The sequence below is a fragment of the Magallana gigas genome, chromosome 10 (assembly GCF_963853765.1).
Source record: "Magallana gigas chromosome 10, xbMagGiga1.1, whole genome shotgun sequence".
In the NCBI taxonomy this organism is placed as follows: domain Eukaryota; kingdom Metazoa; phylum Mollusca; class Bivalvia; order Ostreida; family Ostreidae; genus Magallana; species Magallana gigas.
The window spans coordinates 34,402,209-34,463,156 of NC_088862.1; the positions used below are offsets into that span (position 1 = coordinate 34,402,209).

Genomic DNA, 60,948 nt, shown 5'->3' on the forward strand with positions numbered 1-60,948 from the left:
GACAGTGTAGATTAATTTTTTTTTTCAAATCATGATCCCGGGGGTAGGTTGGGGCCACACTGGGGGGGGGGGGGGGCAAAATTTAACGTAGGAAGATACAGAGAAAACTTTTTAAAAGTTTCTTGAAAAGTTTTCAGTCGAAAAAGCAAAAGCTGTAACTTGTGTGAAAGCATAGGTTGTGCAGATTAAATGTTGATCAAACCATGATTTCCTGGAAAAATGAGGGGCCACAAAGAGGGGGGTGTATACAGGACAAGAGAAAAATCTTATTACAGATAAAACAACAAAAGGGGCTTGATGGCTTGATATTTACTATAAAAATATCTGCATAAAAATCAGCAGATTTATTTTGATTTTTTAGCAAGATCTATTGTACTTAATTGTCAATATGTTTTAATTTTGATATTGTAATGCTGATTTTATCAGTTAAGACTGTTGTTGCTAAGTTGATTGATGTGGCCCCTGGGCCTCTTGTTTCTTTTTTACGAAAATAAAATTATGCATCGAAATGTGCAAACACTCGCAAAAAATGTTTAAATTAATTAGTAAATACTAGTACTGGTATTTTGCACATTTATAGGTTATGTTCACTTACAAGGCTTTACGTAATTCCGTGCAGTGGTTTTCGAGAAGTTGCGCTTAGAAATTGTTTATTATGTACTATATATTCAATATAAATTAATGAAGTCGAATGTTTGTGGTTATATGAACATCTTCACAGTGTTTTCTTAACACCTATAAAGTTTTTCGGAATTCCATTTAGCGATTTAAGATCTAGAAGAGTTTTGCTTTAAAACGGGAATGGTCTGACGAGAATTCTCAATCTCGTCATGCTTTAGTCCACCACGGTCCTTAACGGAGACGTCACAGCCGCTCTGGGCGGGGGCCCTGGTGCCCGCTACACTCGCCTGGTTTTTACATGAACTTCCTCCTACTTTACCTTGCCTTCGTTCGTCGTTTTAAGGCGTAATGCAGATTTCCTGAAATGAAAGTTATTAAACAGTTGTTGAATTGAGGATTGTTTTTCACCATGTTGGGGTATAATTTTATTTAAAAACGCACATTTTTGGTGGTAGTCATCAACAATACAAACATTTCGACATCCCCAACACTCGGTTTTCAGATCAAATCCTTAAAGTATTACGTTTACTCAGGGGCGAAAAAAAATCCACTAATAGGAACGAAAAACTATGTATTGTACATTGTAGCCCCACTATGGTGGTGCTATTTTTCACTTTCAAAATACTAGGTCAATGACCTACTTTTTCTGCTAGTGACCTCTGAAAGTTTTTTGAAAAAATTGTCAAAAAATGTCAGAATTGTCCACCATTCAAGGTTTTCTTTATTTTGTTATTATTAGATACAATAAAACAATTTGTAGGTTGGGAAATTATAAAATATGAATAGCTTTGCTAATTTTATTGTTGAATGAATCGTTTGAAGCTCATATTTTGAGTTTAATTTAGTCAGAATTTCCTCTGTTAATTTCCAAAATTGTACCCATTTTTGATCGAGTTTTACAAAAAACTGACTAATAGGAGCTCCAAACAATTGATTGCCTATAACTGTTTTTATTGCCTGTACTATGTTGACACTAACATTATATAAGGTCAATGATCAAATTTCGAGTTATTTTATCTTAAATCGATTTAATGTATTTTAAGTATTTTTCCGATCGCGTGCCAGCCAATGATATAAATTTATAGACGAGTAAATACAACCATAAAATATGTAAAATGAAATGAAAAAGCATATAGAAACTTATCTTTTGCAATAACATTGTAACAGAAAGTTTTTAAGAGAAAATAAGAAAATGGAAAAAAAAAAAAGTTCGAATTTCCTCTGTTTTAATATTAATTTACCTTTGTCAAAGCATATCTTCCTCAGATTAACAAATCATGAATATCAATATCAATAGTTGTTAATAGCGCTGTTATTTTGTGTTTTTAAAACAACTTTGGACCCGGAGTAAACGTAATCCTTAAGAAAATACACACGTTTGAAATTCGGACTTGAGGCGGGATCGGGTTCTTCCAACAAACCAGCTATCTTTGAAATCAGTTAATCTATTTTCCCAATCCTAATAAATAGTTCAATGATTACAAGTCATATAAACATATTTACATAAACCGGTATACAAACGGTGAAACCGTAATAGTAAACAAAGCTAGATCATTATGTTCGTGAGGAACAGACAATCTCAAAAACTTTTGAATATATTGATTTTTTTAAAGTTTGGATTCTACAACAAATTAAAGAAATATAGAGTATTTTAATACTCTTTTCGTGCTAAGATTTTCGAATCGAAGATAATATGTTACGTTCTAAAAGGTAGTGGAACCCGTATTCAATGTGATCAATTTTACAGTAAATAAATTACAAACTCTTTTGTGCCGTTGTAAAATATGGTGTTCAAATGGGGCCACTTGGACCTTCGCACTTTCGCCTTTAGGACAAAGATGCGAGAGTGCAAAGATGCAAAGTCAAAAGCGCAAAGTTGTGAAGGCGAAGGACCGAAAGTGCGAAGATGCGACGGCGAAGCGCGAAGATGCAAAGGCAAAAAAGCGAAGTTGCGATCGAAGGCGAAGAAAATATATTTTTGAAAATTTCAAACCCGGAGTAAACGTAATCCTCAAGAAAATACACACGTTTGAAACTCGGACTTGAGGCGGGATCGGGTTCTTCCAACAAACCAGCTATCTTTGAAATCAGTTAATCTATTTTCCCAATCCTAATAAATAGCTCAATGATTACAAGTCATATAAACATATTTACATTAACCGGTATACAAACGGTGAAACCGTAATAGTAAACAAAGCTAGATCATTATCTTCGTGAGGAACAGACAATCTCAAAAACTTATGAATATATTGATTTTTTAAAGTTGGGATTCTACATTTTCGCTAGCCAAGGGTTTTCGATCCACTTTGCTCCCCCTAAACCCTTGGCGGATTTCATTACGAAAACTCGGTGATGTGGTGGCGCTATCTAGCGAGCAACTTAAGTTGCGCCCCTTGCATATTTACATTTTAATCAAATTAAACAACGGGTTATATACACACTACAGTATTAATACAACTTAAAAACATGCTGACTACCGAATGTCGGAACATAATTAACGATGCTATTAAACATGTTAAATACGAATTCAGTAATAACGAAGGGAAAGCACAGATTGTTTTATTCATCATGTTTTGTAAGAGTCGCCGATTTACATGTATATGAAAGTTTTCATGCCATAGAACCAGGTATCGCTGTCGTTAATATTGCGGACAAAAGAAATTAAATAAAACAAAGATCATTGAACCTTTAAAAGCAATAACCATAAGCAGGGACGTATATATACACATGTACTAACGGGATAGGCAACTTCTACATTTGCCATGTTTACTTCCCATGCTGATCACGCGAGCCTTGACAAGTTTGTAGGGCTACATGTTCAATCCAAGTAAAATAGATACATGTAGCTTTTAAAGCGATCTGGTTAGACCATCGATGGAGAAGCACTGAACTCGATTGTTTTCTTTTAAAGTTTATATTTACATGCACTGTGATTGGATCAGCTACTCGCAGCTGCAGCCAATCATAAAGCGGAGCCTGTCACCGAGTTTTCATAATGAAATCCGCCAAGGGTTTATGGGGAGCAAAGCGGACCGAAAACCCTTGGCTAGCGAAGATGGGATTCTACAACAAATTAAAGAAATATAGAGTATTTTAATACTCTTTTCGTGCTAAGATTTTCGAATCGAAGATAATATGTTACGTTCTAAAAGGTAGTGGAACCCGTATTCAATGTGATCAATTTTACAGTAAATAAATTACAAACTCTTTTGTGCCGTTGTAAAATATGGTGTTCAAATGGGGCCACTTGGGCCTTCGCACTTTCGCCTTTAGGACAAAGATGCGAGAGTGCGAAGATCCGAAGGCAAAAGCGCAAAGTTGCGAAGGCGAAGGACCGAAAGTGTGAAGATGCGACGGCGAAGCGCGAAGATGCAAAGGCGAAAAAGCGAAGTTGCGAAGGCGAAGAAATGATACTACTATCGCTTCCTCGCCTTGGCAACTTCGCACTTTCACATTCGCCTTTTTTGATTGCATTACAAAATCTGGTTCATAACATAGAAACTTCGCACTTTCGCTTAAGGATGACGTTTACTCAGAATGAAAAAAAAATCCACGGATGATAATGAAAAACCATCTATTGTGTGTTATAGACCTTTGCTTGTATTGTTATTTTTCACTTTCAGAAAAGTAGGTCAATGACCTACTTTTTGAGTTAATGGCCATTGAATATTTATTGAAAATTCAAGAAAAATCCCATAAATTTTACACTACGATTGAGATTTTCTTAATTATAAAAATATTACAAATAATAAAACACTTTAAAAAATAAGATACAGTTTACGAATGGTAGTTGCACTAAATAAGTACACAACATTAAGATTTCAGCATCAATTTTTAAAAATAATTCAGTCCGAATTTCCTCTATCAGTTTCCAAATCCCTACCCATTTTTGATTCAATTTTACAAAAAATTGAATGATGATAATACAAAAACATTTATGATAATGAACTTCTTATATTGACCTTATTCTGTTGGCATAAAATTCATATGAGGTCAATGATCAAAATTTTGAGATATGATGTCTTTTATCGTTTTTAAGCATTTTTCAATATTATTATTATTCGTGCCATAAGATTACTTTAATGAATAAGTGATGTAAAACCAACAGAAAATATGCAAAATTACGTAGACTTAAATATAAAATCCTAACTTTTAATATTAGACTACTGCCAAAAAACTTTTAGCAGAAAACAAAATCTGCAAAATTTAGTCCGAATTTCCTCTGTTTGGCTAAAAGTTAATTTTTGTTTGAGCATAATTCTATAATAAAGTAAAACTATTGAATGTTTTGTCAATAATAATTCATTTCATAAATACTTTTTGTGTTTAGAACAAATTTTACTTATTACATTGAACTTTTTAACAATCAGAATTTGAGAACTCAAACCCTGAGTAAATAACACCCTTAAGCCTTTTTTTAATTGCATTCATTTTTTAATAAGCCCGGATGATAACGTTAAAAAATTGCGTGAGGTATCCCGAGTATTTCCGAATGGAGAAAAGATGTAAACATTTCCTATTATAAATCTCCGTAAGAATTTTTTTTTCGTTCCTGTGAAATTTTATGAGTGAAAAGGGATAATTGTTCAATGAAGATAGCTTGGATATATTCCCTTTCATCGATTTCAGTTGTATTTCTTTCACAGGTATGTGTATTTTTATTAAAAATCATCAAAAAGTGATGGAAGCAATGACTTGGGACAGACTATAGAGCGTTTTTCATTGCCAAGGAGATAAAGACGCCCAGATGATAACGTTGAAAAATTGTGCGAGGTGTCCTGAGTACTTCCGAATGGAGAAAAGATGTCAACTTTCCCCCTTATAAATCTCCATAGGAAATCTGTTTTCGTTCCTGTTGATTTTCATAAAGGAAAAATGCAGTGAATGAAGTTATTTTGGGAATTTTTCCTTTCATCGATTTTAATTGCACTTATGTCACAGGTATGTGTATTTTTATTAAAAAATCGTTCAAATATGCAGCATAAATATCTTGGGACAGCCTATAATATACAATATAAACAATAAATGTATGAATTATTTACGGAAAAGTTTACGGGTGATTTTCTTGTTCGGGAGGGGGGAGGGGGGAGTGGAGGGATAATGTCCTTTACAAAAATTTAGATTATTGAAAATCAAAATGTGTACATGACAAGTTGTCATGTACAAATTTTGATTCTCAATAATCTAAATTTTTGTAAAAGACAATAATATTTGATAACATTAAAATTTGCTTGTTTCAAAAGGGGGCGAAACCCATTTTCATTAACTTTACTATGTTATTTCATTTTAATTCTACACCCCCGCCCTTCCAAAATCATACATGGATTATGTTACATACGTAGAATACATAATACATTTTCTAAATTTCCCTTCTAATATTTACATGTATATAATTATCTTAAAAACACACCCCATGGTCTCTAAAACTCGCAGGTTTTTATTACGCTGTTTCGTATATTATCCCAGCATTTTTCGAAGAAACAAAACAGAAAAGCAGCGGTTGTATGTTATCAATAATAATATCAAATAGAAACATGTTTGAAAGTTCAAGTATATATCATTATGAACAATTTTTTTCACACTCTTCAAACTGACTGACAACGATTGACAGATGTGATGTTAATAACATATGGCGATGATACAAAGCATTTATTGACACTTTTTTTTTTATAAACCAAGCATTTCAAAACTGCTTCGTAAATATGAAATTATAAGCAACAAATACCATCTTATTATGTTTAACAGTGCGTCTACGAGAGAGTCAGGCAGATTCCAAAAATGTCAATTTCTGGAGTTTTAATAATTGTTATCATTTGTCTCAAAAATCCAAGAGGGGTTGCCAACAATGAAGAAAATTGATATTAAAGTTTGTTTATTTGGTTTGTATTCTAAGGCCATGGTACCATAATTTCTTGATGTAAGGCGCGTGAAATCTAATACAACTTAAATGGGTTCCATATATGTGCCTAAGAATTTTGCCATAATTCAAAACATTTCATAGATAACATGTACATTTATTGATTACACTGTAATTAGGGGCCTAATTGATTGCAAAATATCAAAATTCCGATGTAATCTGTTGTCATGACAACCCAATAAATGTAACTGGTAACTGGCCAGAATTAATGTCTACCATTGCGAAAATAATCTCAATATAAAAAAGGGTTTGGACGCCCCATTTCAAATTTTCAATAAATATTTAGAAAAAATGATTGTTAAAAAATGTAGAATTAAAATTTTATGTTTGGGTTTTAAGGGATTATGAAATACTTCTAATTTTAGTGGAGGTGACTAGATAAATTTAGATAATTTAATACAAAAAATCCAAAAATTTAAGTTAAAATTAGTTTTCTGAGATATTATAATGCATAAATGGTTAGAAAAATTAAAATAAACAAATACGTTGCTCAATGTCTTCTAAATTTCGTATCATATGGTGGAAAACAGAGTTTAGATTAATTTCCCTTTGCTTCACCTCTGGTTATCTCCCCTTTTATTGATCTCCCCAAAGGAGGTAGAAAATTTGTACCAGTGGAGGGAAATAATGGCTTCTCCTGGCAGGAGCTCAGGCAGCCCTTCTACTATCTGTGACTTTGCTAGGTCATACAGACATAGACCATGTGAAGGTTTGACAGAGAGTATTTCTTCCTTGACTGATGATATATTTCAACACTTAAAACGATGTCAAGCATCAACACGACATCAGACAAGAATCCCAGAAGGACTTCTGCTACTGTTTCGCAGTGGCATATTTGTTGTTTCAAAGGATGTTCTTCAATTAAATGTATGCAGAAGTCACAGGAATAGTCTTTGTACTCACTGGTACAAAGACTCTCGGTGCTGTATGCACCCTCTACATCCACCAAATCATAGGGAGAAGCCAGACAGAGGATTAACATGCACGATGGCTAAAGAAATATGGCTGCACGAGAGAGTTGTTGTGCCTGTTGGAGCTGGTAAGTCTTACGGTAAAGTTAATAAAGTATCTTATCTTTTATTCTAAATTCATAAACAAAATGATGTGAATGGGAGAGGGGCGACATGTCATTGAATATTAATTAAATGTGTGACATACAGTTGCCAGCTGGTTACAGGCCTATAACAGGTCAAGTACAATCACTAGATTTAGCTACATAGCTTGATTTAGCTACATAGCTTTATTACTTTCCTGAAGAAGGATATTATTTACACTTAGGTGAATTACATGATTATAAGATATTTTTATTAATCTATTAATGAAGTAATACCTTGTACAGAACTAAACATTCCCTTGTTTCCCTTGTACACTGGCTAAATATTCTTTTTTTTTAATCTCAGTGTCATCTCCTCTACCATAGTACATGTATTATATATATGGACCTTTTGAATTTCTCAATAGAATATGTTCATTAATAATTTGTACACACAGTTTCCCTTGTACACTGGCTAAATATTCTTTTTTTTTAATCTCAGTGTCATCTCCTCTACCATAGTACATGTATTATATATATGGACCTTTTGAATTTCTCAATAGAATATGTTCATTAATAATTTGTACACACAGTGCTTAGAATTAAATTCAATGATAAATACATCGGGATCGGCATACTTATTCTTAAAAAACTTGAGCTTTGTAAATAATTGATGATGCATTAAGTATGGTATGCAGGTCCTGTTGTATTATGAGGTCTGTACAGCAGACTGAGCCTTCATGTGCACTCGCCAAATTTTGCATTGCACTTTTGCAGGTATGAGAATTTAGACGAGTGCTTGCGAGCACTTGACTTGTTCTGCTGATCATGCCACACGTTGCAATTTGTACATGTATTAAAAATTTTTTTTGAATGAAATTTAATAACTGATTAAAATTTTCAGGTATATGCAGAAGATGTTCAGAAAGACACAAGACAACCTATACCACAAAAGTAAACATTGAAAGTGATGTGGGTGAGTTCATTTTTTGTAAACTTTCCATGATAAAAAATTGGATAGCAGGTTTTATCTCCTTATATAACATTAATTTGTGCATATGTGCACCTTATATACAGTAAAACATGGTTATAGCGAACACGCTTATAATGAATTGACGCTTACAGCGAAGTGAATTTCATTCCCCAAGTCTCTATTTCATGTTGTAAGCTTGTCGGATAAAACGAATTACGCTTATAACGAAGTTAAATTGGCCGTCCCTGGGACTTCGTTATAAGCGTGTTTTACTGTACAATGTATTAGCACTAATACTGATCATTGATTCATCATTAGCATTGATACTGATTTGATTCATTTTAGGAGATTTTTTGAAGCTTGCTGCACATTTACAAGCTAGTGATGATGAAATTTTAAACAGTTTGCCAGATACATGTATATCAGAAGCAGATGAAGTTACTGTTGGAGGTAAATTCTTTTGCCATAAACAGCTCTTAATAAAGTAGAATCAGCAGAATTGTCTAAATACAAAATATGATGGAACATGGTCTAGAGTCATTGTTCAAAATGTATGAGGTGGTTCCATGGTAGGCACCCCCCTTGAATTAAAAAGTGCTTATATATCCTCTCTTATGAAGTTAGCCCTATCTTTTTTATTGCATTGCTCAATTAGGAAACTTTATAATCACACCACATATAATTACATCTTGTTTATTTTGTAGGTACAGGTAATGAAATACTGGATCAAGCACAACATGCTCAAGAAGACAATAGTTCTTTGCATGATATATCAGGTAATATTTTGTTTCGCATTAGCTACGTTTACAGCATTATGCATTGTCGGAATGAATTATAACATATTTTATGCCCCTTGAAGAATGGAAGGCATACTGTATGCAGGGTTATTTTCCACCCATTTTATTTCGCCCTTTTATACTTGTAAAAGAATTTGCCCAAACTCAGTTGTCTAAAAGAAATATATCTGAATTGTTTCAATTCACACAGTTTTGAATTTTGCTAACTGACAACAAGAGCAGAAGGGGCGAAAATAAAACGGGGGCGAATAGTTCTCTCTATACAGTATTCTTTGCTGCTGTTGGTCCATCGGTCTGTCTGTCTTTTCACTTTGCAGTTATTATCTCTGCAAAGGTTGCAAATACATGTATTGAAATGAAATTTGATATACAGATTTTTCAATTTTTAGTTTCTGGTCATTATCTCTGCAAAGTTTGGTACAGTAAAACACGGTTATAAAGAACACGCTTATAATGAATTGACGCTTACAGCGAAGTGAATTTCATTCCCCAAGTCTCTATTTCATGTTGTAAACTTGACGGATATAACGAATTACGCTTTTAACGAAGTTAAATTGGCCGTCCCTGAGAATTTGTTATAAGCATGTTTTACTGTATACTGATTTACAATCAGACAATTTTTGACAGAGTCATGCCCATGTCCATGGAAATGAGGGGAGGGGGCATAAATGTTTTATAAAGATCTCTTGTTTAAAAGTGTATGATGTATAGCATAACTTTGGTTACAAGTGTGACATGACATTATAAATGGTAAACTGTAAGATGGATTAAAAAATTACAAACTTGTAGATGAATGAATATCTCTCTCTCTCTCTCTCTCGTGAACTATTGTTTCTGATGTTGGCAAATTGGTTTATATATATAAATATACTTTTCTGTTCTAAATGTATATGTGTAGACATGCATCTTCATAATGACCATTCATAACGGTAACAATATTACTTACAAGTATTTACTGATCATTTTTATTTAATTCTTACAGAACAATCTAGTCAGCTCTCAGAATTTTCGTCCACTCAGTCCTCTCATGGAACTGATAACTGGCTACCACCAACATACGATCGGGATAAGTTGAACAGAAGCATGGAAATTCTCTCTGAAGGCAAATTTACTCCAATGCGATTTACTTTAAACACACCATTGGAAGATGTTCAACAGTCTACAAAGGATTATGTGACTCGAAAAGCCAAAGAAGTAATTCACTATGCTTTAGAATGCATTGCACCACAGCAGGAGGAAGAATTAATGCAACTGGTGTGTAGAAAATACTTCAAGGCGGAGTCGGATGGTATTGATATTATACCTGATGCTTTAACAGAAGCTCTTATCAAAGCCTACAATGATGCTAATGGACATCAATGCCAAATCCAAATACTCTCCCTGTTTGTAAACAATTTTTCAAAGACTGAACTTTGTAAAATGGTGCATGGCCTAACAAAGTATAAAATTGACTGTGCAAGAAAATACGCTTCCTTGAATGGACCAGGTCAGATTATTGATCCTCCAAAGGTTACCCGTGTTAGACTTTCGAGATGTCAAATACAGCATTTTATTGAAGTTTTGTACAGTCCATCAATTTGTCAAGTGGTTGGATATGGTTCCAAGACTCTTCATTTATCATCTGGATTACAAATAAAAATTCCAAAAATGATTCGAACAATGATTGCCTCAAGAATTATCAATGCCTATGAAGTGCTCTGCACAGACAATGAGATAAAAATGCCATCTAGGGCAACGTTGTACAAGATCATAAAAGTATGCTCGGCCTCACAGAGGAAATCTTTGAAAGGTCTTGACAGTTATACAACAGATGGAATGGAAGCAATGGATTTGCTCCAGAAGATACTACACAGACTGCAAGAAAACGGACTTTCAAGAGACAAAACGAAAGAGTTATCAGAAAAGCTTCTGGATATAAACCAGCACCTGAAATTTGATTTGAAAATGCATCTCGCACAGTCCAGTACTTGTATCGACCACTGCCTAACATATGCATTGTCTGATGAAAAGACAGCAGAATTTACATCGGATTGTGATCATCTCCACAATCAGAACTGCATAAACTGTAGAAGTATTCCAAAAGTTATGGATGAAATTGCAAGTTGTTTATCAGCGGCTAATCTAGCAACTGATCTGCAGAAGGAATTGGCACATGATTTTGAACAGTCAAGAAAAAACATACATGAATGGAAGGCCCATATTGTACGAGCTGTGAACCAGGATATGAGTAAAAGCAACATCATTGAAAACTTAAAGAGTAACCAAGCACTGCTGATAATGGATTGGGCAATGAAATTCCTGCCTCAAAGTTTTCGGGAATCGCAGCAAAACTGGTTTGGGAAACAGGGTTTGAGTTGGCATGTTGCATGTGCAGTTTTTCTAGATCATAGTGCCAATGTAGAGAATCAGGAGAACAAATTTCACCTCGTGTCATTTGTACACGTATTACAAGGAGGAAGTCAAGGTTGGATCTCAGTAGCTATGATTCTTCAAGATGTTCTAGAAAAACTGAAATGCCTTAATCAGCATCTTTCCGAGGTTTATTTAAAATCCGACAATGCAGGATGCTATCACAGCATGCCACTTATGTCCTACATTTGGAAGAATTATGACTTGCTACAGCTCAAAGTAAAAGAGTATAATTTCAGTGAAGTTCAGAGTGGCAAAGATCTGTGTGATTCAAGAACTGGTACATGTCGCATGCATATTTTAAAGTATGCAAATGAAGGTAACAATTTGGAAAATGCACATCAACTGAAAAAAGCCTTGGAGAGTTATGGGGGAGTTAAGAACACATTCATTTCACTGGTTGATATCAATACAGAAAATCCTCCTGTATTGTCAGGAAACATTAAAAACTTCAAGATTAGTCAGATGAACAATTTTGTGTTTGAAGAAGAAGGCATCAGAGTGTTTAAAGCTTATGGTGTTGGTCATGGACACTTGGTCCCCAAGAGCACTCTTGAAAAGATATCAAGTAACTTTGCCTTTGATGAGACCAGAATTGAGGTATATACATGTAGTTTTAGACTGTGTATTATAACTTCTTTTGGTGCATGTTAATTTGATGAAAGTTCAGTGATCATGAGCATTAAATTTGCCTAAATGAGAATACTGAGTAATTTAATTCTGGTTGTAATGTGACATTTGATTGGATAGAAAAAATTAGTTACATTTGTATAACCTGGCTTGCACGTCACAAGACTTTTCACGATACCCCAATTTCAAAAATGTACTAATCTGCTTGACGTAACGTTTGACTTTGAACAGATTAATATCATTTTTAAAAGTAAAATGTACTCAATTTGTACATCAAATCACAGAAAATTGAATTACAAGGAATGAACTCAGTGTCCACCCAAGTTATACTCGTATAAACTGGCATGGAGCAATTTACGCTTTTTATACCTATTTATCGCAGATGCTTGAAATTTTAACACACTTTTTGTTTGTGCATGACATATTGTGGGATATATTTTTGTACCATTCGGATGCCAATTTTTTGTTAAATGTCGACTGCTTATTATGCATATTCACATCAGAGCCGGGGTATCACTAGTGAGCGTTGACCCACAGATACCTTGTTATCGGCTTTGCGGATCGTGGATTATAAAGCGTAAACTGCCCCAACTCAGGTTATACTCTCATAACTTGGGTAGACATTGAGTTAATTTCTTTATTATATACACGTATAATTTATAATTTTTTTTTTTGAAGGTCATAGAAGATTCTACAACCATGCCAGCGACACATTTACAAGCAGCACAGTTGAGGCTACCGTTTGGATCTTCAGATGCTGAAGACAGTGGAGACCTGAGCTGCACTGAACCAGGCTGTATTCAAACCTTCAGGAAACCATCTACTTTAGAAAAGCACCTTGCTGTTGGAAATCATTTATACCACAGTTTAAATGGAAGTGCCGATGTTGCCATGGAGTTGTGGGCAGAAAAGTGTTTGGATTCTGTGTTTTATAACCAGTCTCACCTCATCCAATCTTCATTGATTTCAAGTAAAGACAATCAGGTACATACCTGTGTATCAAATTTGAAAACAGGATGGGCTCTGAAGTTGGACAGAAAATTTGTTAGATTTTCATTGGGTGTAAAAAAGTTCGTGAAAGACATTTTTGATGATGGTGAAAAAACTGGAAAAAAGGCAAACCCTGTGTCTGTTTCATTACAAATTCGTAATGAACGGGATGAATATGGCAACCACATATTCAGTCCAAATGACTGGATTTCCTCTCAGCAAGTTCGCAGTCTCTTTGCCCAGTTTCTGATAAAACTGACTAAAGAGAGCACAGACAGAGAGAAGAGACCAAAGTTAGAACTCACTCTTAAATCTGAGGAGGATGAAGATTTAAATGAAGTTATTAGTGATCTGAATGCCATGGAGGCATTCAACACAGTTAATTCTGTTACTGATATATGTCAGCTATGATTTCTATGTGAGCATAATTTACTTGGTAGGCATTTCATCTTGATTTTCACATACCGAGTATGCTAGAAAAAATGCATTTAATCGATGTGTAGGTGCATCAAGATTGTCAAAAGTAAACTTTCAAGTAGAATATAGTAACTACTGTATGAAATATTTTTTTTCATGTAAAAAAACCATGAATAGAAATTTATGTAAATTTATGCAGTTTTTGATGTTTGAGAATCATATGTATGACTTGGAATTCTAAGTTAAACACTGTCCTAGTACACAGAATGGATTTTATATTTAAAATGCAAATCAGCTGGTAACATTACATGTACATGCACTATATATATTTGACCATTCATTGTAATGTAATGAAACTGTTTACATTTTAGGAAATGCTAAGTTTCATGTATTTAAAAAAATTGATGAAAATCATTAGTTATAGGTGATTGCATTAAAATTGTTTAGAAAAACATGTTACTAAGGGAGATAACTCACTTTTAAAAGTTGCAAAAAATGCAAGTTATAGAAATTAACGCAGTGTGAGAAATATTCAGAACCCGATTATTACCTTATGTGAAAAGATTAAGAAGTTACTTGTTTTTATTTTGACCCATAACATTTTAGTTTTAAAGCGTCCAAACCCAATTTTAAATTTACTTAAATTTTAGCAATTTTTCAATAATTTTGGTTTTTTATACACAAGAGTTATTTCCCTTGATCAAAAAATTATGTGGGGTTATTTTTGAAAAAAATTTAATGTGTCAAAATAAAATTAAATATTTATATTTTCAATTATTTTAACAGTTGTTGTTTTATTTTTATGCTTAGGGTATCAAAATGTCAAATGAAAATGTCAGTTTTTCATAAAAATCAATGCTTCATTATAGTGAAATTGTAATCAATATGGCAACCCCCTTCAATAGGGCTAAAAAATTAAAATTTTCAAAAAAGTGTTTTAGTGTAACAATTTGCTTAACTTTAAATGTCTTCTGTGAAAATTTCATTGAAATGTGGTTTACTCCATGTATTACCCCCTGCCTGACTCTCTCATAGACGCACAGTTAAAGAGACATACTGATTGTTCGCTCTTAACACTGACTCATGTTGATCACATGACCAATACTTTGACGAGAATTTTTTTTATTTCAAAACAACTATAAACACTGTGGCAGCATAGATTACAACAATCATGAATCATTTTACCTGTAAGTGTTTTCTCATATAGAATGTAATAAAAAGGACGTTATTAATCAGACCCCGACCAGGTAAATCTGCAGGTTTTCAACGAAAGAATTCGGTAACATGTTTACACATGCACAAACTGATAACGATATAAAATGTAAAGTTTTAAGTGTTGTTTCTTTTTGCGCCATTTTAGATTAATTTACGCTATGCCGAACTATCAAATACAAACAAGTCATATCTCCCCTGCATTGATTAAACTTGAACTTAGAACAGTGACTTTGTCACATTTATAGCTTTACATATGTGGTGATCAGACATTTGGTTCCTGACGCACAGCTTAAAATGTCTTGCTGGACAAAACAGGTAGGATTACTAACCTTTATTTGAAAATATCAACTACTACACTGTTTAATATAGTTTAGTATATTTCACTATGATCATATTTACGGTCAGTCATTTTCGTGTTGTAATGGACACAATGAAATGCCATTTTTATGATAGGTGTATATAACAATGTAATAGGATATGTACCCAGTGATTGATTTCATCATTTTTCCAAAACATATTTTGGAGATAAAGTTATACAATTAAATGTGTGCGGAGATGTAGTGAACTATAGAAAAGTACAACCCCGTCATCATTTTTTAGAAATATATATAGTTTGATAATACATGTATTCAAATGTGTGCGGAGATTCAATTAAGTAACCCTTACCATTTGTCGGAATCTGTAGCTTGCCACAGAAAACCAAGATTTTAAATACGTGAGAGGGAGAGATAATTTTACTTTGGTCAAAATATCATATTTGTTGTTTTGGTAATTTTACCTATATTTGTTTATTTCTCTTGAGTGGAATTTTATTCGAATCTCTCAGCGACACATAAACATATTAGAGCGTTATTGAGATTGGCGGAAAGTGATTTCATAGTATAACGGCTAGCCATTGATAAATAAACATCGTTTGTCATTTACAAAATTAGCTGAAGAGCGCTTGTAATAACCCCCCCCCCCCACCTTATTTTCTCTTCCCGTAAAATCTACTTATGTTTTGGGATGGTAAGGGTGTTACAGTATTAGACATACTTCCTAACGAACTAAAAGGTAAAAAAAACAATATTAAAGTTTATTTTATTTCCCCAATTTGAGTAGCACTTTAAATAAGAGTGTTTAAAACGAATCTGTAAGTCATGAGCTAGAATCCTGTTTGTGCTTTTGTAAGTTTTACCTTTCCCAAAAAAATTCAAACCTATTTTTAGTCATATATTGAGAATTTGAAAATTCTAAAACGATGAAGGTATCTTGATTGCAATGTAATTTCATCCATAAGAATACTGATATATGTCATATGCCACATTAAACAATTTCGGGACAAATCGTCCAAATAAGTTACAACCGGCTGAACACAATTTTCGTAGAGAGGAATTAACTTCCTAAAGTTAAACTATACCTCTTTACATTTATAAACACATTTCCGTAAATGTGATAATTCTAAATTGTTATACTTTCATGTTAAATACTGAAATCTGATTGGTTGAGACGCAGTTCATAATTCGTTCTATTGCCCTCAGCGTTAGCAACGCAATTAGCAACGGGTAACATTACAAATTGTTACATGCGCGAAAATTATGCGCGTACGGTTTGCTGTAGAATTCACGTTATTCCTATATGAAAGCAGGAAAATTTTCTTAAAAATTAAGACATTCAGTATAACAAAATAAAAAGTGCCTGTTTGGGAGGATAACAGTTGAAATTGACACCCCTCAAAAACCATTGTCAACCTCCGCTTCGCGTCGGTTGACAATGGTTTTCTCGGGGCGTCGGTTGACAATGGTTTTCTCGGGGTGTCAATTTCAACTGTTACCCTCCCAAACGGGCACTATTTATATAATGTTACAGATACCAGTTTTGCAAACGTTAGGTCTATGGGGGAAAAATAATCAACTGATTTTACTTAATTAAGACCAAAATAACATAAATCACTAGGATATCAAACGTTAATTAATAATGTGGGAAAATAAGAAGTTATTTGTTATGAACCTTACATACATTGACATTCTCGTGGGCCAATATTGGCTCCCTATTCCATTTTAAAATGCCATCTTTTACGCATTTCCTGATTTTGAAACAGTTATGATATGAAGTTTATTTATTAGATTTATGAATACTTTGTCATGTTTTAATTTAAAGTTCATGATTAACATTTTAATCTGGTGATCTGGAATATATTTGAAAACAAATCATTTCTTATTTTTCCCAATTCTGTCAACTCGTTTGTCAAAATTTTCAAAAAATAAAAAATGATAGGATATCTATAGATAGGCTGATGTGCTTTTAAAAGTTTACATGTAGTTAACAGTCTAACTTGAACTTATAAAGCAAACAATGCATTGATGTTTGTGACATACATTTGACATTTTGTTTAATGTTTAAGTATTTTATCCCAATTCAAAGTAGAAGTAACTTATCCAGTTTTGGAAAGACATTAATAACTGTGGTATAATATGAACATTTATTTAGTTTTTTTTAGTAATGATACAATATTAATTTTTTCCCGTTAATATCTTATTATATTATCATCAATGATATAAATTGGATGAATTGATTGCAATCTGTATACATTACTGGTACATTCAAACTTTGATTTTGATAAGGGGTAACCCTCTTGGGCACTACTGAATCGGGTTTGGAGCGGTAACGTTGATCACTTTTAATCGCATTTTATTTACCTGATCCCACTCTATTCTTCCAATAATAGTTTGAATTGATCATATATAGACCCCTTGATAAATGCGGTACTACGCTCTTGTAGTGGAAATTGATATACTTTGCAAAAGTTTTAGTATGTAGATAATTAAATGATGAAAATGAAACAATTGACGTTACGTCATATTTCACCAAACTTTGTCACTTTGCCCTGCAAAAGAGCAGTACCGCAGTTACCGTGAAGGGTTATCTGTTTACATACAAATCTCAAGGTTGATTGAGCTAAGTTTCTGGTACGCTACCGCTTTCAAATGTAAACCGCCGAACTCGATGGGCAAGAAACATGGTTTCCCGATAGGACCATTTGTAAAAGTGTAGCAGCACGTTATAGACAACGCGCTAGCGAAGTGACAACTCTAATGCATTTATAACAACGCCCAAGTAAAACGTTAGAAACAATGCAATAACGCAGAGTGACAACGCAGTAATGCGTTTATAACAACACAATAGGTTGACGTTTAGTAAAAACGCGCTAGGACGAAGTAAAGATGCACTTGTGCGTTAATAACAACGCGCTAGCGCGTAAATGACAATGCGCTTGCACGTTGTTTACGACACAACTTCGCACTTAACAACTTTACACGACTTTTAGTTGACACATCTCGCCGTCGTGCATACACACAACATGCCGCTGCGCCAACACATAACAACATAACGGCGTGACGTACTCATAGTCACCAATATTCAATATATTGTATACAATGATACATATTGATGTAATAAGTAGAAAGATGCAACAAATTTGTTGATAAGGGCTACTGTTTGCCATGGTACATGTAACGTAGACTAACGATATAAAAATGACAAATTTTAGCAATTTCAAAACCATATAGAAAGTAACTGCAGCTTATCTAAGTAATGAAATATAAAATGTTGAATTGTGTAACCCTTCCGTCTTATGGATCCACTTGAGGGTCAGCTCAAACTTAGTAAGCACCAAGTACAGTATCTCTTTCACAAGCGGTTTTATCTAAGCGTGATCGTATAGTCAAAGTTACAACAATTAAAAGCAGCCCAAATCAAAGAATCTTTATAAGTGGAATCAAAACCCAAAATACAATTCTAAATCAAAATTCTAAAAATCCTTTAATTCTCTCTTACATCATTTTACATATTATAATATTATAATATTTTACATTAAATGTTATAGATTGTTCAGGTCACGCCGGAGTGTCCAAGGAACGGAATGTCTCGAATTTCCTCTGAGCAAAGTTTACAAATATCAATGAACTTTTTCATAATATATTTTACAGGCAAATGTCGTTGAGAAGGAGAAAGATCTAGAGCAAATATTTAATGGAAGAAATATCTGACCAGGAATGAAACTCGGGATGCACAAGTTTCTATTGCGAATCTTAAATTTGACATGTCCCTACTAATAGAATTCAGGTAAGAGAGAGAGAGAGAGAGAGAGAGAGAGAGAGAGAGAGAGAGAGAGAGAGAGAGAGAGAGAGAGAGAGAGAGCTTTATTTTGATTTTGATGTACTTTTATTTGAGTTAGATTCAGTTCAATTCAATTCCCTAACATTGTCAATGTAACCATACTTGGGGTACATAGTTACATATGCATGTACAGTAGTTGGCCATGAATGAGTTTGCAAAATGGCGGCGGCGTCGATGTAAACAAATTTCGTCTGCTAAAATCAAACTCCGATATTTGATCTTAAAATTATAAATCACTTACCTTCTTGTATAGTATTTAGTTATCTGCCCGTTTGTGCGTATTACACTTCTAATTCTGCGTGGAATGCTGTCATACAAGCTGCGAATGTAGTGAAGAGGTAATGCGGTCCACGTTTCCAGCGTTATGCGTTTCAAGTCTTCGGCGTTTTTAATTTCAGATATTCGTCGCTGTATGCGAGTTTTCAAGGTTTTCCAGACATTTTCAATTATGTTCAGATCTGGACTCTGGGCTGGCCATGGTAATGTGCATATATTGATGGTGATTTTTCAAGCATTGGCCCTAGCAGACACATGACAAGGGGCGTTGTCTTCCTGGAAGATCCAGGGTCGGTTCGGGAAATGTTGTGCGACAACAGGCCATAAATGATCATAAAGGATAGAAATATATTTATCAGTGTTCACCGTCAACTGGTGAAAGGGTTCCTACGCCATGGCATGATATACACCTCCAAAACATAACAGATGCCCGGCAGGTGCGCTCCCTGTCTCCGATTTTACCCAGGCACTCAGGTCGTAGACGCTCGTCAGGCTTCCTCCAGACATATATTTTATTGTTGTTACCCAACATAATTTTCGTCTCATCACTAAAGATGACTCGAGACCAATTTTCACGGACAGTCCATGTTAATTTTTGTCTACAAAAGCGTTTCCGTCGCTCTCAATTTACGTGCGAGATAGTAATTCGCGTTGAAACCACACGCCTCCTATATCCATCATCACATAGTCTTCTTCTTACAGTTCTTTCAGATATATTACACCCCGTTATGTTATTAAACCTACTTGTAAGATCTTTTAATGTTTGTCATCTGTTTCCTTCTACACGTCTAAATAAAACTCGCTCATCTCGAGGTGTTGTTTTTTTTTTGTTACCCCCACTCCGCCGTTTGTTTTTTGTAGTTTCTCTCTCGTTCACCCTTTTCAAAAATTTCTGAATTGTTCTGCTGTTTACATTAGTGAATTCCTGAATTGTATAGCTTGAAAAACCGTTATTTGATAAAGATATAATGGTTTCTTTTTGCTCTTTGGTCAATTCTTTCACCTGGGGAGCCATTGTTTCTATGCAGACGATAAATTGTTTACTAAAGAGGAATAATCCAGAAAATAGAACAAAACAATGCAAAAATTGTAACACTATTTATTCGGATAAAATTGAACTCGAAATGTTCATGATTTACGATAAAATGTTACTCTCAACTTTCCAAGCGGACAATATTTGTTAACGCCGCCACCATTTTGCGAACTCATTCATGGCCAACTACTGTATATATGGTTTCATGCAGGCCCGTAGCTCATCGTTTTGAAAAAGGGGTGGGGGTTACACGAAACATTGAAAGTTGAAATCAAGCTAAAAAAAGATATACAAATCGTCAAATTCATTATTTGTGTCGGGACCTGCTAAATTGTGTTGATGGTAGTTGTACATCTTCTGGCTGTGGTTGCACTAGGTAACGTGTTCAATTTTATAAATATGAATAATTGTCCACACAATCATAATAACCAGTCCACTGGTACTTCAGAAGAAAGTAAACTTTTGTGTTCAGAATAATGATACCAACTTATTATTGCCACAATTTAAAGACGTACTGCTTAATACACATGCGCTACAAACATGGTAGCAAGTAATTATTTAAATGCAAAATAATTAAAAAAAAACACTGAAGGCTACATACATTAGAGGTAATTTAAAAAATTTTCAAAAGTTATATGGCACCAGTTTTGAACAGTCAGTATAGATACACATTTAAAATGTTTATACTGAAACATTTTTGAAAACATTGAGTTCATATGACAATTTAAAATTCAGGGTAATGTACTGTAACATAAATATTTGCATCACTGAGATTAACAGAATCATTCATTATTACGAGTGTGGGATAGTGAAATTCCACCGAGGGGACAAGATTCATAGTCTAGGACGAGGCTTTGCCGAGTCCTAGACCGTGAATCTTGGACCCGAGGTGGAATTAAAGCCGAGTCCTAGACTATGAATCTTGTCCCCTCGGTGGAATTTCACTATCTCACACGAGTATATAATGAATGATTATTTTTCTCGCATTATTTTACATTAAAAAACTATGTCTGACAACTTTCTGTCACGACGTTCAAAAGATTACTTTCGGTTTATCCCTCCGCGTGCTTCAAATAGTGCAAGTCAAAATAAGAGCACCCGACAGTTTCATTAATAAAAATATAATAAATTGTAATTAACTAAGCAAACCAATTTCTTGATGAATAATCTCAATCAATCATTTTGCATTTCCATACAGCAGAAAACGTTTGTTTACGTTTTAAAGCGGCGTAGTAATACACAGTGTAAGACAGAAAAATCTCACACTGCTGTCTCACACTGGACAAACCGATCTCACACCGGTGATAATGCGAGAAACATGTATATCAATTTTATAATAATTTAATTGTAATCTCTTATTAAGAGTCTAAGAGATGATGGTGGATGTAAACATGTTGTGGCCCTATTGCTCAGTTTGTCACTGTGGTCAGAGAGGCATATTGATAGGAACACTGAAACATGTACCGACAGGAAATGCATTTGGGATATTCCTCGTAAAGAATCAAAACCCAAACTGCTGGATGAAATTGAACAGTCAACTGAGCAAACCTAAATTCTTCCATTTGAATATGTTTTGACCCTGCCATCGTTAATCAAAATAATTCTGATATTTATGAAATGCTTTTAGATTTAGTGCAGGGGTTTGCCACTCAAATTATTGCAGTTCTTGACATAAAAATTGATAATAATAGTGATCAAAATGTACCCCAAACTCTTCCACAATGTATTGCAAATTTTGATACAAATGGAAACATATAAATTTCACACTACCTATCAACATGCTTTGATGAATCAGGTTGTATTGAAATCAACAAGCCTACTGACCAACAATCTGAGTCAGTTCATTGGTATAAATACAGGTGTGGCAGAATTACATCTTCTGTCATGCACAATGTTTGTAACTACCGTATAAAGGAACTGACCCAAACAACTATACAATGTAAAGTAAATATTGAGGAATGATCATGTTTCAACACCTGCCACTACCTATGGTAAGGAAAGAGAAGTTTTGACAAGAAATGTATACGAAAAAAGTATGTCTCAGAACACAAAAGTGGTAAAGTAAAAACCACAGGTCTTATTGTTAATCCTAATGTACTGTTCCTAGGTGCTTCACCTGATGGAATTTTGCAGTGTCCTACAAATTTAGAAATTGCACTTTAGATCAAATTTTCAATAAAACAAATACAAACACAGATGGCTGTGGCAAATGTGCAGTGGTGTGATTTTAGCTCTGTTTCCCGCCTACCGCTTTTTTCAAAATACGTTCCTTGTCTTGACAGATAGCCATTTTGGAAGCCATTGTGGTCAAAAAATCTCGTCGGGTTTGAAATTACCGCGTGACTTTGAATCGGAGGCACACAAATGCTTTTTTAAGCCAATTGAATGATAAGTTTTCAAGCATGTGTTTTACATTGAACAATGAAAGAAGCCACTTTCCCTGATTACATTAGTTACGAGACAAGTCGATGTCGTACTTGCCAAGATAAAAGAAGCACGTGGCTTTAACGATGACTGAATATATCTTTTCACACCATAACAGAAAACTTGACTTGAAGTTTATTGAAATGCTGCATGATTTGATAAGCATGTAAACATTGTTTTGATATTGAAAAATAATATATTATTTCCTACAAGTTCTTACTTATATGTTGAATTTTGGCAACTTAACCTATTTTTTTCTGAATCAAGGCAATTGTTAAAGTCTCTCCACTCAAATATTTTTCCTCTAAAAATAAATAGCTTTAATACGGTATTAATCGATACGATGGTAAATGCATGCAAACATTTTTATTGCATATGTTGATATTACTAAATTTCAAAAGTCATATATTTTAGTTGATATCGCTAGTTACTAATCAGAAACCTTTACTACATTTGTAGTACATCAAAATCTATGCTGTGAAATATACGCGAAAAAGACCGCGCGCAATGCACACTGAAAGAAAATTTTTTTTATCCATTAATTTAGAAATCATTGCTAAAAAAATCAAAAATATTTTTTTGAGAATTTTGTACAACCAAAATTGCAAAAGTGTAATAGTTATGTAATGTTATGTAAGCATTAATGTGTAAAGTCTCTTTCAGAGAGAAAATAGACTCATGTTGCAATTATTTTATGAACAATTATTTACTAGCTAGCAAAACACAATTATATCGGTACCATGATTAATAAAGTACTTTGATTAAGTACTTCAAAATGCTAACACTATGTTTTGATTACTGCATGACAATATATGAAATTTAAGCATTCCCATGTTGGGGTGTCCAAGTAGCGTAACGATACCCGTGATCGACAGTGGTTGTATGTGATAGGGTATGGCGGTCGCCCGCTTGGACACGTGGGTTCTCTCCGGGTACTCCGGCTTCTTCCCACACCAATGACCCCCTCGCGCTAACATCCGTGCCAACGAGAGATATTAATATAAGCTGTAGAACTTGCTTATCAATCGTTGTAAAATAAATAAAGTTCAGTTTAAGCATTCCAGGAAAAAATTGAGATCAAAGTGCACAAATATTGGTGCATACTTTTTCAATATACAAGTCATTATATAACTCTAAATAAACTGATTCTTGAAAAACAACAACATAAGGAATTCTACTTTCTCACTAAATTTGGCATTAAGGTTTAAGGAAATGCTGAAACTTTAATCATTTGATTAAATATTGGTTTAAGTGACCATGGAATTACATTTCCTATAAACCTAAATAACTTAAGTATAGCCCTCTCTACATGAATTCTGAGTTTGGCTATCTTACGGGTCTGCTTTATTTCATTAACATTAAGGCGTTTCTTTTTTCCCCATGGACACTTTCTGGTAAAAGGAGGAATATTTAGGGTGGCTTTCTTATCAGTGAGCAGATCTCTTATTGTAAAACCTCTGTCAGCCATTGTGTCATCACCCTCTTCCACAAAATGTAAAAACCCCGAATCTTCTGTAATACATCTATAAGACACATTGCCACCATTACGTTTGGAAACAAAAGTAAAATTCCCTGCTGGTAAAATAGCTAGCAAACACTTAGCTTTTTTATAGACTTATATGTACTATACATGTTTGTAGCTGCTTGAGCATGCAGTTGAAGATCTTGGCCGTTGTAAAAGAAATTCAGTACAATTTATAATTGCACGTGTGTTATGGTACTGCTTTCTAAAGGACAATGGCATATACTTTTTTACTTGTCTCCGAGATGGCCATCTCAAAAAATTCCAAATGCATTCGACATAAAAGTTATCCAAGTAATAAAAATCTGGGAAACGCTACTTTTAGATACTCCAAACAGATTAGCAATACAAATCTTAAATAAACGTAAACATAAGCCAACAGGTGAAAGAATTAATTCCTGATAAAAAGATACTTTTTTGATGGACCGAGTTTTCCACGTCTTTTCCTCTGGTAATTTTTTTTCTGAGCCCTTGGTGGACCTGACCAGTATTTTAATGCTGAACACATTGCGGCTTAAATATTGAAAATACCCAATACTGTATAGCATAGCAAAATATGGTAACCCTGTGTATAACTCAACATTCTCATGATTTTTGGTAACAGTCTTAATAAAACATTCTCTAAAAAGAGTGGTCTTGTCATCAAGTTTTGCTTGAAGTTGGTTGATTTGATCAGACATTATGTTGATATCATTCTCGGTCATGTCCGGTTGCACAGCTGTATCCTGGACGTTAACATCAGTAAGACCTGGTGATGTACCAGCAACATAAACATGATTGAGGAAGGGAGGATTTGTAACACATTCCACTCTCTTGACATGCTTCACACCTGAAAAAAAAATAATTTTATGATGAGAATAAATAAAGTAATACAGCAGGTTATAATCAATGAATGATAACACTTTGTCTAATTCTTCAAAAACTCCAAGCTTTAATTCAGAGTTGAATAAATATATCAAAAGTCAGGTATAAAAATATGAAGTGTTTTCCTATTCATTTTTATTGCAATTTAAAAAATTAAATAACAGTTGAAATATGTATGATAACAGGCTAGAAAGCATGTTTTTGATTGATAAGTAATTACCCTCAGATCTATCATGACTGGTGTTGATTTCATATTCCTCAGCAACGTAGTTTTCTGCATAATGATGAAGAAGTACATTGCTATCTGTTGAAGTTTCCTCCTCATCACTGATATCATCTGTCATCTGAATAAAGTTGCTGGTTTTCCTGTTATATCAATTTCATTTTAGAAAAGGGATAGCTAGGATTTTAACAATCAAGAGTTAAATAATAGTATTGAACAATTTTTACATTAACAAGCAGAGAAAATCTTAAGCATTTGACGTGAAAACAGCTGAATTTATACTCATGATACTTATCACATTCTATAGATAAACACTATTCTTGAAAGAAATCATTAACTTTTATATGTAAAAAGAAAGAACTGTCGTCTGCTCATTAAGTTTGCCAATATTCAACACTCCATATTATCTTATAATGAGTTATTCATTAACAGATATACCTAGTATCAGACGATTTCTTGAAATTGTTGTATGGAAATTAATTTTAATGTCGGAATATTTGAGCGCGGCTCAAAATGGCAAGAACAAGTTCTTGACGTATATTTGTTTGGCACCCATGACTTATCCCATCTGATGAGCCTTATCCATTGGTTTCTTCTCCATTGGTCTGACTTTTAGCTCACCAAGACGAAGTCAGGGGGAGCTTATGCTATACCCTCGGCGTCGGCGTCGGCGTCGGTGTCGGCGTCCAGACCTGGTTAAAGTTTTTGTTGCAGGTCATGTATCTTAGCTATTACTTGTCCTATCTTCACCAAACTTGCATGCGTGATGCATCTGGACCTACTAATGGACTTGAAAGACTTGGATACTGAATCTGACTCCTAAATTTCAGATGCTGGATGAAGTTAAGGTTGTTGGACCAGGTTAAAGTTTTTGTTGCAGGTGCCCTTTGATAGCAATATCTAAGTTACTGCAGGTCAGTACTTCACCAAACTTGCATGGATGGTGTGTCTTATGATACTGATGCAACAGACAGGCTTGAGTGCTGAATCTGAGCTATAGGTTTCGGATGCTGGAGGAGGTTAAGGTTTTCGGAGCAGGTTAAAGTTTTTGTTACAGGTGCCCTTTGATAGAATATCTAAGTTACTGCTGGTCCGTACTTCACCAAACTTGCATTGATATAGGTTACAGATGCTGAAGGAGGTTAATGTTTTTGTTGCAGGTGACCTCTGATGATTATATCTTAGTTACTACTTGTCCTAACATCACCAGTCATATGATACTGATGCACCAGACAGGCTTGAATGCTGAATCTGAGCCATAGGTTTCGGATGCTGGAGGAGGTTAAGGTTTTTAGAGCTGGTTAAAGTTTTTGAAACAGGTGCCCTCTGATGATTATATCTAAGTTTTTACTTGTCTTAACTTCACCAGACTTCCATGGATGGTGCGTCTTATGATACTGATGCACCTGACAGGATTGAATGCTGAGTCTGAGCCATAGGTTTCAGATGCTGGATATGGTTAAGTTTTTTGGAACTGGTCACATGTTTAATAGATAATAGTACTATTTCATACTTGCATAGTGGATTAAACTGTAGTATGAATGAATCACAGAGGAAGCTTTAGATGCAGAGTTTGATCTCCATTATCAAGGATGCTAAAAAATATATCTTAGTTATTACAGGTCCTAACTTGACCAAACTTGAATGGATGGTGTGTCTTATGATACAGATGCACCTGACAGGCATGGATGTTGAACCTGAGCCAAAGGTTGCGGATGCTTGAGCAGGTTAAGGTTTTAATTGCTAGTGCCCCCTGATGATGATATCTTAGTTATTACTGGTCTGAACTTCACCAAACTTGCATGGAGATGACGAGGTTTAGTTTTTTTGGAACAGGTCACATGTTTTTTTAGATGATAGCTTGCATAGTTGATTAAACTATATTGTAATGAAAGGCAGAGGTTGCTTCAGATGCAGAGCCTGATCTCCATTATCAAGGATGCTAAAGAAATCTCCTACCTCACTCAAACCTGCTCGAAAGATAGATGTGTTTGTTGATAAATCATATAACATGATTCCTAAGATATAGTATTGTATAGTATGAAACAAAATTGTTTAATATAATACAATATAATATCATATGTAATATTATAAAAAGTTATATGATACGATATGATATTGTATCAATTTTTTTGATATTTTATGTTATGATATTGTATCATGATATCGTTATGTATAGTATTGTATATTATGATACAATATTGTATAATATTATATAATTGTATTATTAATATATTATTTTATCGCATGATACTATTACATTAGATATTGCAAAATATATTATTGTATCCTATGATACAATATTGTATATTCTATAATATTGTATCATACGATATTGTATAATATGATATTAGTTTCTGTAATATAGAATTATATCAGATGAAATTGTATAATATGATACTGTTATATTATATAATATCGTATTATACGATATTGTAAAGTATAATATTGGTTTATAATTTGATATATTATCACCTCACATGAACTTGTATTGTAATATATTGTAAAATATATTATTGTCTCATTTAATACAATATGTTTACTTTAATATTGTATTATATAATATATTACTTTATCACATAATATTTCATCATTTGATATGATACAATGTTGTCTCAAATTATATTGTATCATATGATACAATATCATATTATGTATCAATAATGATACAGTATCATACTATATTATACAATATAATATCATATGTTTCAATGTTATGATGTATTATGTAATATGATATTGTAATATAATAATACTATATTGTTTTTAACCGGGTTTTCCAACGGAAAAATCCGGTTATTAAAATTGTGAAAAGGGCGGGCGGCTGCCAAAAGGGTACCCTCATTGTACGGATAACTCCTCCTACAGTTTTCAAGATAGGAAGTTGTTCTTTTGCAGATCAATTGTACATGTATCAGAGGTGTGCATATTACTAGGATTTTGATTTCCGATAATTTATCGAAAAAATACCAGCTACTGAACTTAGTCATTTTTTGGCAAAATGTTGCATATACATGTAGGGTACTCCATTTCACTGGATAAGGGTTGCATGGATTATGGATACAGTTTACATAAAAGAAAACCCGGTTTGCTGTCACATTGACAGCTTTTCACTTGTTTATATTATGATATTGTATTATGTGATCAAAAACAATAACGTATAACACAATACAATGTCATATCATACGTTACAATATCATTTCTCATCATTGTTTATTATGGTATTTTATTGTATTATATGATATATGTTGTAAATATGATAGGATGAAATATATAATTTTAAATTATTGTATTGATTAACATATGAACATATGATTATCATACAATTTTTTAACAGATGATATACGATATTGTGTCAAAACAGAATACATGCATATCCAAGATCATAAAGTATGATTTTCATTTAAGGAAGGAGTCTTTTCATACTTCTTATAATGAGAAATTCATGAAATTTTGACACAGTCAAACGGATCATATTAACAAATAATTCTATTAGTTTTATCAAATTTGACTTTTTTGTTTTCGTATGAAGGTCAGGTCAAGGTCACTACCTTTTTCTTCAACGTAAAGGATGATAAAAATAAGTGTAGCTCTTTGTAGTTCTGTAGACATTTGTTCAAGATTTGAAGATTCTTTTTTTCAATGAAATGATAGAATATCAGAATGTCTATAAGCTTATACTACTAAATTGGAATAAATATTTATACTAAAATTGATATTGCTTAGCCCACATTTCCTCCAATTTTCTTAAATTTTGAAGGAATTTTGATTATTTTTGTATGCTTCCAATAATAAAATATTTCTGATTTTTATGTATTATGAAGACTTTTTATAAAGACATAAATAAATAAAGACATAAAAACATATTCTGAAACCCAAGTATCATATAATTAGTTCACATTAGTAAAAAATCCAACATTAATGTTATTGCTTTTAAATTGCTAAAACAGACTCAGTAATCTGTATAAATTCTGAATTGCGAAACATATGATATTTTCCTACGCCAATATAGTGCCCAAAATATAGTCTTTGTTAGATTTTAAACATTGATTACTTTTTCTATGCCAAGTTGTATGATAGTAAGAAAGAAAGAAAAATACACTATTTTAATTTCCTTTTATCTTGATTTAATGAACAATTAATCAAATTTACGTTTGACAAGCACAGGATGAATGACCATCTTTAAGTCCTCCTTAAAGATAGCTTAAAGGTGTTTAAAGGTAGCTTAAAGGCGATCTTTAAGCCACCTTTAAGCTATATGTGTTGCTTAAAGGTGGCTTAAAGAAAGCGTAAAGATGGCTAAAAGGCAGCTTAAAGACTATCTTTAAGCCACCTTTAAGGACAACTTATAGGTCCTAAATGTCCAAACTTCTTAAAGCCACCTTTAAGCCACCTTTAAGCTACCTTTAAGCCACCTTTAAGCCATTAAAAAAAATTAATTCAATATTGTGCTTAATTTCCAACAAAATGTATTAATTTTATGAAAGAAAAGGTATTAAAACGGTTTTTGTTCTAGAAAAAAAAATGGAAAAAAAAAGAAAAAAAAAACGCCCACGGCGAGAATTGAACCCTTAGTTTACTAGCATCACCACACTTCCTCTGCGCCACGGCGACTTACATATTTATGAGCGTTTTTATATCCTATATATCAGTAGATATTGAATCAATGTATTGAATGTGTTTACTTGAAAAGATTTTGACAAACCATTCAGTTTGTAACAATCAATTATATCTAATTTATAAATTACATGCATGCATGTATTTAGAATGAAATACGGAACTTGGTCTTCAGTGAACAAAAAATATATTATACCTAAATGGAAACCGTAAGGTTCACTAGTAGGCTTTCTTAGTTACTAAATTTAAACCGAGTAGATATACGTTCATCTAATTTATAGCTATAAAAATGTAAGAAAGAAAATGAAATCATTTCTTTTATTAAATGCATTGATACTATTAGGGTATTTGTTGAATTTCCCGCAATTTCCCGGTTTTCATGATCGCGGCGCCGTTCCAATATGTTTAAATATTTACATGTAAGTGTATGTACATGATTTTTAAACTATCAATTATATAACAAACAATATTACCAATTACCGGTGACGTATTTACTGCATGTGGCAATTGAAAATGATGTATACATATACTTGTACATACAATTGTATGATGTGCCAGGCCGGGTATGTGACATATTTACCTTTATACATATATTTGAATAATCAACCCCTATTTATGATCACCGGTGCATTAATTAATTAGCCTCAAGATTTTACTCTTAAATACATGTATCGTTATTTTGTAGACGTAACAGTTTTGAAACCTAGAGCTAGGAAATAATACTTTGAAAATGAATTACAAATGTAAATTAACTTTTATTCACTAGACTTATCGTATACTCGTACATACTAAGATTCAACGCCTTTAGAAACCCTGATGTGCACCTGGGCACACGACACACCTGTTGTGTATATCTTGTATATTCTGTATTAGTTCCAGGGGTTTTCTTAAGTTGGACAAACAATACACTCTAATTAGATATACACAAACATGCACCTGGGCACACGACACAACTGTTGTGTATATCTTGTATATTTTGTATTAGTTCCAGGGGTTTTCTTAAGTTGGACAAACAATAGACTCTAATTAGATATACACAAACGAACAAAACTATGTCTAGACAAACAAAGCAGTAATATTCTGCCCGATATAACAAAGGCAGTTGAGAGTCTTTTCATCTTTAACATGTATCTAGCAGATCTAGAGTTAGAAATAATGAAAATTAAAAAAAAATACAAACCTTAAACCGATTATCAAATTAAATCATGCATTTTTGATTCTTTATTTTTATTTTGTTTAATAACCGGATGAACTGAGAGAGAGAGAGAGAAAGAGAGAGAGAGAGAGCGAGAGAGAGAGAGAGATTTTTCACCGATTAATTTATAATAGGAAACAAACATACTTTAATTAGTTTTATGCACATATTAAGATACAGAGACTGCGCTCACCCCTACAATAATTTTGAAACCCCCCAAAATTATAAAGAATTTTATAACGGCAATCTGTGTCCATCGGAGCGGTGCTGATGATAGCGATCTGTGTTTAATGGAGAGACAATTAAAACCGCCTGGAACACCCCCCCCCCCCCTTCCTTGGAAATTATATTATCACTTGGATGACCCCCTCCCATCCCTATAATAGAGTTTTTGCATTTAATATATGTTTTTATTGTTCAGCTTAATCAAACTTGACTTAAAGGGAACTTAAAGAGGGTTTAAAGACAACTAACAGGGAGCGTAAATGCCACTTAAAGATGCTTAAAGGTGGCTTAAAGGTGACTTAAAGACGTTTGGACATTAAGGACCTATAAGTTCAGCTTAAAGGTGACTTAAAGGTGGCTTAAAGATTGTATATCCTTTAAGCCACCTTTACGCCACCTTTAAGGACTTGCTTAAAGATTGTTTTTCGCCCTGTGAAGTCGAAAACCAGAAAAGATTCCTTCCTTAATATGATTAAGGTGGTCTCATAAAGGTGAAGTCTCATAAGGGTGATGTCTCGTCTCGGTGAGCTTTGTAATCTGTGATTACCTATGGTTAGGCAAAGAATAAAAAGTAACATCTTTCATGTGTGGATATTTATCCAAATCTTGTAGTTTTCTTGTTGAAGATGTGCATTTTGGCACGCAGCAATGATAGACCGGCATAGTTGTCAATATTAACAAATCTGTCCCACCTTCTGGTTTACTCCGAGACAAAATTTACCTCCGCGCGCGAAGAGCTACGTCAAGGGAGGCTATCTGGAAACAGACGTATTGACGTTATGTCATATTTCACCAAACTATGTCAATTTGCCCTGCAAAAGAGCAGTGAAAGGGTCTATAGTAATCAACAATTATATCAATATACCCTGTGGCCCTATATTTATAAACAGTTGTAAACTTTAAAATTGGTTGTAAAAATCTATTTTTTAAGCATTTCCTGATTGAATGTGACCTTTTTTAAAATTCATGTTTTACATGTGTTTTGATCTGATAATCTGGAATATATCTGCAAACAAATCATTTGTAGTTTTTCCAATTCTGTCAACTTATTTTCAAATACATGTAATAAAAAAAAGGATTTCCATAGAAAGGCTGATGTGTTTTTTAAAGTTTACATGTAGTTAACAGTCTATTTTTAACTTATATAAAGCAAACGATGCATTAATGTTAACTGGCGTCGGAAGCAAATTGAAAGTGTGGGGGGGGGGGGGGGGGCTAGACTAATCCTCAGAAATATTGAGGAAAAATTAATTCCCAAAATCATGGAAATCCTAATCCTCGGGGGGGAGGTGGGGGGGGGGGGGGAGAGGAGTATTCCTATACTTCCAAAAGAAAAAAAATTACTTACCCAAATTTTTTCCCCCAAAATCATGAAATTCCTAATCGGGGGGGGGGGGGGGGGTAAATTTCAAGGGTGCTAATCTACGTCATCAACGGGATGACATAAACATACACAGTCAGCCATATTCTCTCGGTTCGAATAAGAGGTAAGGTTGTTTTGTACCCAGCGACTAAATACTTATTAAATACGCCACTCTTACGGAATTATATAAGACCCACTCTATTATGCTAAAACTGTATAACTTTCCAAACTGCAGTCATTTCTGAAAACACCTCGCATTTATCCAAATGTATGCCGAGGTAACGTTAACGCACTTGCACTATCGTACATTCAATTCACACATTATATACATGTTTTACAAATTATAAAACATATTTTTTAACAAAACTTATTATTAGCGGTCTTTTAGCCATTAATGAATTCATCTAGTCAATTTCAAATAAATTCCAGTCAAAATGAGAGAGAGAGAGAGAAAGAGAGAAAAGAGAGAAAGAGAGAGAATTCTTGTCTTGAAAATATTCTAAAGAGTGAGAAAAGGATAGATAGACTAGAGAGATAGAAAGAAAATAAGATAACATGTTTAACATAGGCTAGAGAGAGAATGAGAGAAATAAAGTGCTCTCTCTCTCTCTCTCTCTCTCTCTCTCTCTCTCTCTCTCATGTCAATCATATTATTTTGGGGCAATTTATTTTACAAGTTGAGTGTTTCTGTAACTAGAGCCATATTCATGAATCATTACATATATGAATCATTATTATCTTTGTAGGAATGATATATTATTACATTAAAGAAACATACTTTAAATGAAAACATTTTATAAAAAATGTGATAGTTATATGTAGAAAGAATGTGGTTGACTTCATTTAAAACACTTTATTTTTAATTAAACAGGTTGTGATTTTGAGACCTAGTTCCTCCAAACAATGGAAACAGCAAGCACTCCATGTAAAGTACATCAGTGTTCTAAGTGTCCGGGGGACACAGAGTACTATTGTGTATCGTGTCCATGTGATCTGTGTCCCCGGTGTAAAGAGAACCATGTAAAAGATCTCCAAACAATAGACCATAATGTTGTGTCACACCGTGATAAAATCAACTACATCCCAACACAAGAGATCTGTGTGAGACATCCTAGCCATGTTTATATAAAGTACTGTGAACCGTGTCAAGTTCCTGTCTGTTACCATTGCACACAACATAGAAATCACCGACAATTAGTTATTACAACATCCTATAACACAAAGCGACAACAACACAGAGGAACCATTCACACCATCAGAAGTGAGGCTCTCTTTTACAGACCTGTTCTCCTGCCACGAATCAAAACTGATTTTAAAACCTGTCACACAGAATTTTCCCGCTATCATTCAGAGATGTTAACTAATGCCCAGACACTGAGGCATCTCATTGACTATATACAAAAAGATTTCATGTGTAATGTGTTCTGTGACTTTGATTTCAAACACAGATGTTTAAAACAGCAGAAAGAAATGATCATACACATTGTCAGCCTACAGAGATATGAACTCAGATATGTACAACCAGAATTCACATTCAGTGCCCTACAATTCCTCTCCTCCATAAAGACAGCTCTCCCCCAGATACATCCTACACTTCACACCAGCCAGCTCTCCATGACTAAGTCACTCAACAAGGAGGATGTGATGGAGTCACTGAGTGCAATCCAAATCAGAGAGAGAGGAAACCGACGGGTAGGAAACCAGTTTCTGCTGAAACTGACGTCTGTTCCTGAGTTCCATCAATCTCTCACAGTGACAGGTATTGATCATTGTTTACACATTTCCTGTGTGACATCAGACCGGGATTGGAGAAACAATCTCATCTTAACAGACACAACAGGTGTCCCTCTACATCGTGTAGAGGATTCATGTCGTGGTTTATTTAGAGGATTACACACAGTGAACAGTGAGAGTGAACTGATTTATATAGATAGGAATGATAACATCAACAAACTGTCAAAGGATATGAAAACAACCACCACATTTATAGAGAGAACAGACTCTACATGGAGACCACGGTGTGTGCACCGGTCCCCGTCCACTGGGGATCTACTGGTCGGGATGGACATGTATAACAATGATACAAAGACAGGCAAGGTAACCCGGTACAACCAGAGTGGACAACTCACACAAACCATACAACACGACAACACAGGACAGGGACTGTATAGATACCCTATCTATATAACAGAGAACAACAATGGGGATGTCGTGGTGTCTAACTATGATGATTACGATGAGTCTGGTGCTGTAGTGGTGACAGAGCGTGGAGGAAGACATCGTTTTTCCTACACAGGACATCCATCAGGATCAAAACTACGGCCACATGGAATCTGTACTGACGCGTTGTCACACATCCTGGTGTGTGATGATATAACCAAAACAGTACAGATGTTGGACAAGGACGGTCAGTTCCTGTCACATCTACTGACAGAATCACAAGAGATGGGTAAACCACGGAGCCTGAGTTATGATTTCAACACTCACCGTCTCTGGGTTGTATTATGGGACAACAACAAGGTGTGTGTCTACAGGTATATAAACAGACAGGACGCTCTGACTGGTAAGTCTGAGTCATTATCATTGATGTAGTATATATGTGTTAGGTGGCATACAGGTTTCAATGAGATCTAAGTATAACTTAGTTAGTTTTGTTATATCACACAAGTCATATTAAATTGTTAATTCAGTTTATATCTATTTCATTGTGATTGTAATTCATATATTAGTTATATTTCCATGTAATTGTTATTCATTATTACATGTATGTACATGTTAACATAATATGTAGTTTATTCCCCAAATTTATTTAAACAAGAAGATGCAAACATTATCATGGATATATATGAAAATAAGTTATACATGAGGAATTAATTTTAAGTAGTTTAATAGTTTGATAATTGTTTCTTCAGAGTAATGAATGAACTAAATCTACTTCATGTAACAGTACAGGATTATAACTCTATGTTTGATGTTTGTAGATCAAGGTCGTGTGATGGAGTCGCTGAGTGGAATCTCAACCTCAGGGACAGAAAAACCACAGCAAGGAAACCAGTGCCTGCTGAAACGGATGTCTCCCCCCGAGTTACTTCACTCTCTCACAGTGACAGGTGTTGATCGTTGTCGTCACATTTCCTGTGTGACATCAGACAGGGTCTGGGTCAGTGATGGAAACAATCTCATCTTGACAGACACAACAGGTGATCCTCTACATCGTGTGGAAGATTCATGGAGTGGTTTATCTGATGATTATGGTATAGATGATTCATTGTATGATTATGCATTGGGTAATGGATTACACACAGTGAACAGTGAGAGTGAACTGATTTATATAGATGGGAATGATAACATCAACAAACTGTCAAAGGATATGAAAACAACCACCACATTTATAGAGACAACAGACTTTACATGGAAACCACGGTGTGTGTACTGTTCCCCGTCCACTGGGGATCTACTGGTCGGGATGTATTTTGTACGTACTGATACAGGCAAGGTAACCCGGTACAACCAGAGCGGACAACTCACACAAACCATACAGAACGACAACACAGGACGGGGACTGTATAGATATCCTAACTATATAACAGAGAACAACAATGGGGATGTCGTGGTGTCTGACTATGTCTCTGGTGTTGTAGTGGTGACAGAGCGTGGAGGAAGACATCGTTTCTCCTACACAGGACATCCATCAGGATCAGGACTATATCCACGTGGAATCTGTACTGACGCGCTGTCACACATCCTGGTGTGTGATAATATAACCAACACAGTACAGATGTTGGACAAGGACGGTCAGTTCCTGTCACATCTACTGACAGAATCACAAGAGATGGGTGAACCACGGAGCCTGAGTTATGATGTCAACACTCACTGTCTCTGGGTCGGATCAAGTGACAACAAGGTGTGTGTCTACGGGTATATCACCAGACAGGACACTCTGACAGGTAAGGCTGAGTCATTAGCATTCACATTTATTAGATATAGATAACTAAGACACACAGTCTGTGTTAATGTTCAGTCAATAAGATACATGTAAGACATGTTTATCTGTGTGATTGTTTGTCAATATAAACAGCTCATTGTTACAGGGTTAGCTGTATCTACCAGTCATTGGGATTAATGTTTATTATCTAAAATAAATAAAAATTTTCCTTGTTATATGTATTTCATGATAAGATGTACAGTCAGATGTTCTTCTAATTAGTTAATTAATTTGTGATTTGTTTTGTTACAAGTACATATGGATATAATTTATTTTATTATTATAGGATTTAATTAATTACATAACTATCAAAGTATATGTCAATGTATTTAGGTTATTCATATTTGTAAATGTAGCTCTGTCTTTATTCAATTTGTTTGTAGTTGCGTACAAATCGTTACATATCTGTATGATATAGATTAATTAACAGCTAATTAATGCTTTGTTTTAGATGAGCACAGACCCCGGCCTGATGGGGAGGCCATGAACAGCTCAACACCAGCCATATAATGGAGATAGCTTGGATATTGACAGGTTGTAAATGTTTCTGTACAAATTTAGTCTGCTCTCAAAACCACACATGTTGTTTGTCACTTTGCTCAACATCTGCAGCTGAAATTGACCTGTGTATAATTCACATAGACTGTAATACTGACTCCTGTTTATTTCACACTTTGTGATCATCAAAATATGGCTGTCTGTTGCTATATATGAAATTGAATGTGATGAAAATGGATTGCAGAGATAAATTAAATAATAATAATTAATTAATATTATTAAGTCTTTATATTTATACTTGTTTCTTTTTTCACAATTAGACATGAAGAATGCTATTGAATACAAACATTGTGGATTCCTGACCATGGTTTTCCATTTAAATTACATGTATCCAACACAGTTAGTATGATGGAATCAGACCAAATATTTCCTAAAGAGACGGATACCAGCATCTTATTCCATGATGTAACGGACCGTGTGTTTATATCTCTACACAAACTTATTCGTTGATGTCACGCACCGTGTGTTTATAGCTCTACACAAACTTATTCAGTGATGTCACGCACCGTGTGTTTATAGCTCTACACAAACGTATTCAGTGATGTCACGCACCACGTGTTTATAGCTCTATACAAACTTATTCAGTGATGTCACGCACCGTGTGTTTATAGCTCTACACAAACTTATTCAGTGATGTAACGGACCGTGTGTTTATAGCTCTACACAAACTTATTCAGTGATGTCACGCACCGTGTGTTTATAGCTCTACACAAACTTATTCATTGATGTAACGGACCGTGTGTTTATAGCTTTACACAGACTTTTTCCGTGATGTAACGGACCACGTGTTAATAGCTCTACACAAACTTATTCAGTGATGTAACGGACCGTGTGTTTATAGCTCTACACAAACGTATTCAGTGATGTAACGGACCGTGTGTTTATAGCTCTACACAGACTTATTCGTTGATGTCACGCACCGTGTGTTTATAGCTCTACACAAACTTGTTCTGTGATGTAACGGACAGTGTGTTAATTTATATATCTGCATATTTTTGCACATCATGTTTTTTTTCCCAAGTAATCTCACTTATGATTCACATTTGATGTACATGAAAGTGAATAAAATACATCTAATTATCCATTTAGAAATATCTTTTTATTAGTCAGACTCCGGGCAGTTAACAAAAGAATAAGAAAACAATAATGGATCGAAATAGTTTTTTGAGCATTGTGTATCTCCCTCAATGCGCATTTTATAAACAAATTACTTAATTATTAATTGTGCAGTGATAACTTATCAATGCTTAAGATAGTATGAAACATATGTCTATATTAATGTGGATGAAAGTTCATTATAACTAAAAGACTTACACAGGTTTAGAATTTCTATATATCACAATATTTAACAAATCTGGAATGGTAAAAAAAATTAAAATCCCCAGCGGGATTCGAGCGAATGATCTATGGATTTGTAGAGAAACCTCTAACCTAATGCACTACGCTGTTAAAGTCAGACGACACGTTCCTCAAATTTTTATAAAAGTTTTGCCAGGAATTTGTTACTGAATTACTACTATGACCAGTTTTCTTGTCAAAAAATGGGCTACCTCACTAAGCATAGAGTATGCAATTTTCATATTATCAAATATTTAAATAATGACAGGGATGCTATAAGTATTTTTTAAAAGAATTTTTCGATGTTGTTTTCGTGTTTGTTTAAAATGATTTTTAAAAAAATAACTATTAACAAATTGAGAGAAATTCTTTTGTCAGATGATGGATACTTCCTTCGGACATCTAAAACAATTTAACACTTCTTAACATTCAAAAATGTTATTATTGCAATTGTTTTTATCATTTCTCCAAAACATAATTTTTTATATTTTCTTACTCTGTTCCCAAATCATTTGAAAAAGCTGCTTGATGTTATAAGAAAATGTATTTTAATAAATGTGAAAGAAAAATTGAATGCAAATCAATGAACACAAATAATATTTTAAATTTTAATTGGTATGAAAGTTCCTCAGGTAAGAGTTATCGTTCCTAAGTCCCAAGGCCCAAACACCTTGGGGTCTTTTCATTTCTGATATGAAAAAAATATCTTGTTGGAATGATAAATACATACATATTTCTTTATAGGCCTGTAATATAAGTGAATATATTCGCTTTAATGCAAAACTAAGTCAAATAGATAAAGGGGAAAATTAACTAACAAATCCAATGGTGTGATGAAAGTCAAACAGTCTTTGATCTGCTGAAAACAGCTCTTTCATCGTCATCGGTTTTAGAATATCCAGACATCTCCAACTCATTTATCCTAACTACTGCATTAGGATTTATTCTTGGACATTTTGATGACAACGGACAAGAGCGCGCAAGTATATTTGGTGGACGGTCGATCAACAAACATGAAAGGAATTACTTCATATCAGAAAGCGAATGTTTGGCCAGTATGGTAGGTATAAAGAACTCCCACATCTATCTTACAAGGATACGTACCTGGAGGTAATAAGAAACTCCAAGTGTTACGTCACACTGCACACATACCTTAAAATAACGTATGAGGATCTATTTTAAAGCTATTTTGATTAGATGTTTGATTATTAGATAATTAGTGAATATCTTAAGGAGTTCCGTAATTCAAGTAAAACTAACATTTTTTATTATTCAGCTACATTTCTTGATAATCAATTCTCCATTTGTATGGTATGTATGCATATTAAATATGGGGTTACAAAAAGATTATTATTTGAATGTGCCTAGTTTTAGCCTTTACCTGAAATATGAAACTCCTTAAAAAAATGTTTGTATACCAATTATTCAATTCTCTCTCTCTCTCTCTCTCTCTCTCTCTCTCTCTCTCTCTCTCTCTCTCTCTCTCTCTCTCTCTCTCTCTCTCTCTAAAATCAATTACAGTAAAAGGGACTTTTCAATATAAAATGATATTCATCTTATATCTCTGAAATACACAAAGAACACAGTCGTCTTTCTAATGGAATATTGTTCTGCCAGTTTCGACGGTAATACAATGAGATGATATTCTTAATTAACATATAAGGTACATACTAGTATGTAAATATGTTTAGATAATAGTAACTTTTGCACAATTCAATTTATATGGTTTGTAGAAAATAAATGAATAAAATTCAAATGTAATATAATGATAGGATACATAAGATAATATAGATGGATGTTAAATGTGTGCTTATAATTCATGAAAGGAGAGGTAGAGCTAATGGAGTTAGGAATTGAGTTTTAAATTTTTAGATTGAATTTATAAGATTAAACGAAATTTATTTATTTTTAAAATATAACGTGGAATTTTCACACTTATATTTGTTAATAAATTAAACGGCGGATCAAATATTTTTCATAAGATAAATATCTACCTCGAGATATCTGGACACTGATTATCGAAATGTTTACATGAACATCATAAAATGTACTGCAAAAAGAAAACTAACAACTTCCATACTTGTGCCGTTTTTATTACCGAAATGTGTGGAATTTATCAATAAGTGTGATTAAAGTTACGCAGACTCTATGTAATATTAGACAGCTTCCGTGTAGAAATGTAAGATAGCTACCTTGTAATATTAGACAGACATAGTGTAATAATAGACAGCTGCTATTACTTATTAGGTTAGTTACTGACTCACTACGGAAAGTTGTTTTCCATTGGACTGAAATGTCACATTTTTATTGGTTTAAACATAGCACGTGATTGCCTCATATATCTCTATATTTGTTCTGTGAGGCAATATGGCCGTCATTGGTCGACGCTTCGCTTACTCATTTCGACATTTCATAGTATTTTATACATAAATTGCATGCCGTAAGTTCTTTAAGTATTTGGAGTAGTTGCCCTTTGAAATTCTTTAAAATTAGAGTAGTTGCCCTTGAATATTGACGTCACATTGTTTTGTCTGGAGCAGAACAAAATGGCAGCGTCGAAATTTGCTCAAATTTCTGCAGAGGAAGGGAGAAAACTTTTAAAATTGAATAGCAACAAAACATTGTAAGTAAACATGGGTGAAGCAAGGATTTTTAAAGAGTATTTGAAAAGTGAGATTGAAAATTTTGAAAAGTTTAAATGTTCTGTTTATGAGTGTGACAGGGATATTATGAATCACTTATACAGTTTACAAAGTGCACAAATTCTAGACAGGTGTATGTCTAATGCTCATATATGTCCTGAGTACATAGTAATATTGTATCGAAGTGGGTATTTCATCATCGATAAGGCAGTGATTTCTATAAAAATATGCCTGAAGCACCGCGAAGAGTTGGGAGCAGGGTGGAAAAGATCAAAGAGAACTTGTTCAAGATTATCCTGGTCATCGGGATAATATGAAAGCTGACAGAGGGGCCAGTCCAACAATGTGTAAAGAACTCTGGTTAAAAACAAGACAGATTATACCAGTAGGATCAGGTAAGTTATTTTTTACAGTCACCTTAATTCAGGACGTTAAAAGAGTATGTAATATAAAATATTATGAGAAAATTAGTGTATTTAATAAACAGGTGATATCTAAGAGGACCTCTATATCTAAATATAGATGTAATATATATATGAGGGTCTGTAATTACTTTAACAATTGACCTTAACTATACATGCGCGGATCCAGAAATTTTTTTTCCAAAAAGGGGGGGGGGGTCCAATGAGAGATAGTTTTGTTTTCCGGGTGGGGGGGGGGGGAGGGGGGTGTCTTATTGTGTATTAGTACTTTAGATCACTACAATGTGTTTTGCTTTAAAAAGTACTTTAATTTCACAATCATATGAAAAATAAACTAAATAAAAATAACTTGTCACAATCAAAACATGTGTCAAATTGTGTTACAATGTACAGTGTAGTAATTGAACTTTGATCTAATGTGCAGTATTTACTTGTAGCAATTTGCAAAAGGTGCTCAATGGATCATAAGAAAAATGTGTCCCCATCATTCAATGTAGAGTATGTAGAAGAACTAGGTAATAATTTTGCTGTATATTATTCTGTTATATACATAAATGTAATAAACTGACAAACATGCATGTATACAATTAGAAATTGTAAAGGATTATATTCTAATCATTGAAAGCATTGTAACGTGTCGAATGATATCATCATAAACATTTTAAGGATAATTTTCATATGTTAAATGTTAAGAACATGCATGATATGCATGCATGAACAATGGATTTGGAGCTTAAGAAATTTTGAAAATATGAAACTCCTTAAAAAAATGTTTGTATACCAATTATTCAATTCTCTCTCTCTCTCTCTCTCTCTCTCTCTCTCTCTCTCTCTCTCTCTCTCTCTCTCTCTCTCTCTAAAATCAATTACAGTAAAAGGGACTTTTCAATATAAAATGATATTCATCTTATATCTCTGAAATACACAAAGAACACAGTCGTCTTTCTAATGGAATATTGTTCTGCCAGTTTCGACGGTAATACAATGAGATGATATTCTTAATTAACATATAAGGTACATACTAGTATGTAAATATGTTTAGATAATAGTAACTTTTGCACAATTCAATTTATATGGTTTGTAGAAAATAAATGAATAAAATTCAAATGTAATATAATGATAGGATACATAAGATAATATAGATGGATGTTAAATGTGTGCTTATAATTCATGAAAGGAGAGGTAGAGCTAATGGAGTTAGGAATTGAGTTTTAAATTTTTAGATTGAATTTATAAGATTAAACGAAATTTATTTATTTTTAAAATATAACGTGGAATTTTCACACTTATATTTGTTAATAAATTAAACGGCGGATCAAATATTTTTCATAAGATAAATATCTACCTCGAGATATCTGGACACTGATTATCGAAATGTTTACATGAACATCATAAAATGTACTGCAAAAAGAAAACTAACAACTTCCATACTTGTGCCGTTTTTATTACCGAAATGTGTGGAATTTATCAATAAGTGTGATTAAAGTTACGCAGACTCTATGTAATATTAGACAGCTTCCGTGTAGAAATGTAAGATAGCTACCTTGTAATATTAGACAGACATAGTGTAATAATAGACAGCTGCTATTACTTATTAGGTTAGTTACTGACTCACTACGGAAAGTTGTTTTCCATTGGACTGAAATGTCACATTTTTATTGGTTTAAACATAGCACGTGATTGCCTCATATATCTCTATATTTGTTCTGTGAGGCAATATGGCCGTCATTGGTCGACGCTTCGCTTACTCATTTCGACATTTCATAGTATTTTATACATAAATTGCATGCCGTAAGTTCTTTAAGTATTTGGAGTAGTTGCCCTTTGAAATTCTTTAAAATTAGAGTAGTTGCCCTTGAATATTGACGTCACATTGTTTTGTCTGGAGCAGAACAAAATGGCAGCGTCGAAATTTGCTCAAATTTCTGCAGAGGAAGGGAGAAAACTTTTAAAATTGAATAGCAACAAAACATTGTAAGTAAACATGGGTGAAGCAAGGATTTTTAAAGAGTATTTGAAAAGTGAGATTGAAAATTTTGAAAAGTTTAAATGTTCTGTTTATGAGTGTGACAGGGATATTATGAATCACTTATACAGTTTACAAAGTGCACAAATTCTAGACAGGTGTATGTCTAATGCTCATATATGTCCTGAGTACATAGTAATATTGTATCGAAGTGGGTATTTCATCATCGATAAGGCAGTGATTTCTATAAAAATATGCCTGAAGCACCGCGAAGAGTTGGGAGCAGGGTGGAAAAGATCAAAGAGAACTTGTTCAAGATTATCCTGGTCATCGGGATAATATGAAAGCTGACAGAGGGGCCAGTCCAACAATGTGTAAAGAACTCTGGTTAAAAACAAGACAGATTATACCAGTAGGATCAGGTAAGTTATTTTTTACAGTCACCTTAATTCAGGACGTTAAAAGAGTATGTAATATAAAATATTATGAGAAAATTAGTGTATTTAATAAACAGGTGATATCTAAGAGGACCTCTATATCTAAATATAGATGTAATATAGATATGAGGGTCTGTAATTACTTTAACAATTGACCTTAACTATACATGCGCGGATCCAGAAATTTTTTTTCCAAAAAGGGGGGGGGGGTCCAATGAGAGATAGTTTTGTTTTCCGGGTGGGGGGGGGGAGGGGGGTGTCTTATTGTGTATTAGTACTTTAGATCACTACAATGTGTTTTGCTTTAAAAAGTACTTTAATTTCACAATCATATGAAAAATAAACTAAATAAAAATAACTTGTCACAATCAAAACATGTGTCAAATTGTGTTACAATGTACAGTGTAGTAATTGAACTTTGATCTAATGTGCAGTATTTACTTGTAGCAATTTGCAAAAGGTGCTCAATGGATCATAAGAAAAATGTGTCCCCATCATTCAATGTAGAGTATGTAGAAGAACTAGGTAATAATTTTGCTGTATATTATTCTGTTATATACATAAATGTAATAAACTGACAAACATGCATGTATACAATTAGAAATTGTAAAGGATTATATTCTAATCATTGAAAGCATTGTAACGTGTCGAATGATATCATCATAAACATTTTAAGGATAATTTTCATATGTTAAATGTTAAGAACATGCATGATATGCATGCATGAACAATGGATTTGGAGCTTAAGAAATTTTGAAAAATTTAAAACTGCATGTAATGTGATATATTGTACAATACCAGGTTTGTGAATTATAGATATATATGCATCTTGGGGTTGTCAATGATACATTTTACGGTTTTAGCTTTTCAGATGGGTATTATTTTTAAAGTAATTGTTAAGAAGACCTTATTATTATACTTTCAGAGTGGTGTAGACAGATTTGTAGAATTCTTCACACAGACAACAGCACAAAATCAAAGAGTCATGGTATCAGACACATTTTTTTCGATGAAATTTAGTGCATTTTCCATATGTTAATGAATTATACCAGACATTCTTTCTCAGTAAATGACTTGATTCTGGATATTCTCATGTATGCAAGTTAACATTAAATTTTAAAGCTACATCACCCACATGAATGGGATGAAAGAATTATTTTTAGGGGCAAATTATAAATCAATCTATTCATTTATCTGTAATTTCATCTGTCTGTTAGTTAAACCAAATCTTTATACAAAATAAAGAAATATACAACTATTTTTATGTTTAGCATAAAATCAATCTAAAAAGATTTGCATTATACCTATATAGGTTAGCACCTGCAGTCCCACTTGATTGACATACAAGTGCCACATGTACCAGCTATAGTTGAAAACAAAGATCCAGCATTTGATATTGATGTACAGTGTAAGTACACAGTTGAATTGAACAGAACATGACTTCTATTTTGAGTCTAGTAAGACTGATCGTTGACACAAATATAGTTCAATCAAAAATACACTTCTTCTATTCAAATGTCTGGAACAGTGGGATTATCAATATTCAAACCTACGTACTTCCGCACTCTTTCAAACAGTTTTTGGTAGAGAAAATTGTGTAGTTTTGGACATGCCTGAACATTTGCGATCAATTTTGGATCAGTTTAGATGTTGGATTTTACCATTGAGAATTGAGACGGGTAGATACCACGGTAAATTAACCCGTTGAGGAGCGAATTTGCACTTTTTGTTGGAAAACAAAAATTTAGAAAACGAAATTCACTATTAATAATTACATTGTCCTTTATATAACGATTATAAAAGAATCCTTTTCGGAAATACTGGATTTAATCAATTACTAGAATTGTCAGATACAGTTGCACTAATTGTTCTTATTTAAAATTATCCTTGGCAGGTTGCCAAATACTTACATTTGTATATCAATCTTTTCTCTTTTACACGTATACAATCTTTTATTGTTCAGAAAATAAACATATACTGTATCATATAAACTGTGCAAACACGAGGTTCTAAAGGAAGCTTTATACTTATACATGTATATGTTCAATCATGTCTTTGTTTACTACTTGATGCTGTCTTATTTTCTTTTCTTTTTTCCTGTGTAATGTTTTTAAAGTGGCATATAGGCCCGACGGGCCGGGTGTTAATAAATCTACCGTATGCTTACTGTGTTGATATTACACTTGGAAATGTATACACATGTCACTATAAATAAATTAATGAATAAATTACTTACTAACTTACTAATGATAAAAAAAGGAGTGAATAAATGCACATATATGCTTTACAAATTTGAGTTTCCGGGCGCAAAAAAATAAAATGAGACAAACGATATTCTAAACATTTTAAGCCATAATTTAACGGCAAGTAATGAGATTACAAGAGCCTAGTATTTTGTTTAACCGATACAATGCTTTAAGGATGTTACCAACCAACAGCACAGTGTTTAATCATTTCACCGTTAATTATTGCGGTTTATTATTTGCTCATTAAGTTTCACACAATTATTAAGTAATTGAAATCAAGAAATGGCACCATATCTTTGAATACTTGTACAATAATCAATTGTGGCAATTAATAGTTTTTCTCTTTAAAAAAAATTCCATTGTGTTGTGTTTTTGTTCCTTTTTAATTTAATCGAGTATAAAAGCTCGTCCGTCCGTCCGTCCGTCTGTCTGTCTGTCTGTGGTGTGTGTGTGGCTGAGAGAGAGAGAGAGAGAGAGAGAGAGAGAGAGAGAGAGAGAGAGAGAGAGAGAGATCTCGATCGATCAAAAATATAAGTCATGTACCTACTAACTAGGAGCAAACATTATCAATTAAAATCACGCGTGTTTTTGTTGTTTGTTTTTTGGTTTTTTTTTTACTATTTACGACAATGCAAAAACTTGAAATGATTTTAAAAGAATGGTAGCTAATTCAATGTTGCATATTTATGAAATTTATCTTGTTTTTAGCGGTGAATTGAAGCGTAACACAAATATAGTGTTTAGTCATAGCATAAAATGACCAACGCTTGAACCTATTTTTTTTTATAGATATTAAATAATTAAACATAATGTGTTGCAAGGATATATTGGGACAGAGTGCAATGAAAAATTAATACAATCCTTTTTTTTATATTTCTTGAGGCAAAAACACTCAAAAGTAGAAATACGTGCTACTGGAAAATGATTTTTGTTTACAGAAAGACGGTACGACGCGAAAGGGCCATTAGAAAAAAAAACAACAACACCACAACGTTAACCTTCATCAATAAATTAAAGAATATAATAGCCTTAATGAATTTCAAACACGGTCCATCAGTTATCTCTGGATCGGCGTGAATTATTCAATATCTGTTTTATACAACGCTTGCATTTAACAAAGCTAAAAATGTGAGCGGACAAAGAAAGTAATATGTAGGTCATAATAGCAAAATAAGGCAATGTTAATGTACAGTCTTGTATTTACCAGTCGACAATCGATTTGACCTTTATTAAAATTCGTTGTTTATGAATCAATATATTTTCTCAAACGTTTGAGCAGCGGCATCGAATCTAAAAAAAAAAACACCAAAAAAAAAACTATGAATTTTAATTAAATGATTTCGATAAGCTGTATGTATACATGAAATGTTCAAATGGGATCTGCGGACATCTTGTAAATTTGAGGATCCAAATGTAAACATTGCATGCAAGAATAAGATTGTTTCTGCCCAAAGCTGAACAAAACTGTTTTCAGAAGATAACTTTGCCATCAACTAGATCTATTTTAAGGACAAACTCTACTTCGAACTGTAGTGTCTATGGCTACACATTAACGATATATGTACACCGCTTCATATGATATTTGATTAATATATATTACAATAAGTACATGTGCAACATCTTTCATAAAATGAAATGCCTATCCATCTATATGTGTTGGTATTATACGGTAGTCTGACTTTTGATATTTATTCAAGTTATATTTGACCTGCCTCTGACGTGTTATCAACAATTGTAAACACAGGCTGGAAGCGTCGCTGGGGGGGGGGGGGGGGGGGGGTGACAGTGATGGGCATGCACCCCAATACCTTTTTTCTCGCAAATTACATATCTACTGTATATATATTATAAGGTTTACACATTTTATAATGAAGGTCAAATTTTGAGGTAACTGGGCTACCCCTTTTTTGGAACAATAAAAATAGTAAAGAGTAATTAACAAAAATGATATTTGAGTTCTATGAGAAACCATTTCCTCTTTTACACACAGACACAAATAATGCATTTGACGATTTGTTTATCTTTATTTTTTTCAGCTTTATTTCAATGTTTCGTGTACCTCCCCCTTTTTTCAAAAACGATGAGCGACGGGCCTGCATGAAACCATATGTTCATGCATATATAACTATGTACCCCAAGTATGGTTTCATTGATAGTGTTAGTGAATTGCATTGAACTGAATCTAACTAAAATAAAAGTTCAAAATAATCAAAATTAAGCCCCTATCTCTCTCTCTCTCTCTCTCTCTCTCTCTCTCTCTCTCTCTATGCGAACGCTTTGGTCTATTACTAATTAATTGATATATCTAATATGTATATAAACCCAAGATCTTTACGGTTTACACCTTTCAGTAGATTAAGTGCTTGTCAAATGTGATGAGAAATCAAATCGATTTTCGATCACTTTCGCGCTTGCGCAAGCATTGATCTTTTTGGTTCATTGTTAAATAACTCGGGGGTTTGAATGCAGTTAAAATTAAATCATAATTGTACTACAGTGAAAGATTTACATTCAACGTGTCTGAAATGATCTGTTTCAAAATTCTTTTACTTTTATGTGTGATTAATTTCGTTGAGACTGGGAGAAGACTGATTGGTTTTAATTTCAAAACTGTGAGTCCAACAGGACATCAGCAGTGTTTGAAACTGTGTACCGGTCATGCAGATTGCCTTTCGGTCAATTTCAGCAGAAATCGGCTGCAGTGCGAGCTGAATTCACAACACGAGACGGACAATATCGCAGAGACGGAGGATTTTATTTATATCTCAAAAACATCTTTCCCAAACGTGAGTTTTTAACTGGATTGGGGGGTGGGGGTGGGGTGGGAGGGGTGAGGGTACAGACTTACCCAAAATATTAAAAACAAGTTTAAACATATATATTTGTTATATTCAGTAGTATATTCTCACTATATAACTCTATATAGACGAAAAGTCAATAATTGTAATATTAGCTCGTCCAAAAAATATTGACCGGTCAATATTTTTTTTGATATTGACCGGCTAGGAATAATATCTAGAGAACATTCCCTCTATTTGAAATAATTGCCTCTGATTAGTTGATTCGTAAACGATGACGTAAATAACTCTTCGCGACTCCAAAACAAGGTGACGTCATAATAGACAGTCAGTCAAGGCAAGTAAACAACGGACGCGCAATGCGGCGGTTTGCTATCATAACGGATATAAGGATTTGCGAATTACTGTGAAGTAAAATCAGGTAGAACATCTGTTTATTAATTCTTTCGGTCGGCGGAATATCACCAGTGACCATTTGATGTTGAGTATATTTTGGAAATGAACTTTGCACAGAATTGAATTCGTGAATTCTTTGTTGAGCCGAGAAAATAACGGCGATCTGTTTTCAATTACTTTCTTAATTTTGATTTGTTTCTTCATATAACAAAACAAATGTTGACTGTGTTTTCGGGCAACATTGATTATATTAGCCCTCTTGGGACGATAATATTGCCCTCCGCTTCGCGTCGGGCAATATTTCGTCCCTCGGGGGCTAATATAATCAATGTTGCACTCAACCCCAGTCAATATTTGTATAATATAAATATAAATATATATATAAATATATATATATATATATATATATATATATATATATATATATATATATATATATATTATTATTATTTTTTTTTTTTAAATCTTCAATTTTCACATCCGTGTCTGCGTGTATGTGTGAGAGGAGAAGGGGTAAGTGTTACTCTTACAATTTTAAAACTGTCAAGTCCTATAGTTATCTAGATTTGTCTTGATCTTAGGACAACCCGATATTATATACATTAAGTCCAAACTTAGCATAGATGCAGCCTATATTTTGTTCCAACACAGAAATTCGAGTTCGTACAGAATTCGGGTGCGCAGGACTTTGCCTGTGTCGGGTGGGCAGAACTTTGCTTGTGACTTTCATTTTCATTCTGCAGTTGTTTAGAAGATAACAGTTGTTCTGGGTTATGTTCTTTTTAATGTTAAATGACCACCCTGTGTTGTGGCATTAGAACACAAAATACATGTATTCATATAAATATATTGTCATATATGATTTTTTCAAAGTTAAGCAATTTAATAAGGACAACAAACTCTATATAATGACGTTATTTTGACAAGTGGGGTATACCCTAGATCAATCAAAGCTCTTAATTGATAGGACCATCTTTACCGACTAAAATTATCTTGATTTAACAAAAAAGATACAATGTATTTTATATTTTATGCACTATTTTGTTAAAATTTTAGAAAATATATTTTTGGGATGCTTTTTACTGTTTCGCTTCCATAAAATAATCTAAGTTAAAATGGTTCCGAATATAACCCTAGGATTCAACCCTTCTTTTTTACTTTTGAATTGAAGTTTAAGAATTAATAAGAGCGTTCAAGAATGTTTTTAGCAAACAATGAGCTACGTCCCTGTCTTTAACACTCAGGGAACTTTCTAGGTATTTCCTATGGGTTCAGTACAGAAACGTAAAACCGTCTCTTGATGTTGTGTTAAACCTTTCAACGGCACATTAAAATCAATGCCATCTTCTTATAAAATCTATATTTTGTCAAAATTATGACAACTTGTACAAAGATATGTAAAAGTTTATATAAACAAGCCGCTATATTTTGGATGATTCAACCGCTCAATTCAAGGTTTGGTGACTTTGATCAAAGCATAATATTGTTTTGCGTTTTGAATAGATTTGCATTAATGCAAATTAAATGCGTGGGATATATATTGAGAATTAATTATGTTAAAACGATGCAATTTGTTTGGCTTTCGCGCCCATAAATGATGACTTCTTGTCTGTTAACATGGAATGTCAACTTAAGATACAAAGCAAAGTATACTTAGCAAAGTTTCAGCAACATTGTAACTTCATTATTTGACACAATGATTATAATTAAGGTATTCAATGTATAATTAAGGGATATTGAACAATTTTGAATCATTGTAAAGTAGTTAAATATATATTTCTAGATAACTATGAAAAAAATGGACCAAATTCATTTGACAGACAAGATATAAGGAGCTGGTCATTTTGCACCTTAAGTTTTTTTTAAAGTTATCTCCACTTGATGAAAAAAAAGAAAATTTTAATTTCTTTAAAATATCTGCGGTAAATGATTATTTTATTTCATATTTTAATAAAGAGACAGTTTATGCATGCATTAACCAAAAGAGTTTTACAAATTATAAGTTATTTTTTCCAATATCTTAATAAAACATATGTTGCCCATAGACTTCAATGCAAAATTCAAGGTGTAATTGGTTGGACTATAATCAAAATTTTGAAAATTCCTTCAGTGGAATATTTCATTTTGATAACACCTTCAAAATGACATCATGATTAAGAATATCGGACCATTCATTTTTTAGGTACAAAATGTGGTCGTTATACATCTAATACTTTAAAGCTGTACGCATAGTAACTATCTGCAAAGCTCCATGAGCTCAAGAGACAGATGCCTGGAGCGTAGATGCAGACACATCATGGCGGGCATATTTTTTGGTAAAATTGGAAATAAACGAATGCCACCCCCCCAAAAAAAAACCAAAAAAAACCCCAAAAACAAATCAAACGTATATGAAACAACCAAGACGTAAACAGTTCTTGGTTAATTATGTAAATATTTTAATCAATTTACAACATTGGTTTCATTACATTTGGGATACAAACTGATTGAACTTTTTGTGGACCATAATAAAGTTCAAAATCATACATGTTTAGATGTATACTTGAGGAGAGTTTTATTTGAACACAATTGATGATCATGATTCTACATTAGAAGTGCTTTTAAAAAGATGAAATATAAAGTTTCTAAAAATAAAATTCTGAATGCTTTTTCCAGTATTTGATTAACCGAACACTAGAAAACTAATAATTCCCGATAAAATCTTAGTGAATAATTCTCTTTGAAATAGACAGGTCGCCTACGTAAATTCGTCATTCGTGTTATGTTTTAAAGCGGCATAGTTTATATGCATTATTTTACTGTGACATTGTGAAATTCGACTTGGAAAGATTAAAGTGTTTCAGTCTTCAGAAACATGTCAGAAAGCTTCATTGAAGTCACTGACTAGATATTTGCCGTAATTAAATTTGAAACAATCATATATGACAATCTATTTATGAGAACGTATCGTGTTTTAGATAACGCAACATCAAAAGGCTGTTATATACGGACGCTTATCGGGGCCAACAATAATTATTGTTGTGTTTCAACTATAAAACTGTCCTTTTTTATTGTATTGTCAACATATAAAGTGTTGTGATCTCTTATTTATACAAATTATTTGAATTGCATATTGTGATTTCTATATATAATTTAAATCACCTTAAGTTATTGACTTTTATAATTTTTATTGCTATCTTCGTTATCGAATTCACAAGATGTGGAGCTTGAAATGTTGATTTAAGAATGCGATTTAATTATTCGGAAATAGAAAGTCAAAGAACAATTGAAAAAAAAAAGATTTATGGTCATGTCGATATTAATTTTGTTTCATTTCTGAGGAACATCTTCTTTTCGAAAATATTGTTTTTGATCGAACTTAGTGGAAGTTCCTCTCGTCACCTCACTGTGAATCTAGCTCCAGACGGCACATGTAGACTGGCATTGATAGTTTGATATAAATAAAAAAAAACCAGTAATTACATTACATGTATATTTATTGCAAGTTATATTAGCATTTGATATCGTAGCTGGATGGCTGCTGAATGATCTTTGTTTTAACAGTTCGCAATAATCGTCTATGTTTGGGTTACTGTCCATAAACATTTAAACATGGAAACGAGTTTTGGTACCAATGGTAGAACAAAGTAAACCTGCTTTAAAATATGTGAACCCGACACGAAACTAATTGAATAATTGAAAAAAATTGTTTAACAGACTCTAGCTAATCGATTCGTTTTTGTCAAAAAAGACATTTTAAGCATATGTAAATGAGTTCGTTTCCATGGCAACGACCTTCAAACTTACCCATGTTCAAAAAATTAGAACGAGAAAAAAAAAACTTAAATGCAAATTAAAAATGTCATAAAAGACATGTTTACAATTAACTAGAAAACTTGTCTCACCAAAATATTAAAAAGGTTAATAAGATACCTTATTTATCTAAAAATGGATCATAAGAATTCCTTTTTTTTAATCCGCTATTTTAGTTCAAATTTCCTCTGATCACTAAAAAAGTGACAATTTTTGACGTGACCAGAGCTAGAAAAATTGCAAAAAATACTATTTCCTATTATCACACTCTTATTTTTAATGTTGTTTTGAAGAAATGATAAATAGCAAAAAATTGATAATTGCACTTGGTATAAACAACTTTTGATATCTACCAATTGTATTTCTAATAGCATATGCATTATCATAATATATATTCTTTTACGATAATAATTCTTTATTGTATGCATTATATGTCCAAATCATTCATGACTTTTTGAGTTTCATAAAAGGTTTTCAAATCCAAGTAAATGTAATAAATCATAAATGGTAGATTATCACTGGTTTGGTCCTGTTTCATATTTCAGGATATGATGTGTTGCTTATTAATTGTCTTAATATTATATCACAAATGTTCAAATAAATATTGTCATCCTTAAATTACCAAATAAATGATCCAGGTCATCAATTGGGAAATGCTTTATCAGAATGAACATAAGAGAAACAATAATCTGATTATCAGCTCTTCTCTTCATCACTCATGGTTTCAGTTCTTTACATTAGTCTTACATTTTTCCACAGTGTGTCTTGTATTAGGAATGACCTCGTTAACACATACCAGTGATGTTCCCATCTCTTGGAGGTTTGAAAAGTCTGTATTAAGGATATGTGAACCTGACAAAAACAAGTTCATTGCGCAACGCGAACTGTCATCTGGCGATGAGCTGTCGTATTTCCACAGCGACGGTTTATTTGCTTAATTTAAGGGTATACAGTTATACAATGTGTGTAAGTTAATGAACTTGCATAACATATCATTTATATCAACATTTATATCAAAAGGTTTTACTTTTTTAATGATTTACAAACATAAAGTTAACGACATACTTGCGCCTATTTCCGGTAATTCCCCAAATCTCAATGTAAACAAACAAGTCGGAATGACAAAAATTAATGGATATCATTAGTGTATGACTAATTTTGCGAATAAAAACCGATGTCGGATGTCATAAAAAGGGAGTGAAAAAAGGACGAGACCATACACCAGTTCCCTGTGATCTAAACCTGTCATGTGCAAGCAGTAAGCATGGTAGGGTATTATGTTAACGTTACAGATTAATATGTTTTACGGTGTAACAGTTTGGAGGGCGAAGCTAATATTAATGGGGCTAAAGATCAGTAGATGCCCTTTCATCATCTCTGGCCTGTCATGTCATATTTTGTTTTGTTTGGACTCTAATCTTATTGCTTGTTAAATTTGTTCAAGCCCCAAATCTGTCTGTCAAAAACTACTGTTTCGATCACACGTTGACGATTTTTATAGAAACATACACAGCTAAAAGAAATGCAATTGAAATTCTTAATTAAAACGTCATCGCTTTTTTTTACTCAGAGATTTTCACAGGAACGAAGAACAGATTTCTTAGGAAACTTCTAAATCAATTTTCATTCTAGTATGTAAATCAATATTGTTTAAACCCTGAAATATTTCATCTTCGTAAGTCAAGGGTTTCTGATCCGCGCCGCTCCTGAAAGATCACACACCCTTAAATAACTTATAATGAAGCAAAAAATATTACGACAGATTTAAGCTACATTTTTGTCGTTGTTATTTTGATTCTATCAATATGCATGTATATTATTTTAATGTCTTATTGTCTAGTCTGAAGTAATTTATACATAATTAAATTGGATAATGTCTGGCTGCATGTAGTATCTACATCGCAGATCTATTGATAATTTCTCCGCATGAAGTATACAATTTTAACTTCTTACTCTCTTATTTCAAATGTATGGCAACTGCATAAAACATAAAGAGTATAAATGCATATTTATTTAAATAGGAAAATCAATTCATCTTGAGAATATTTCACTTGTATGGACAGATAATGAGATTTTTTTGGTCCCTAAATTCACTAGAATTTGTGTCTTCCAAACATTGAATCATTAAACATTCAATGATTGATTTGTGCATTAAAACTAGAGAATTGAGACACCCTTGTTAATTCAAATCAGGTGTAAATTATGTCCTTCATTTATATTGTACATACCGGGGTATATAATTTAATCCGAGTTTGTCTGACAAATGTCTTACATTTAGTGTGCAATGCACATCTATGATTGTGAATGCAGATCAATTATTCAATTAGTTTCATGTCGGGTTCACATATCCTTAAAAAAACAAACTGATATTACTGGACAGGTACTAGTACTTATAACGTCTTATGATAGATCATACGATCGTTTTGTGAAATCCAGCCAATAAAGTTTTCTTCTAATTTAATTCAACGACTTTTTTGGCTTTTCCACAATTAGGTAAATGTTATATAGGAACTTATCGCCATAGCACGTTTTCGTTTGTGAACTAAATAAACTATTTTCGCTATGGGAAAATGTTATATAAGGAACCACTGCTTTTACCGACAGTACTCAGGATAAACGTGTGTTTGCTGAGGAATATAACAAAAATTTGGTCTTTTATGAAATGTTTAGATTGAGTCAATTTCATAATATTTTTAAAATCCGTTTCCTATTACCTTTAATTTATTTAAATAGATATTCTAACATTTTATATGGTCATGATCACGGTTTTGCTCAAAATGTATTTAGTCAAATGCTCTTCAAATGATAAACAAAAATCCGAGAGTCATTTCATTTCTAGAGTTACACGGAAGATGTAGAACTCACTTTTAGTTCAAATAAAGGATTTTGTAGTTAAAATTTGGTATATACGTGTATACTGTATCTATTAAATTGTGTCTTTATAGTATAGAGGTGTTAGCTATTGCAAAGATCAGTTTGTTAAAACTTCTTATTACGGTCCATAGCATCTGTCTTTAATAGATTATTTCTTTCTATTTACTGTCCTAGTCAATATTCAGTGTATCTAATAGTATGGAATTTGAAGATGGGGGAATAATATGGCGCAAATGCCCATTCGGTTAAGCAGTGAAACACATTTTAAATTTATTTTCCCCCAATTAAATCTATTCAAATATATTATGATACAAGTTTGCAAAGGCAAAATTTCTAACTATAGTCAGTTTTTAATATATTTAACAAAAAAAAATATTGTCGGAAAATTTGGTGGTATCGAACCTATTCCATAAAAACCCTAGATATATAAGGTTACTGATGTCAGGTACGTTAACCACTGAGCCATTTTAGACACAATAAAGTGGTCTCTTTAAATATTATGTGTGACTTTGGCCACGATCTACCGGACTTGTATTATTTTTTCAAAACGTTCAATTGTTGGGATACAAAATGATATTTTTAATGTAGAGTGTGTCATCTCTCCACGTTTTTGTTGTTTGAAATCGGTTTGTTTTTCAATAGACCATAATTAGACTATATGGAGCACAGACCCACTCTATAAAAGAAAATGCATTGAACTTCTAAAATATGACAGTATTGACAGGTTTTGATACGTATATTCCTGTTTGAGTCAACATATTCCAAGTATTGAACATACCTATAGGTTAAAAATTAATGATTTGTTAAATATATATTGTTTTAAATGATTTTAAAAAATAACCATCAGATTTATTGATACTTTAATTGTTCAGTAGCATGTCGGATGGTGTATGGGCATTTTACGCGCCTTATCCACCCATCTTCTTACACGTTACCATTCCTTTTCCTATTTTTAGGAATTAACATCACAACAAGGAGAAGGCGGGAATTTGACGTGCCTGAGAGGACAAATGCGTGTTTCGCATTCCACTAACAAATCTTCCTGCTTCATATCACGTGAGATGAATGACGGTCCTTTTATGCTCACTACTGAGTATTTTTTCAGTATTATAATATATTGGCGCCAAGTACTCTACATTTTCAATGACTACTTTTATAATATGTACGTGATGTGTCTTCGAACTTTTGATTTAGCAACAATTTCTATGTTACCCAAAAGCTTAAATACCCAACGGTATTATTATTTTTTATTGAATCTAAATTTTTAACTTGTTTCTGTATCAAACATTAGTCTATAATGGCTTACAGGTATATAAGTCTTGTCAAGTTGGATTAGATGTTATACGTTTTTAAAAAAATAACCAAAAGTCATTAGTTGAGCTTACTTGATCCACCATGTCCATTTCTGCACTAAAGGAGGCAGCAAGGTCTTATACTTTACATGTCTTTATTATAAAACATGTTCAATAGCCATTTTGTGGTCATTCCAATAAACTGCTATTTATGATATTTTATTAAGCTATGCACCGTAGATACCATTCATGTTGAGATGTCCATTGTGGCTACAAAAACGGTCACCAGCTTTATTGATCATTTATTTAGAAATTTTAAAATAATTCGATTTGCAAGCCATTTTTGAGATACAATTGTAGTGTATCACCGCTACGTAAATGAATGACTGTATTCTGGCTTATTTTCACCCCGTGTAATGTTTGCAAAATGGTTTGCCCCGTCTTGAATGATAAAATAAAATCATGCAATTTCAATTCATTCGGTCTTGTATTTGCTCGATGACAACGAGGACGAAAGAGGCGAAAATAAAACGTTGGCGAATATCTCCCTGTATGCAATAATTATATTGCAATCTCATAAATTAAACGAATATCAACAGGATGTGTTGAGGCGACACCCCCACCATACATCGGATACAGTGCCAATATATCAGTTGATCTATCATCTTACACTGGAAATAACACACCGGGTAACGTTGGGGAGAGTAGAAACTTCACATGCCCTCAAGGAACAGTTGCATTGGGCAAGGAGACTATAACGTGTCTCGCTAACGGACAGTGGGAAACGCCGAGATGCCTAGGTAAATCTTAATTTGTTTGGGTTTTTTGTTAGGAAGGGGGGGGGAGGGAACTTAAATACGCGTAAGTTCATTTATTTAGTACTTACATCCCTAGTATATATATATATATATATATATATATATATATATATATATATATATATATATATATATATATATATATATATATATATATATATATATATTCATTCTATTAAGATATTATGATACTCAAAGTAGTTCGTGATTTTGCACGAATATGTCGTTGCAGTATGCATTGAGTCGACCGATCCTAAAGGAGAAAATTACTGGGGGAGCAAAAACGTGACATATACCGGCAAAACGTGTCAGCGTTGGGACTCACAGACACCGCAGAGTCACTCCTACCCAAACAACCCGGTATGTCTTACTTGATGGTTATAAACACTACATAACAGAATTTTCAATGTACTGTTCAAAGATTTTTCTCTGAGCATATTTATGTGTATGAATGAATTGCTCATTGTAACCAAGAATCGTTATTACATTAACATCAGAGAGTTTTGAAATATATGAAATGGGGAAAATACATAATATTCCTGTCAACCTAGACTTATCTATGGCAATTAAGGAGACTGGAAGGCCAACAAATTATCAATAAGATCATCATCAATTATTTCGATTTAATACTTTTAGTCATAAACTGTCATTTATAGAGAAGAAAACTTTTCAAATAATTTAGCTTTAAAATGTGGATGTTTCTTTGTATCTTACTTAAGGTCTAAATTATAAGATTAATATAGTCTAAAAGGGCCACGTTCGTACAAGCACAGTATTCCTTTTTTCAATCATTTACCGGTCCGCTGTTTCAGATATTTAAGACTGTTTTTCTAGTAGCAATTGGTTGCTGTTCTATATAAATGTATTTAAAGAAAATAACGGCGTGGTTTTAAACACAATCACCGGGATATGAACTAGGTTTCGTACCAACCAAATCTATATCACGGTAGGTTTTTTAAAATCGCTGTTAAATTCTAATATAAACGTTTGAAATATGTAAATTGTTAGAACTATTAGAATAACCGTGTATTTATGTTTACCGTCAAACGATCAGGGCGTGCAATGATCATTATGATGTAAAAAGTATGACCATTTGACCCGTAAAACGTTCACACAGAAATGGACGTTTCTGATTTTCTCCATAAGTTCACATACATAATTTCATACTGTGCATGAACACAAGAGTATATTATTATCCATTTGTACGTCAGTATTAATATGATATTATACTTCTAAAAAGGGAGGAAGGGGGGGGGGACCACCAGTATAGTAGGCTAAATGCTTTTTTTTTACCGATCACTATGCTATTCTTACCTAATGATTTACAGTTTAAAACAAAAATGTGAATAGAGTTAGATGTAACGATTAAACAATAATATCAATGGTTGCTTCTTTCAATTGGATATTGATCAAAATCTCTCTGTGCTATTTTAAAAAAATGTAGAGTATAGCAGAACTCAATTGATATTATTTGAAATCGGTATATCAAATTTTTGATAAATCAAGCTATAATCATTCTGAAAATGCTTAAAGTTTTCCCCATAGATTTTTGCTTTGAGGTATAAAAAGTTAATTCATCGCTTAATAAGTTCATATACATATACATATCTTTTTTTAAAAGTGCCGACGTCAGTTAAATCACAATTGACCCGTTTGTTTAATTTATTTCATTTTTTTCTCTAGGAAAATTACTGTAGAAATCCGAGCAATCATAACGGGACGTGGTGTTACACGATGGACCCGGACAGTCGGTGGGAGGACTGTGACGTCCCCAAGTGTTGATTCAGCACAAAATGACAAAAATGCGTACTTTAAAATATGTACCTTTGTTTTGGCATCACATAGGCCTTGGCTATTGATTTACATTAGGACGTCCTTTTTAAGTTTGATTTATTAATTTCAATACATTTTATAGTTATTTCTGACTATCAAATTAAAAATGTATTGTGTCTTTATTCGCATTATTCGGTATTTATATTAAGGACTAGATCTAGAGACAATAAGCCAACGTCTCCTTATTTTTCAAAACAAGATAGAAAGGGTATACTTTGTACCTGTTTTCGTGTTTTGTGTTGTTTGAAGTTTTTTTTCTCTCAGAATTTGAATCATATAATTACACTGTTACTCTTAAAAAACAACCTTTAAAAAGACGCACATTTGTTTCGGGGCAATAGCTCTTAAATATACTCTATCGTACATACAGGAATAGACTGTTAATAAAACTAATTGTTATCATACTGTGTTGTGTGGAAAAGGAAAGACTATCAGTAAAACGATGCTGTTATTTTTACAATATCGAAAAAACAAGGGAAGACAGTCAAGCGGTGTTGTTATATGAACTGCATCGTACGAAGAAACGGAAAACTAAAACCATGTTGTTCTATAAGGCTTTCAGTAAAACTGTTACATTATATTTGCTGCTGTTATATGTACTATATCGTAGAGACAGGGGAATACAATCACTAAAACCATGCTGTTATTA

At 33.2% G+C, this 60,948-nt stretch overlaps 2 protein-coding genes and 1 long non-coding RNA gene across 5 annotated transcripts; all 3 read left to right on the forward strand.

Moving 5' to 3' along the window:
- The first annotated feature begins 6,562 nt into the window (after positions 1-6,562).
- On the forward strand, positions 6,563-14,831 carry LOC109617364 (uncharacterized). Of its 2 annotated transcripts, none has more exons than XM_066073410.1 (6): positions 6,563-7,577; positions 8,476-8,547; positions 8,890-8,994; positions 9,249-9,320; positions 10,324-12,350; positions 13,059-14,831. In XM_066073410.1, the coding sequence occupies exons 1-6, from the start codon at positions 7,166-7,168 to the stop codon at positions 13,779-13,781; spliced, it is 3,411 nt and encodes a 1,136-aa protein (XP_065929482.1). In that variant the 5' UTR covers positions 6,563-7,165; the 3' UTR covers positions 13,782-14,831. The 2 variants fall into 2 exon arrangements, with proteins under 2 accessions (XP_065929482.1, XP_065929483.1); XM_066073411.1 differs by lacking the exon at positions 6,563-7,577 and adding an exon at positions 8,229-8,348.
- Positions 14,832-43,931: 29,100 nt separating this feature from the next.
- LOC136272094 (uncharacterized) lies at positions 43,932-45,280 on the forward strand. Its single transcript, XR_010710000.1, has 3 exons — positions 43,932-44,235; positions 44,698-44,775; positions 45,176-45,280. It is a non-coding gene; the product is annotated as an uncharacterized lncRNA (long non-coding RNA).
- A 3,660-nt stretch (positions 45,281-48,940) lies between these two features.
- Positions 48,941-60,709, forward strand: LOC117684015 (plasminogen-like). 2 transcript variants are annotated; one of them, XM_066073683.1, is made up of 5 exons: positions 48,941-49,282; positions 57,313-57,412; positions 58,248-58,448; positions 58,699-58,826; positions 60,150-60,709. In XM_066073683.1, exons 1-5 carry the CDS (start codon positions 49,022-49,024, stop codon positions 60,246-60,248), a joined length of 789 nt encoding a protein of 262 aa, XP_065929755.1. In that variant the 5' UTR covers positions 48,941-49,021; the 3' UTR covers positions 60,249-60,709. The 2 variants fall into 2 exon arrangements, with proteins under 2 accessions (XP_065929755.1, XP_065929756.1); XM_066073684.1 differs by lacking the exon at positions 48,941-49,282 and adding an exon at positions 54,567-54,749.
- Positions 60,710-60,948: the final 239 nt, after the last annotated feature.

What these genes read in the sequence shown, in the direction of transcription:
- LOC109617364 (XM_066073410.1), top strand. Translation starts at nt 7,166, where the DNA reads ATGGCTTCTCCTGGCAGGAGCTCAGGCAGCCCTTCTACTATCTGTGAC. An exon ending in AAACATTGAAAGTGATGTGG is followed by an intron (nt 8,548 to 8,889) that starts GTGAGTTCATTT and finishes GATTCATTTTAG; the next exon opens with GAGATTTTTTGAAGCTTGCT. An exon ending in TTCTTTGCATGATATATCAG is followed by an intron (nt 9,321 to 10,323) that starts GTAATATTTTGT and finishes TAATTCTTACAG; the next exon opens with AACAATCTAGTCAGCTCTCA.
- LOC117684015 (XM_066073683.1), top strand. Translation starts at nt 49,022, where the DNA reads ATGATCTGTTTCAAAATTCTTTTACTTTTATGTGTGATTAATTTCGTT. An exon ending in CAAAAACATCTTTCCCAAAC is followed by an intron (nt 49,283 to 57,312) that starts GTGAGTTTTTAA and finishes TCCTATTTTTAG; the next exon opens with GAATTAACATCACAACAAGG. An exon ending in GGAAACGCCGAGATGCCTAG is followed by an intron (nt 58,449 to 58,698) that starts GTAAATCTTAAT and finishes ATGTCGTTGCAG; the next exon opens with TATGCATTGAGTCGACCGAT.